Source organism: Alosa pseudoharengus, unplaced genomic scaffold (assembly GCF_046254945.1).
Source record: "Alosa pseudoharengus isolate Yale_2024_CS ecotype anadromous, Long Island Sound unplaced genomic scaffold, YU_APseudo_1.1 YU_APseudo_1.1_scf_13, whole genome shotgun sequence".
NCBI classification, from domain to species: Eukaryota; Metazoa; Chordata; class Actinopteri; order Clupeiformes; family Clupeidae; genus Alosa; species Alosa pseudoharengus.
This window is the reverse complement of record NW_027468598.1, coordinates 4,592,111-4,664,199: the sequence shown is the minus strand read 5'-3', so window position 1 is coordinate 4,664,199 and position 72,089 is coordinate 4,592,111. Positions and strand designations below refer to the sequence as shown.

The window sequence follows — 72,089 nt, the reverse complement described above, 5'->3', positions numbered from 1 at the left end:
CACTGGAGCCTATGAAACCTCCACAGCTAATGAGCATGTCACATAATCACCAGGGATCCCCACAACAAAGTTCCCACTGAGCTGGCAGCACACTCATGCTAATGCAAGGAGAGTGACTTTATCTAATTGGATTATCCAATCTACTTGATGGGAAAAACTGGAATGATCTTGTCTGGTCCAAAGAGTGAGCCTTTGTAGAATGGTTTTGTAGGAAACTTTAAAACAATGATGCTTTAAAGGGCAAATTTACATGCTGAGTTCATGATTAAATTTACTCTTTAGTTTTGATTTTTTTCTGCCGTTGCTATGGTACCCATTCCAACTGACCAATGAAACCACTGAAGTTTTTATGAGGGTCAAATCAGGACATTGTATAGCAACAGGACTGTAAATAAATCTAATAAAAATTCCCAAAGCTTGCATTTGTTACAAATAAAGAGGATGACATACTGTATCTATATGATTTGCTACAGTAACTCACTACTTTCATAGGATGGACCCAGGGGACATTATATTGTTTTTGGGCAGGAGGCACTTTAATCTGTTCATCTGCAAAATCCTTTATGCGTTTTGAACAGGAACTCAACAGGGATTTACAATAATGAGTAGGAAAGGCTGAATCTGTTAACCTCTCTGCAGTGGCATGCTGCTTTTTTCAGGACCTCTCAAGCATAGAGGGAAAAATAGCATGAAAGGGGAAGTTTTATTCCAGTGCATCTTTGCTCCATTGCAACACCCAGCCTATAGCACTGCTCTGGCTGTGGTGTGGGGTGTTTAGCGCAGCCAGTTCTGGGCGCTTGCATAACTCCTTGGATGGGCCATCTACTCTGGGGATTTTTTGTTCTTTCTGAGGAAAAGGGACGTATCCTGAGATTGTGGGCTTCGCCCACTCTGACGCCCTCGCAACACATCTGCTATCCATCAGTGGATCAACAGCTCAAGTTACTTATGGAGAGAAACAATAGCACAGCTCAAGTTAACAGTTTGTGTGTCTGTGCCTGTGAGTCTTTCATTCTCTCACTTTGCCCATTTTTTTTCTTTTTTTGGCTTTCACTCTTCCTTTTTGAGTTTTTCGCTCCTTCTCTTTCCCAGCTTTTCCGTTGGTTTCCTGAACTGGAAAACCCTCCAAACCAAAAAGTGCTTGCTTTTTTACAGTCTTTTCAAGATTTTGTCTTTTCTATTTAGATAGATTTCTATTACTAGCACTTTTTTGGTGACACCAGTCTCACCTCAGTGTGCAAGAGCACAATTTGCACACAGCTGAGCAAAGAACTCGTTTTCAGAGAATTACGGTGGGGCTTCATCTAAGACAGAAACACAGTGAAGTGACAGGTTTTTAAGTGCCGCTCAGTTCGGTTCAAGTGTAGTAACTGTTCCTTTTTGTTCTATTTTCGCCGAGCGGCCTATGTGAAATGAGCCGTGAGATCACCTCAAAGCAGCCTGCCTAGGCAGGGCTATCTCACACTGATCTGTGACGCACTTCAGCAGGAAATGAGAAGTCCGGGGGAGAATGTCCTAATTACCCACACATGTCTCTACCTCACCAGGACTTACTGGCCCACAAATGTCAAAAGAGGTTTACTTTCTCCACTCAAAAAGGTATTTGTAGAGCCAGGTTCCACTAAAATGTATTTGTAGAGCCAAGTTCCACTAAAAGGTATTTGTAGAGCCAAGTTCCACTTACTTTCACGAGTACTGTAATATTTGAACACTGTGAGTTACTCATCAGCTTTACTGACACCATCACCTCCACCACCACCAAACCCAGTTAAAATATGACTTACTTGCTGATCTTTCACATAGTTACTAAAGAGTGCACAATGTATCAAGCATCTGAAGTTACTCACATGCAGTACACATTTTGTTGTATCGCAGTATAATAGTTATACAGGTGAGAATTATAAATTCATTTGTGTATAATGTCAATGGTGCTGCATCCATAGGGCTGCCTCTGAGCTGTGGTGGCCCTCATCTGCATCACATTCCTCCCATACTCACCTGCTATCTCATTGTCTCAATCTGTGGTTATTAATAATTATGGGTGTCACTGCACGTTGTCAGAGGTCCATAGGACTGGTTTTACAGAAGGCTCTGATATCATGTGCGGGGTATCAGTATCTGTTCAAGAATGTCTTGTCAAAAGTAGCTGCAATATGCTATCTGACACTTCAAACAGACTGCTTACCCAGGACATCTTGGTATTGCTGACTGCTGCCATACTGTGGTGCAACCCTGTCATAATCCTTTAGGCTCTTTTGACACAAAATCAGCCTCAATTTGATCCTTACTTCATAAGGCTAAAAGGCTCACTTTGTGAGGAATCATTAGTATGACATTATTTGTCCTCAGGGGTGTATGGTAAAATAGAGGTAAACGATGAATTCTGTGATCACGGTATATTGGACTGTGCCATGCGGTATCGGATTATTTAAAAAGGCATTCAGAACATGTTTGATGATGGTGGAGGTTATTATCCAATGTTTATAACAATACCAGTGGTATTAAATGGTGTTGGTGAGTGAATGTGGATTTTTAATGTGAATTTTAGTGTGATTTTTAAATGTTAAAGTTGTAATTGTATTGGTGAATAAACTGTTTTAGAGGTGGATAAACTCTAATAAGAGGTGGATAAACTCTATTTCTGAAATGTCAGAGGTGGGTAAAGTGTGTTTACATGTGTTTAGCCTCCACTACATCTCTGTTTGCCCTTAATGGTGACTTGCCATGAATACTGTGTTGGGTGTTTTGTTTGTTGTTTGCTCCCACCCAGTGGCCAACCCAGACCTGAGCAACTGCTGAAACAAGAACAGAACCAAGAAAACAGCAGAGGGCAGACTAGCACTCTTAAAACATGTTTAGCCCAGTGCAGGAAATGACATCACAGTAACAGAAGGCTCATTCAACTTCTTGCAGCACTGTGAATATCCTCCTGGGAACCAAGAAAAAAAAGTGTCCAACAATTTCTTTTTTTTTGTGATTTCCTTTCTATTTAGGATTAAAAAAACATCTTACAATTTTTATTTTTTAAAATGTATTTTTATATTAAATTTTATAGCATGTCCCCTGTGGTGGACAAAAGGACAGTTTTACTATGAAAAGGTAGCCATGAAAATAGACAAAAATGGACAAATTATGCTTTTAGTGGTATTAAATTAAGGGTAAACTTAACCAAATATAAGGGGAAATGTTATTTATCCTTCTAGACTACTTTATTTGCCTTTTTGGACAGTTGTATTTTTTTTCTGGATTGTTCATTTCATTTTCATGTTTTTCTTTCATCTGCGATAATTCATTTTTTAGTCTTACTCTTCCTCGCTATCTTCTTGAGGCACAGGTTCATAGTCCTCATCTCTGTTTCACTCACTCATCACCTGAGAGCTCCAAATCTGACCCCTCCTCATTCATCCTATACAAATGATCTCCTAAATATCCCAAAAAATCAAAATATTTTGGTCCTGGTGTCCATTATAATGGACATTCATAAAGTCACTATTATTTCAAAATGTAAATAACTTAACTTATTTCAAAATTAATCATATGATTCCTGACATTTTCATTAACAAGACCATATATTGCCATCATAATGAATGCTTAATAAGAAGACACTATTTGACTTATCTCTCCTCCTTCCATAAAATGTGCTTGTTTTGATGTCAACCATTTTTGAGAACCAGGAAGAGGAGGTTCCCAGCAACCCAGACAATCATATGATATATCATTAGAAAGCCCAGGATGTCCTCTTTAAAAGACCACGGGAATCTGATACCATATCCTTTTCCCAATGACCTTGTTGTGTTCTGGTCAGGATCAGGTCAGGTCAGGTCAGTATACTTATGTCAGAAATACACTGCACTTCTGTATTGTTCTGGTAGTTTGTTTCATTGTGCTTTTAGTGAGGCAGGGAGAACCTGTCATATGATTCTACAAAACCAAACCAAATGTTCTGCTGCATGTTTAAACTATGATATATTCAATGTGAAAATCATGAATAAGGTGAGTTATACTTAGATACTTTTGTTAATATTTTATATTAGGTTCCAAAAGTACATTTTATGTGTGCACACAGACATTTTTATGTTGTATGAATTATATAATTAAATAAGTAATAAAAACATTCTGTCCATTAGACATGTCATCAGTAGCACCCTCTTATGGGTGATAAATCACATTTACATCAGCAATCAAACCTGGCCCAGCAGATGCACAAATACAGCAGTTTCATAAATAGAGTAGTATTGTCCTGCATACTTCATTCTTTCACTTGTTAATTAACACACTGCATTGAGAAAAGAGTTAGGTCTCAAGATCCGGATTACTTTCCGTGAGTTGTAGCTGTACTCAAACTGCAGGCTTTTGCGGAAGAAATTCAAATGTCCTGTGGAAATCAAATAATGAGTTAGAATCCATCAACCTCATTGTGAGTTCAATATGACATATGTTTTTCTTGAGCGCTTGTAAATGAGTGGGATGGTTTGACATACCATAATGATATGCAGCAGCGTCCACTTCCTCTCCTATTCCAGGGAAATCATCCTCAATGGATCTGGGATATCCACTGTCCATCTGGCCTGATTCTTCATCATAGCTGTGAAAAAGATGATTACCCCGTTGGTGTTTCCATCATACAGTGATGGTGTAAATGGATTTGATTATTTACAATATATCCAGATATAAAAGAGATGTGTGATATTCCTCATCCTTTCTATGACTGCTTTGGCAATACGTTTGGCAGATAGAAGACAAGACAGAAAGAGGACAGCGAAATTAAAGGAGAGAGACATAGCTCACCTCCAGTAGTCTTCGTCAGTGAAGAGAAGGGTCTTGCCCGTGTCTGGAATGTACACAGCAGCATCTATTTTTCTGATTTTCTTTGGTAGGCCCAGTTTATGGATGTATTTCGGGTAGCCTTCCACCAGGTCGTAGCCATTGAGGGCCCACATACGGATGCCTGTCAGAGTTCAGAGCACCGTCATTAATTCACTGACTGCCCGTAAGCCTTATAGACATGTCCAGACATGTTAGGAGGAACAACCCGTATGAGAATAGCCACAGCCTACCACTGAATATGTACACCCTGTCCTTGCTAGGGTTCTCAAACGCAGCGTCCACTCTGTTTGGGAGCATTGGCCACGTGGACTTGATCAGGGTCAGCTCAGGCTCAGGCATGTTTTGATGCAGTCGCCAATAAAATCTACCCAGCAACAGCAAAGGGGTAAAATACAGTCAAGTCAAAGCATCAACGTATCAATGTCACCAATAAATATAGAAGATACAGTAACATACAGTATATGCATATTCATGCACACAATATATTGAATTAGAACAATGAATTATATTGAATTATATATATTAAATTAGAACAATGGATTACTGGACACACCTCCCTTTGAAGACAAGTGTTTCTCCTCTAAGCTCTGTCACGGCATCAAATGTCAGCATTGGGTCACATTTGTTTGGGGCCACTGGCTTAGGATGCACTTTTTTGTCCGAATCAGGGTTTTTCCCTATATTATGATTTCAGGATGGAGGGTTGCAATGATGTAAGTGTGGGAATATGGCAAAATATTGATCATGATATATATCAAAAAATCAAAACATGAAACATCACTCAAGAAGTAACACCTTGGAAACTGCACTCACCATAGAGAGACTGTATCCCTTCCACATCATCTTCAGACAGGGGGTATCCTGTAGTGTACGAGTAGATGGGGAACATCAGGGCCCCTGGGTCTGCAGAGTGAGCCAGGCCGAGGGCGTGACCGAACTCATGGACCGCCACCCGAAACAGATTATACTCTAGATAAGATGAGTACAGGAGCAGAGTTCAGTTGGTAGATATGGCGAGCCAAACAAACCAACAGCCTGGCCAACACAGACACCACCTATTCAGCTGCACTTTGCGCTCAAGTCAAGCTGTGCTAACCTAAGACCATTGCGCGCTGTCCAATGTTACAACTGCCCTATCGAGTTGGCCGACACCGCCTATTCAATCTGCGCTAACATAACCAGCAATAAAATTTAAATAGTTATTAGCCTACAACTGGTGATAACAGCACTAATATTGTTAGAACAGCTAGATCGTAGCTTACTGTTAACATTACTGTAAATCAACACCCATAAGTATTTCTGGGTTAAAATATTGCAAAGCAATTTGGTCACTTTATGTTATGCTCCTATCACTTAACATAGTCAAACGTTGTGCATGTCATATCAGAACATGAAATAATATGGTTAGGTGCCATACACTATTCCCATAGCTAGACCCTAATTCACTGACCCTAATTGACTGAACAGATCCAACACCTTAAAGCTTTACCTTCTGAGTCTTCTGTCCACTTCTCATCTTCATCAAAGTGGGTGTCTCCTCCAAGGCCCTGACCAGGGGGATAGGCATGGGCCAACAGACCATTTGGACCATCAAAAGGATTGAAGTCTCCGTGCTCTGAGGAAGTGGAAGAGTTTATTTTTATGAACGTTTCACAACAAGGCTCTCACTAATTTACTCATCTGCATAAGCAACAACAAAGTCATGGAAAAGCATGAATGCCTAACCTCCATGTCCAAACTGGATCATGATGTCTGCAATGCCCTCTTTTATCCTCTTGAAGGTCAGAGGGGTCACACCGCTCCACACCTTCAGTGCTTTATGGAGCACCTTGTCCACATCGGAGTTGGGTAAGTCAGGAGTGTAGTTGACTATTCTAAAGAGCAAAGCCACGACAATCATACAATCAGTCATACTCTTTTGATGGCTGATGTCTTCCCATTCTTATGTTCTACTTCTTTATCCAGTGTTGTGTGAGTTACCTGTATGTCACTTCGTTTTTTTCCCATTTGAGGTTCCTGGGGAAGACGTTGTATTCAGCCACATCAGGAACTCCACACCTGGGCTGCTGCATGACCTCCAGGGTCTTGTCATCAAGGCTGCCCGTCACCTCCAGGCCGAAGAAAGCCTGCATCTCCCGGACTTTGCTCTCAAAGCTGCCTGAGGGCTTACGGGATCCCTGGAGTCCATTTGGCAGGTGGTAAAACTTACGGAGATATTTCTGAACACAAGGAAAAACAAAAGGAAGGAGGGTTAATTCAATAGAGAAGTGTTAAATGAAATGTAATATCACAATGTTCTTACAGACCAAACATTGATTTTAGTAGGAGTGAAATTATAGCTGTCAATGTAATGAGATGTAATTCTGCCGTTTTGCTGAAAGAGGTATTTTGTTCAGCTGGAAGTCAATGGCCACAGATTTTTCCCACAGATCCCAAACATATTTTCACCCTGATATCTGTCATATATCATATTAGCTTTCTAAATTTCATAATTCTATTCCTTTCATAACTACATGTGTTGTGTATCTGATTTAGTCCTGTAGATGCTGACTTACCTCAGCTAACAGGCGGTTGTCAGTCTCTTCCGAGGAGAGGGGCATTCCAGAGCCCAGGGCCAGCAGGGCCAGGAGGAGGGTGCAGGTGAGCTCCATGCTGAGAGTCTGTAGGCTGTGGCAGGCTGAGTCGCTCTCCGCCTTATATCTGGACTCCTCCACCAATCAGTACAAGGCGCTGGTGAATCATGAGAAAGTACCTAACCACTGTGAGACTAGCAGTCCAAAAGTGCTTAGTTTCACCCTGGGCTTTCTGTGGTCCTTACAGGAATGCCTGAAGGACCCCTGAGTCTGCAATGATATCACCACATGGTGCAAAGCTGTCATAATATTAGAAGGAACAGCAATGACGGACTGGCAGGAAGTTGAACATGTTGCGGGGGGGGGGGGTTAGGCATGCATGTAGGAAAACTGAAGCTGAAACTGAACCCTGAAGCTGTTAGATCACCTGGAATGATACTCAGATGTCCCAGATTCAATATGGAAGAGCACTGCTTTAGAGTTGTACTGCTAAGGTAATACACACAGCCAGGAGTAGATTCTGACCGAGACTGTAATCTATCTTCAAATTGGGCTGTAGTATGAACTGAAAAAAGTGTTTTTAGATGGAAATTATTTACACTTTATTGCTCCAAAGGGAAGGTGTGCTGCATAGCATTAGCATGAGATAAAGTTAAAGTGTTAACATGTTACATTTTAACACACATTAATGACGATAACAACAAGCTTCTACACTGATCCATTAGATAACAAAGAAACATGAAACATTCATGAGACACAACACTTACTCCAATGTCAGATTAGAACGACTGTAAAGACTGCTTTAGAATAGTAAAGTTTGTAGGGGAAAAAGAAAACAGTGCTCTTGCAGTTTGTATATTGGCTATGAAAGGGGTGTGATGGGTTGGCTACAATTCTATTAGAGAAAAAAAGAACATATCAATTAATATGAAAAATGCTTTCCAGTGGTAGCCCCTATGATTTTTGAACTAGTTTTAGGAAATGGGTCTGCCTCGTGAGAGGCATGTGAATGTACCTAAAGGCTCTATGTGTCTATTTAAAGGGACTTATATTTTCCAGACAGAACTGGCAACCCATGATAATGATGTGGCTCCATGCCTCTTTGAGTAACCATCCCAGAATGCAATGGACTCTGGGTGGCACCCATCCCAGACCTGGCATATCAGGACAGGATTCTATTCTAAGGTCAGCTGCTGTCAGGGGCTAGATTAGGACAATCATGTCTGTAACCATGTCTGAATCAACACACAGCAAGCCTGTACAAGATGCAATACGCCTATGATTTCAATACTATGGTAACACATTGCTTTTGGAGAAAAGGACAATAAGTTGATAATGGTGTCACTGTTTTGGACTATAGTGTTCTCTGGGTTGTTTTTGGATGGGAACATGGCTGTGCACAGAAATGCAAGCACAGACAGGACCCTTGAGTGGCGTGTCTTTCCGTGCCAGAATTCCTGGTGAGTGACTGGGTATCTTGAAGGGTGTAGTTTCACAATTAGGGAACCCCATGACCTGAGCAATATGAACTACCATATATTTACACAGGTATGTCAATAAAAGCCACTTATTCTGCAGCCCTTAAGCCCAGGCTCAGAGACAGGGTAAATAGACAAATATGCAGCACTTCTGCATCTGACGTGTTTCAGGAAGGACTTGGCACAAATAACTCAAACATGTTGACACATCCTGTCTGGCAGAGCTTGAGCAGTTCTTTGAAATGTTGAAATGTCTTCTTCTGAATATGGGGGAATAGAGAAATGGTAGGCTTAGCAGAAAATTACCAGTATATTTTCAATGTGTTCTGAGCACATCTGAGATCATTTTCTGACTAATTTTGCTTTGATCCATGATTAATCCATGATTGTTCTTGTGACAATGGGCCTGTCCATATGCTCCAAAGTGTATGAGTACCCCAGTAGGATACCTCTTTTCTATCAGCTGTGGTCAAAGGGGGAACGGTTGAGACACCATGTGGTTGGTACTTCCCTTCAGATTCTTGAGTCACCTCAGTAAGTCATTTTCTGAAAAAGTAGGTTAGTCATGGGTCAATTCAGCGATATAAGCATGCTCAATGAACTAGTGGGATCAGCGTGGAAATGTCTGCTATGATAAGCTGTTGTAAACAGGCCTGAAGACACAACCTCTAATTGAAAAGCTCTGTGCGGGTGGTATGGCTGATGGACACACTGAACACACACACACACACACACATGCGCGCCCACACTCAATCATGGGCTGTATTCCAGGACACTTATCCACTTCAGATCCATCAAAGGGTAGGCCTTTTTTTTACCAAAAGAAGCAAGAAGAGATACTACATTCCTTTACTGGCAAATCGGACAAATATACAGCTATTTAGATCTTTGGTCTACAGTATAGATAGAAATATGGAGACAAAACCCATGTCTAAAATTGTTTTTTAATGCAGCCAAATGCACATGTCGATAACTATTTTGGATCACTGGAATCCAGAATGATTTACACTCTAAACAATGGAATTATGTTAACTCAAATCTGTTGTTGATTATGAGTCAAAACTACATTGGTGTTTTAGTCCAACTTGCATTACGAAAAACATACAAGATCCCAAGGGCGTAGGTTTGATCTCAGCTTTGGTGGGGACACATGTTCTTTGGTGGCATAGATGATCTATGTATACAAAGCACAAAAAGGGGCAAAAATGTACATGTTGAAGGGCTCGACTGGCTGGGGCACCTGCACCGTATGCCAACAACCCGGGTTCGATTCCCACCCCGTGGTCCTTTCCGGATCCCACCTCAACTCTCTCTCCCACTCGCTTTCTGTCATTCTCCACCGTCCTATCTCATTAAAAGGCATAAAAAAGCCCCCAAAAATATACTTAAAAAGATAACCAGTGTTGGGGAAGTTACTTTTAAAAAGTGGTGTTTGCTCGTTACTCGTTACTTCTCTTAAAAAAGTAACCCGTTACTTTACTTAGTTACCCTCTATGGAGAGTAATTCTTTACATTACTCATTACTTTTATGTTGCTCGACTTCGGCCAGAACCCAATACCTGTTCCTGAATGTGTAGGCCTACAAAGCTTCAACACCACCACATCTTATTATATAGCCTTATACTGTACTATTCATTAAACAGGCTTCCCTGAAATTGGTGCAAAGCTGGTGCAAATCGTATGCAGGTTAAGTCCATATTCCAGGACAATCGTTCACTTTGTGATACAAGCACCAAAATTGGCATGAATAATCACTAGAACCTACTTTTTGAGGAAAGCACATTAGCCACCTGAAAATCCAACACGGCGGACATTTTTCAAGATGGCCGCCACATCAAATGTAAGAAAAACGTTTTTTGCTGTAGAACTTTAATGGCTGGGTGTATTTACATGATCTAGACATAAATTTGTATGCATTTTAACATGGCAAAATAAATGGTGCAAAGAAAGAAATCTATTTCAAGGCTAGTTTCCAAGATGGCGGCCAAAAATAGTTGGACTGCACTCGAAAATCGTTTATCGAAGCTCACTCTCGAATATCGTTGATCCTCTTTCTCAATCGAATACCATTTATTCTCTCTCTCGAATATCGATCAAGGCCATACTTCTTTAAGTTGGGAAGACTGGTGTGAAAATAGGCAGATGAAGAGTCCACAGTTTCAATTCTGGGAGCTTGTGATGTCAATGCAATTGGTGATGTTCTCTTTGATCAGGTCTTTCAAAGAAGCAAACTTCACTTTGTATTGTCAATCATTGTCTGCACTCATCCCCTTCTTCTTTGCAAACAATAATGTCAACTATGCTAGATGGCTTTCCATACACCTTAGATACCTGGTCTCTTTACAACAAACACATCCTCAGTTGGCCAATGAATTTCAGCAAGGGAACTTTGTGGTCCACAAGACCCACAAAGTTTTGCGGATTGGCTTTTGGGTTTCTAGCTTACCTAATTGTGACTTGGTGTCCAGACAATGTGGTGATTGTGACCAAAGAAGAAAATGTTCTTTGCATAAACCTGACAGCCTGGAAGACCTAAGTCCTTGCAACCATGAAGAGGCTGACACTAGAATCTTTCTGCATGCCCTTCATGCAGTTGCGTGTAACCTGCATTGTGTCGAACCTGTGCGATTCAGCCCTGCACACGCCCGGACTCAAACCCGCGAATAGCAACCCCTTGGATTGGCAGTCGAGCGTGCTGACAATTGAGCTAAAAGCCCAGGCTACTAGCTCGCATGCCAGCAGCCCTCTTGAGGCGTCGGGGAGTGAGGTTTACCAACGTTCCACACACACAGCTAAGCTACATGCGTGCAGAAGAAATCTGTGTTGATTAAGGCCTGTGACACGGATATTCTTGCTATTGCACTCAGTGTTTTTGGGACTCTATTGGATGCAGGCTTAGAGGAGCTGTGGATTGAATTTGGTCATGGTAAGTCTGTCAGGTGGCATACTTTTTGTCCATGCCCTCACTGGTTGTGATGTTGTGTTAGCCTTTCGTGGTAGAGCTGTTTGCACGGAAGCAGAGGTCCTATGATGCCATTCCACCAACAAGGGCGTCTCTTGCTAAGCATGTGAAGTGTGCAACCTATCAGGCTGTCTGTATCTGGGGCCAGGCAAGTATATATCAAATGAATATGGAGAGTCCTGCCAACTGGGTTGGAGGAAAGAAGGTGACATTTGGCAAGTAGTGTGGATGACACTCCCACCAATTGCTGAGAGCTGTCAACAATTGACTAAATGTGTCAAGACTGAGGGCCAGATGTACTAACACTTTTGCGCCCACTTCAGGCGTATTTGTTTCGCAATGTGCGTGTAAAATCATTGCGAGGTATGTACAAACAGGCCGCAATGATGTAAAAGCGCAAACTGCCTGTAGCGTGAGCTGAAAGTGGCAGATTGCATTTTTCATGTCATGCATATGCATTCATGGGAGGATCCAGGGGAAAGTGGGAGTTTAGCGTAAAAAGATGGGAGGGGAAGAGTAAAGAGCGCCTAATTATGTATTCCACTGTATGTACAAAGACTGCTCCTGAAAGCGCACGTCTATTCTGCGCCTAAATACTTCCGCCTTGTAAAAGCAGGTGTTAATCCAAATTGCAGTTCAATGTGTCAATAAGAGAACCTTTCAAAGGCAACAGAATCGCTATTTAGAGCACCAGTTTTTGTGGTGAAAGTATTTGTAAAGCAACCTTAACTTTCGTTGGCCTTTCGAATGTCTTACTTTCACTTTCACGACATTTACTTAAACTTTCCTACTTGCTAGATTTGACCAATCTTCCATAGCCTACGTGCAAAAGATCAGAACTACTGATCTTTATTATCTCCCTGCTTGTTTACATCTTATCATGTATGGTATTATTTCATGATCGCTAAACGTTTGATTCTTTTTAATGTTGTCATCAGTTAACTTCATTCAACGGGGCTTGTATGTAGGCGCTGCCATTCAGTTGTGGACGTTCGTAAATTGCGTTTATGGGCGGAGAAAGGCAGAGAAAGGCGCAGTTTACACTAAGGATTGAACGATTGATAAATACGACGGAAACTTATGTTTAACAATCTGCGGTGTGTCCATGACTCTGATAACACTACGTTCGCAAATGTATGTACATCTGGCCCTGAATGTCTGGGAAGATGTAAATGCTACAGCATTAGGGTCATTCCACGCCAACTCAGCTACCCATGTACATGACACCTCTCAGATTTTGCTGAAAAGCGGTGAAAAAAAATGCCTTATGTTACCAAACAAAGGCAGAGTTTTGTGGCTGATTTGACATTTTTCTTTGTTAGTGCAGAAGATATTAAAAAACATGAGGAAACATACGAATTGGAGAGACATTACGCCTCGGCCAAAACGATCATTGGAACACGATCGCATCATTGCTTTAAACCAATTTCCAAAAATAAGATATGGATGAAAATAATATCACAGGATACAATATTCACAGATGTCGATGCAAAACAACAATCGGATTCAGAACACTTGGATACAGAACAACAGGCAGAACACTCGCAGTCAGATCAGCCACAAAACTCAGTTTTCCAGCCAGGAAAATACATTGCCTTTGTATCTATGATGATGACTGTTTTATTGGAAACATTGTTGAACGTTCAGATGAACATGGTGACGTTTTTGTGAAATTAATGAAGTGTGTCAACAACATCCTCAAATGGCCATCAGACCAAAGACAGATCCCCTGTTGGGTGCCATTCCAACATATCATTTGTTGTGTCAGTGTGCCAGACATCTATGGACGCAGTGCTCGCCAATACAAACTTGACCAAAAGGACCATGACAAAATGATGCCACTGCTTCCACAATTTCTCGGATAATACTTAAAGACACTATTCCATTTCATTTTCAATTTAATTTTATTTGGAGAGTGACAGGGGCAAGGAAAAACTCCCTTTTATTTGTAGTGTTCTTACACTATGTAACATTCTTGTTATTTAGTTATTTAAAAGTTTGATGGCGGGTCTCTTTCATGGGGGATAATGGGTTAATCCGTCTCAGTGACAGTCTCAGTATTTAATTGTTTGCCATCACTGAGCATTATACTATTTCCACTATTTTCATGCTTTATATTTCACTAAATTCTCCCTGATCTACATTCCAGACTTCTGGAAACAATGTACAAATTGGTGCATTATGAAGAATAAAATTCATATTATGGAGCTTCATAGTCAAACATTTTATTTCATTAAAAAAGAAAGAACAAATATGTATCTTTATCTGGTATAAATCCCATTAGGATCATCAAGTGCCCACATGGTCATTTGGGGGTCCAAATATGGGGTTCCAAAAGAGTCACCTCTGCCGGAGAGGGTTTTTGGACCCCCATGAAACCCCCACCAGTGGTACCATACACTTCAAATTCATTTTGGCAAGAGCAATGTTCCCGCATATAACAAATAATCCTGTTTAGAATAAATATGATCATTAATTGTGGTGCTACGGCCACCCAAAAAGTGAAAAATCACACATGCCGTCAACATTTTTTAGGACTTTAGTGACCCACCTCTCACCCAAACAGTAAGGTATGTTGATTCTGCCTCCAGAATTGTGTACAGGTTACAATGAACTACCACACCAGTTTCCAGCCTTCTACCACTTATGGGCTTCCAAAAATGGCAAAGGATGAAATGTGAAATTCCAATGTGTCAATTAGGGCCGTGGCACCCGAAATTCAAATGGACGCCATGGGCAAACCGTTTGAGATATTTACCTGAAACTTCAGATTCCCTCGTTTGGTAACATAAGGCATATTTTCACCGCTTTTCAGCAAAATCTGAGAGGTACCATGTACATGATACCCCGATATTGGCTGTTTTCACATGGAATGACCCATTAGTCTTGAGTGTACTCCTTTGTGTGCCTGCAAATGCAATGATTAAATTAATTTTTAATACAGACATTCTGATATGGCTAGCTACAGAGCAGAGGTGACTCTGTCACTAGAGAGTCTCTTTCCCACACATTTCCTGTTAGTCTTTGTTCTATTGAGGTAATACATGGTACACACACACACATATCTATCTATCTATCTATCTATCTATCTATATATATATATTAAAAAAAACACATGCATTTACTTAGTCCCCCTGCCCCTCTGAAGTTCCGTTTAAACTAGTGATAATTTCCCGATCCAGCCCTGTCTCTCTTTCCTGCTAATTTCTTGTTATATTGAAATTATATATATTAAACTGAAAAAAGAACATGTGCATGCCCCTGCCCCTGCTGAAGTAACCTAACCAACATATGTTTTATTAACAAAAAACTATTTAATTATGCTAAAATTAGCACTAAAATGTGCTATTTTCCCCATTAATTGCGTCTACTGTATCTTCACAATTTAACACATTCTTTGACATTTTATCGTAGAATGGGAAAGTCCAGACCCTTTTACCTATATTTAGATATCAAGATCATCAAAATGTAATTATCCAATCCCAATCCAAGTCAAAAACCAAGTATAATGGCTTTCAATGGTGGCCATCTTGGAAAATCGCGGCCATATTGGATTTTTTGCGTGGCTAATGTGCTTTTTGAAAAAGTGGGTCCCAAAGAATATTTGTGCCAAGTTTGATGCTTGTATCACAAAGTGAACGATGGTTTCACTAATCTGCCGCACTAATAGGCTGGAAGTTGAGTTAACGGCAGTGGACAAAAGTTTCTCACCAGGGCAGTTTGCACCTTACACTCACATTCCTCTCCTTAGTTTCAACGAGTTTGAAGTAATGGAAATACCTCAAAAGTTAGTGTTTGCTGCTTCTTGCTTGCCATGATTACTCTTCATGCTACCGGCCTCTGTCACATACCGTCCGTGTGGAGCATAGACAGGTGTGGAGCTCCTGACTATTGCACAAGCGTGCAGCTGAGAAAGCAGTGTCGCTGTCAAATCTGTCCCTGGGAAAAATAATGTTGCACTGAATTGAAAAATAAACTATATTTCTTCCTGTGTCATCCTGTTATCCTGGCCATTGGAATCAGTCCAGATAGCAGTTTGCTAAAATATTGATAAATATTGACCTCTAAACCTACGCCCATGCAAGGCAATTAAAAACAGGAATAGTGAAGTTTGATGATCTTGCAAAGGATCATGGTAATCTAGGAGCCGTGGCCTATTGGTTAGCGCTTCGGACTTGTAACCGGGGTTGCCGTTTCGAACCCCGACCAGTAGGCACGGCTAAAGTGCCCTTGAGCAAGGCACCTAACCTCTCACTGCTCCCCGAGCGCCGCTGTTGTTGCAGGCAGCTCACTGCGCCGGGATTAGTGTGTGCTTCACCTCACTGTGTGTTCACTGTGTGCTGAGTGTGTTTCACTAATTCACGGATTGGGATAAATGAAGACCAAAATTCCCTCACGGGATCAAAAGTATATACATATACTTACTTACTTATACAACTTAGGTAGGCTAACACTCAAAACACTGTACTTACAGTAACAGTTATGAGTTAATCCTTGAAAAAACAAAAGTTTTGTTGAATAATTCTTTTTTTAGTTTGACTGCTTGAGTTTTAAGTGTTTCTGTGTATGCATGCATTCCTGCACACCTCGTACTTAGATGACAATCTGTGAATGTATCTCCCTCCTCCCTGTCTCTTCCTGTTTGAACAAACCATTGTTTCCAGGCTGTCTTCCACGCATCAAAACAAACACTTGGCAGGCACTCTGTAGACATTTCTTCATAGTCTGGTGATCAAGTGTTCCTTGGGCTGTACTTTAGGACGGTCGGAGCAATTCAGTTATTTACTTACCCCAAGTGTCTGGGAGGATCTCTTACAGGTAGTCTGATACTTAGGGTAGACAGTAGGTTTTTATGATAGTTGTTAAAAAACTTCATTCATATCTGTAATTTAGAAATGCCTGTGTAAAAAATATGTGAATATCCACGAAAACTAATAACAAGGAAAGGCTCTCAGGATAAATGTCTGAATCATTCACAAAATCATTCCACAATGATATAGTTTTGCATGTCATTGTCATAGTGTGTGGAAGCTGTCAGTCGTATTAGCTAGAATGATATTTGAAACAGTACTTTTTACCATCGTTATACCTACCATATACCTACAACGGTTAAGTGTGCAGCTATGCTGGGGCAAAGCCAGGTGAGACAAAGTTTGATCACAGATTACAAACACTCATTTTATTCCTCTATACCCCATAGCGGCCGTCGACAACTGTTCTATATTCTTCGTACTGTACATAAAATAGACATCCTCATTTGTAGTTTGTGTAGGGAATTTGGGGGGTCCTGATATACCCAATCATAAATGTAAGCATTCTATGGGTTTCCCGTGGTCAAAAAAGGTAAAATAGACATCAAGTTTCACTTATATCTTTAACACATCATTGGCTCAAGAGACAGTTCCTACCTGCCTCAAGCAGTCTGTTATTGTTCCAGTACCGAAAAACAAAAGTCCATCATGTCTAAATGACTACCGCCCAGTAGCCCTGATGTCTACAGTGATGAAGTGTTTTGAGAAGCTTGTGAAAAACATTATCTGCTCATCCCTCCCTGCCTCCTTCGACACCCTCCAATTTGCTTACAGAGCCAACAGGTCTACAGAGGATGCCATCTCAAACCTCATGCACACCACCTTAACTCACCTGGAGGAGAGGAATGGGAATTATGTGAGGATGCTGTTCATTGACTTTAGTTCAGCATTCAACCCGATAGTACCTCTCACCTTGGTCACAAAGATGAAGGCCTTAGGACTGAACACCACCCTGTGTCACTGGATATTTGACTTCCTCACCAACCGTTCACAAGTGGTTAGAGTGGGGGGTCTGACATCTGACTCATTAACCATCAGCACTGGTGCTCCCCAGGGCTGTGTTTTGAGTCCACTGCTGTACAACATCTACACACATGACTGCAAAGCCAACAGTAGTCATACCATCATCAAGTTTGCAGATGACACAGTGATCTTGGGCCTGATTAGTAACAACAATGAACAGCTCTACTTGGATCAGGTTGATGAGGTGGCACAGTGGTGTCAATCTAACAGCTTTACACTGAATATCAATAAAACCAAGGAAATGGTAGTGGATTACAGAAGGCAGCAGCAGAACTACAGTTACACCCCACTAATGATCAGCGGGCAACCTGTAGAGAGAGTCACAAGTTTTAAATACCTTGGTGTCCACATTACTGAAGACTTAACATGGACTGTTAACACTCAATATGTTCTGAAGAAGTCCAGACAACGACTCTACTTCCTTCGTCAGCTAAGGAAATTCAAAGTTTCTACATCCATCATGAAGGCCTTCTACACTTCAGCGGTTGAGAGTGTTCTAACTGGTAGCATCATCACCTGGCATGGGAACTCCACAGTTAGAGTTGTAGTACTCTGCAGAGAGTAGTGCGCTCAGCTGAACGTACTATAAGAACTCAACTCCCTGCTCTACAAGATATCTATTCCAGAAGAGTACTCTTAAGAGCCCAAAAGATTCTGAAGGACTCTTCTCATCCTAACAATGGATTATTCCTACCGCTGAAATCAAGAAGACGCCTATGTAGTCACAAAGCCAGAACTGAGAGACTCAGGAGAAGTTTTTATCCCCAGGCCATCCGAACTCTGAACTCACACTATACTGACTTTGCACACATTCACTCCTCAGCACTCTCAAACATTTCCCAACTCTGAACTCACACTATATTGTCTTTGCACTCATTCACTCCTCAGCACTCATGACCCCCCCCCCCACACACACACACACACACACACCTACAAGACTTTTAGCACTTTTACATCCCTCTCCCTATGCTACAGACCTTTTATTATGACATCATATAGGGATTGTCAAAGGTTTTTTTTTTTTTTTTTTTTTCCGTCATCTACTTCCTGAATTTTTGGTCAACGATACCCGGGACACCGAACCACCGGGGCACATGAAATTTGATGGGTATGTAGCCCTACTAGACTTTTACGAAAAAAAAATCGTTTCGTCCCCGGGGGCCACTCCCCCCCCCCCGTGCTGGGCCCCCCGAACCGCAAAAAAAGCAGTTTTTCCTAAATAACTACCTGAACCGTGGCACTGAGGATGAAGAATCTTTTATGGTATGTTGGTCTCAAGGGCCATCATCAACCTGGCCCATAATCACTCATTTGTGATTTGCACCCCCCCGGTAAAAAATGAAAAAGCAATATTAGTCTGCTTTAGTCGCCCCTATCTTCAGTTAAGATGTTCAGAACTGCACCAAATTTTATGTGTATGATTGACCTGGCATTCTCTGGGGGTTTATAAATAAAAATTACATTTAGTAACTGTACACTCATTGGCCTGTAGATGGCGGTGCACACATATACACATGCACACACACACAGGCACCCACATACTATCGGTATTAGAACGGCCGATACATAATTACAAATTCAGTAGGATTAAAAGAAATCAAAATAAATATTTATCATCATCATCATGGCTGCATTTCCAGTATTGGCGATAAGTAGTCGTTTGTCCACTAGATGGCGCATCGTTGCAGTGAGACGTAATTTTGTTGGAAGTTAAAAGTGGGTTGGAAAAACAATGGATGCTTCCTACAAGGACTGTTTACCGCAGAGAACGTCTAAGAAGGATAGGACAATGTTCACATGAAATGTAATTCCCATTTCTTCTTGAAGCCGGAACGGATGTACAGGACTGAGCGGTGGTCATATTTTGTACCGCTATGCGGTACATCTAGTTTATTTTCTTATTCCATCACACATCAAAACACACACACACACACACACACACACACACATATTATCTGACTTTCTCCAACTTTTGCACATCTCCATAGAACTTTTTATTTATTATTTTTGATTTCTCCTCCATCTACCCATGTCCCCCCAACACACACACCAAGACCCCTGGCAGTTGGGTTAGCCCCTTGAGCCGTGGATCTGCCCAAGGTTTCTTCCTTGGTAAGGGAGTTTTTCCTTGCACCTGTTGCTCTTGGGTGCTCCTTGTTGGTGCGCCCCCCCAATCCCAATCCCCCCCCCCCCCCCCATAAATGCACAAATAGGCTGACACCAGACATCATTTTACTGCATTTCTTACTTCCAGTAACTATATGCATGTGACAATAAACTTCCTTGTATCCTTGTATCCTTGTAAGTTTGTATTGCTATCCCATCTGGCTCAAAAGCTATAGCCGAATCCCTTTCAGGTGACGGCCATATTGGATTTGGCCGCCATTTTGATCTCAGGGACCATTGGCTCAGGCGCCCTTTTCATTTCAGTATGCCCTCAGCTGCATCCACGCCACATTTGGTGCTTGTCGAACAATGGGGTGTAAGGCCCCATACTACAGTCAAAACTGCTTTTTTGGACAGTGGCTATATTGGAATTGGAGGAATAAGGGGTCCAGATGCACCGGGTCATAAATATTAACATTTCTATGTGTTTCCCATGATCAATTAACCTGAAAAAGATATCAAGTTTGTATTTGTAAGTCATGTGGTTCAAAAGTTATAGTCTGAACCCTTTTCAGGCAGCGGCCATATTGGATTTGGCTGCCATCTTGCCCCCAATCATTTCAGTATGACCTAAGTTACATCTGTGCCAAATTTGGCGCTTTTAGATGAATTTGCGTGAAAATGTGCTTAAAGATGCCCTGCCACACGTATTTCATTACTTTGTGGTAATGTCTGAAGTTCTACCATGGACTCTGTACAATTTTTTGTGGAAAACATGCTTTGGTTACCTTGTTTCAAGCCATTCTAGTGTGGTATTGAAAGCCTGCATGAAGGCTCAGCTCGATTTGCGCCAGTTCTCATTAATGTTCAAGAAGCTAAGCTGCTTGACTCTGATTGGCTAACGGCTAGTAGGTTTCATCCATAACATGACAGCCATTATCAACTAATTTTAGCTTCATGGCATGAACTTAGCTTGGCTATGATAGTATATTTTTTACTACCATATTTCTCTTAACACTCAATCAGGACGATGCAAGATCAGGATCCAGGCTTTATTCTTTTCAATGAGGGGCCAGTGGCAGTGGCCCCAGTGTTTTTCAGACAATGGGACCTGGTGACCTCAAAGTAAATGGTAACACTAAAACAAGGGGCTACATTAAGATTTTTGGAGGAAAAGATCAGTTAATTCACACAGGAATGCTTTTCTCAGAGCAAAGAGATTTCTTAGATGTAATGAAATAATAAAGAGAAAAATAGAATGAGAATTCTTTCATAAATGCAGTGGTGGTGTCTTTTTCTTAAGGGACATATTTATTGAAGTAATCTAAAAGTAATCCTAAAGTAATCACATTATGTTACATGTTTTTGGTAATCTGATTACGTTACTGATTACAAAAATTGGCATGTAATTTGTAGTCAGTAATGGATTACATTTCAAAGTAATCTGACCCAACCCTGGTGGGGGATGTGGCTTTTTGGCCAGCTTCTATTGTCTTTTAATTAAAACTACCCCCTTTCCTGGGAAGTCCTTCAGAGGCCTGGACACATGCTGTTCTACAAACATTAACATTTCACACCTGGTGATAGGCAAAAGGCTATAGACAGGCAAAAGACAGGCTTTCATTGAATTCAAGGATAAACAAAGGATGCTTGCATACAGACCAAAGACACACACAGGGTACACATGGGTACAAAAATCACAGATGACCATAAGAAGTACGCAGTATGTACATTTACAGAAATGAGGCTGATTCACAACACTTTCAGCTAGCGAGTGCTAGCATTGTCCAAATGTGCATAAATAAAACCTGCTAGGCTAGCGAGTTCATTAAACCTGTATAACATAGCACTTCCTTGAGTTCACAATTACGTTTTACTCACAGGCACTGGTCGTAGACTGCGATGGTAGCCTGCTCCAGGCTTCAACAGCAACCTTTTTGCAAAGCCTGTGGCATTGTTCCAAAAAATAAACTGAAGCCATTTGATCCTCAAGTCTGGGTTCTTGGGCAACTTCATGTTGAAGTTTTATTTGTGCATAGCGCACAAGTCCGTTGACATTCAGCCATCCTTGCATAGGCCTACGAAAACTGTCACAGAGCTAAACGAATTTTGTGGGCAAGGTCTCAACTGGGCGAGCTCATGAATAGTAATGAGCCCATCAATTCCACGTCAATCTGAAGAGCTTTTGCAATTGGCCTAATTTCTCTGCTTATTTCTTTTCAGTGGCTAGAGCTGACAGAGGAGTTAGCTGTTCATTTTCACATTCACGACATAGCACAAACACATATGGACCTAACATGTTTAAAAAAATACAAGTAAAAACGGTTTTGTGTGGCAGGGCACCTTTAAGGCCCCCGACTAATAAAATAGTATTGATGTGCATCCACCATTTTTGATGTCAGTGATGATCATATTGATGTAGGCCTAAGAAATTGACAAAATAAAAATATTTAATGTTAGCATCCTCCCGTTTGTAATGACTAACTTAGCTGCCTCTCTTTGGCATCTTTGTATGGCTGTCACTGTGAAAGTCAGTTTGAGTTTAGCTACCACCAGCAAAATATAGACATACTTCAGTGATGGGTCATAGCCTAATTAACCATAAAGTTTATGATAAACCTATGCCAGGTTTATTTGCAGATATATCTTAACACAAAACGTCAACATTAGGCTACTCCTTTCTGGCATGTTCAGTAAAGCATTATCGATATCCCACTTACAGATAGTTATTGCAAACTAGGCTATTACTTATGGTAACACTTTGGGCTGTATTTTGGGTCACCAGCGCATGGCGTAAAGTTCGTTATTCACCCGCGCAAAGTTGAATTCGGTATTTTGCACGGTTTTTTTTAAGCATTGCGCCCAGGGGTGTGGCAGTTAACAACCTAGGGAGGGGACTAGCGCATTGTCTAAAAATCGCTATCATACACCACCTAAACCTGGTCAGAAGTCAATGGCGAGTTGTTCATATGCTATTTTAAGAGCGCATGTAAACAGTCATATTGGTAGGTGCATGCACCATCCTTCTATCATTCATGAACGCACACCAGCGCACGTCCATGCAAAGCATTACAAATTGCACGATTACAATGGGAAACATAATTAGAACAAAGATATTACGAAATACTCTACATCTCATGATGAGTAGTTATTCACCATCATTTGCAAATTGGTAATGACGTTTAAAAGTGATTAGGGGAGAGGCGAGAGACACGTATGGAGCACAGCTGAAGACGCACTGTCACGAGATATAAGCAACTCCACTGCAGGATAAATGTTGTTTTATTCAGTCATTTGAGCAATATTAGGCGAATTGTAGGGTAACCCATTGTCAGTCAATAGTGAAAGTAACTGCATATAACTGTCTTGTCGTTGACTGACTCCTTGGTGAAGTTAGTTTCACTTTGCCAATGAGTTCAAATAGACGAGTGCAAATGCGTGAAGGCTATGCTAGGTTTTAGTAAAGCATGGTTTAAGACTATTCTATATGGTCTCGCAAGCAGCCTCCTTCAAATGCGCCTTTGAATGCCAAAATACCGATGCATTTATTTGACATATCGCTCGTTGCGCCGTTGAAGGGAATGACAGATGTCATTCTCATTGATTTAAAATGATGTTACGCCCCAAACACACCCATATGACTGATTAAAAGACCTAGGAAAACCTTGCTACGCCATGCGCTCCACTTTTGATAGCGAAACCCCTCTCAATGTAAACTGGACATCCTACTAAATTTGAATAGACTTTTGACGAGTGACGACACTAGAATGTCATGATAGGGCCCTTAATTTTAAGGTTCACATGTTAGCCACCAATACATACCTAATTAACACCTGTATTAGTGACTTGTAAGGCAACATTAACCATTTGTTAGGTGTGTATTCACAAATTTCTTGTTCATGACGAATTAGGCCTTTATTATTGATATAATCTTAATAATGACCTTGTAAGCCTTGATCTCTACATACTAATTAGTAGTAAGTACCAAAATAGAATATAAATCCCAAATAGTAGGAGAACAGTTGTAGAATAAGCAAGTGTATGGCTCAACCTCATTGCTGCATTTCACTGCCCAGGTTGCTGTGTGAAATAGCACTTAACTAGATGTACCGCAGAGCGGTACAAAATATGACCGCCGCCCAGTCCAGCACATTTTTTCCACAAAAATAAATCACGCTGAAAGGCCTATATGATTCTAACTGTGTCACTAAATTGCATTATCCACACTCAATTCTCACTGGTATCTGCTAGACAACAAGTACCAAAACATGATTAGTTCATAGATTTCACATGTAAAATTCATTTTATACAACCCCACCCCCATCTTGCCTGTTCATAATTCTGAGAAATTCTTGAATTGTGTGCATGTGTGCGTGTACATGTTTATGTTTATGTTTATGTGTGTGTGTGTGTGTGTGTGTATGTGTGTGTGTGTGCGTGCTTGTGTGTTTGCCTGCGTATGTGTGTTTATGCATGTGCATGCATGCGTACATATGTCTACTGTGTGAGTATGTGTCATACGTATGATTACTGTGAATGTATGTGTGCGTGTGTATCTGTTTATGCACATGTGTGCACATGGAATTGGTTAACATGACCCCAGGAGGCAAACATACGGAAAAAATTGGTCATCCTATGCCCTACGGTTCTCACGATATTCACAGAAAACTGTGTCTGCCCTACCCTCCTTTCGGGGGGTCCAGTACAGCGGGGGGGCTACAGATCAAAACAAAAAACGATGGTTCCATGCTATCCATGTGGGGTTACATGCCCACCAAGTTTCGTGTACCTTTCGTCTTTCAGTGTCCGGGGAATCCTTGTTGGTGTACGGTCACTAAATGTACACATAAATTATTTTATTGTAAGGCCCCCCATGAACGAAAGTTCACAAAACTTGGCATGCATTCGGAGAGTGTCATAATGATCCTACACTTTCAATTTCGTGCAGTTTTGACCATGTCAGCCAGATATATTGTGATGAAAACACCTAATTTTTTGCTTTTTAATTTTTAACTAGGTGGCGCTATACATGAAATAAGTGGTAATGGGATGGGTTGACATGCCCCCTTAAGACCAACATACAAAAAAAAGGTGGACCTCCTAGGCCCTACGGTTCTCGAGATATTCACAGAAAACTGTTTCCGGGCCACCTACAGGCCAGTTGGTGTATAGTAACATAAATTAATTTATTGTGTGGCCCCCCATGAACGGAATTCCACGAAACTTGGCGTGCATTCAGAGGGTGTCATAATGATCCTACACTTCCAATTTCGTGCAGTTTTGACTATGTTAGGTCACAGATACCTGCGATTACAACACCTCATTTTTACTTTTTTGTGTTTAACTAGGTGGCGCTATACATGAAATGAGTGGTTATGGAATGGGTTGACATGGCCCCTTGAGATCAACAAAAAAAATGGTCCTCCTAAACCTTACGGTTCTCGAGATATTCACAGAAAACTGTGTCTGCCCTACCCTCCTTTCGGGGGGTGCAGTCCAGCGGGGGGGCTACAGATCAAAACGATGGTTCCATGCTATCCATATGGGGTTACATGCCCACCAAGTTTCGTCTACCCTGGTCTTTCAGTGTCTCGGAATCCTTGACGGAAATTTGGATATGCGAAAAAGAAAAAAAAAATAAATAAAGAAAAAAATCTGACTAAACCTATATGACCGCCGCTTCGCTGCGCGGCGGTCATAATAACTGGGAGATTGGCTCCCATTCTAAAGTGGAAACTGGTTCCTTGGCAGCAAGCACATTATCATCAGTAATACCTCTGCAGTATGTACTTATTAGTCATGATATGTCAAAATATGGTCCCTGTTCTAAAGTAGAGGCTGGGAGGGTGTTAACAATAGAAAAGAAGATGAGAAAAGTGACAGCACTGACAATGTTTATTTAACAAGTTCTGTAAACATGTTACATTGTACTCTCAATGAGCTCACAAAGCACAAAAAGACTAGCAAAAGCTAGTTTTAACTAGAACTGACAGGATAAAAACACGTCTTTTAAACAAATAAAAAGGGCAAAAGAATTGTCATTCAACACATCTGTGGTGGTCTTCTTTGAAACGGGACCCACCTACCACATATCAAAAACTTGTACACAGCAGGCCTATTTGTCTGAAAACTACAGTAGCAGTAAAGAAATCACACAAAAGAACATTTGGTATTTAATTGCCAGAGTGGACTAGTATTTTATCAGTATTGGGAGAAGGTATTGCTAGTCTTTTGGGGCTTTGTGAGCTCATTGAGAGTAAATTTTAACATGTTTACAGAACTTGTTAAATAAACATTGTCCCAGCCTCTACTTTAGAACAGGGACCATATTTTGAATGAACAATGTATGCACTAGCAATGTATTAAGGGTAAAGAATGTCTGTATTGACCAGGAGTTATAGTCTAGACTGTTCCCATCATATAATTTTTAATAATAATAATGCCTGACTTTAGAATATGGAACCAATTCATGACTAATAAGTACATTCTGCAGAGGTATTACTGATGATAATGTGCTTGCTACCAAGGAACCAGTTTCCACTTTAGAATGGGAGCCAATCTCCCAGTTATTAAGTGCTATTTCACACAGCAACCTGGGCAGTGAAATGCAGCAATGAGGTTGAGCCATACACTTGCTTATTCTACAACTGTTCTCCTACTATTTGGGATCTATTCAGACAGTATACAAGTAGGTTATGCATATTCTATTTTGGTACTTACTACTAATTAGTATGTAGAGATCAAGGCTTACAAGGTCATTATTAAGATTATATCAATAATAAAGGCCTAATTCATCATGAACAAGAAATTTGTGAATACACACCTAACAAATGGTTAATGTTGCCTAACACATGCCTTACAAGTCACTAATACAGGTATTGATTATTGGTATGTATTTGTGGCTAACATGTGAACCTTAAAATAAAGTGTTACCCTACTTATGTATCTGTTCTCTCTCAATGAGTAGACTGATAACCAAAGTGGGTAGCCTACTGTTGTTTTCTGCTCATGGATGACAAGAAAATGTATTTGATACAAGTAGTTTAATGTCTCGTCATCTCATTTATGATTACAAAAAAATAGCCTGCTAATTTGCTACCTTCACTGAGGTACGTCTGAGACTCACAATGTTAGCCTAGGATAGGTTGAAGGTTAGTGAACGAGTGCAACAGGTTCATCATCAACTGATCAAGTTCAGATAAATGATATATTAATTATATAATCATATAAAAAATAGTTCATATCCTCATCATTAAGGGCCAAGTAGCCTAGCTAAAACCCAAAGAAGTGCAAGATAATGAAGATTTTCATTAGCTTTTTAGTTATTCTTGGTTATTTGAAATGTTTCTCAAATTGTCCTTTTTTCTGAAGCATTGTTGTAAAATTCTTTTGGGGTATAAATACAGCCCCCTATGTGCTGAGGTAAAGCACAGTGATATCTCAATAGGTCAATCTATCATGTCTGTGTTGGCCCACATTTGACACATTTGAGCCTAAACAGTGGGGGGAAAAGTGGTCTACTTTGACTTTTGGCATGCCCCATAAGATAAATAAAGATTAATTATGATAACTAACAGTTCCTGAATTGATGCTGTTTATGTAATGTGAATTCATGCTTAACATCAAGGATCTTTTGTCATGCTTTTTGAAGCTTTATTGCCATATTCTTAATAAACATTCATTTAAAGACTTTCAGTGTACATAGAGTGTCACAGTAGAAATGACTAAAATCAATAGATCAATGCAGCTGAATTACTTTAATAATCTATCAAAAATGTTAAATCAAAAGATTAAACCTGGAAATGTAGCCACAAATTATTTTACATTTTCAGACTCTAGCAGACTGCTCTCTTAATGTGTGATACCAGTTAAATGTGAGGGTGAGTCAGTCTGGCAAACTGACTTTATTATTGCAGGCTTCAGATAAACCACAGGCAGCAGAGTAAATATGCATCTGTGATGATCATTCCAGGGATTAAAGTGAAAAAAAATCGTTTGACTGAACTTTTTTCAGGCCATAAGTCATACGTTGTTCATATCTACCTATTAGAGATAGCACCCCTTTTGCGGTCGCGACCTATTGGTTTTTAATGTACAAAAACATGCAAACAGCAAAGTAAAGGGAGTATTCGCCTTATTCACACGGCGGCCATTGTTTAAACCAAAACAAGGCTACAGGGTACACTTACTATATAATTAATGCCACCTACAGGTGAATGCATAGAACATAACAATCCTATGGTTTGTGTACCCTGTAGCCTCGTTTTAGCCGCCAATGGCCGCCATGTGAATAAGGCGAATTGAGTGTTCTTGATTGAGATTGAGTTTTCCTGATGAACAAAAATATATTTTAGTACCATCCCTGACCATTGCTGATTAGCCATTGCTGTTCTTTTCTACTGCAGCAATATTTTAGAAAGGCTTTAACACACTCTTATTTAATTACTTCAGGCCAAAAGTGTTTAAAGGGGTGATTTTTTCTTGTCAATATGCAATTCAACACCAAGTAAAATCTATAAAATCAAGTTGGCAAGACTTCCCATTTCCTCATCAAAGTAACGAATCATAACATTCTAGATATTGTTCATATTTCCATTTGTTGACTCATCCGCATTTAATGAAAACATGGTAATTTTGAGTTTTACAGACAACTCAGTTTTCCAATGAGCAGTCTCTCAGTCTGTGTGTGCTCATGCAGGAGGTCTGTGCATTTGATAACGGCAATCTGGAGACGGTGCTTTTGTCTTAAGCAACAGATTGTATAAGGTTGACAAGAGGTTGCGATATGGTGAGGGACAGGTCGTGTTGCGCTATGAAAGAACATGCGTAGCCTACTTTCTAAACGTAAAAACCGTCAGCCATAGATAAACGTAGCCTACCTCTGTCGTGGTGGCTAGTTGCACTAGGTAGGGAAGATGTCCTGAAGTGCACGAACGTTAACCTATGGCGGTCTTCTGATTGGTGGCGTGTTAAAACGTTTTCCTATTGCATCCATAAACAATTTTCTTGCAGCGAACCGCGCAAAAGCAAACACCTGGCACTTTAATTTCTTTACACCATGGCTTGTTAGTTCTCCCCCGTTTCCAACAGCTGCCCATCTCCATTTATTTTTTAACTTTTGACACCTGCCTTGCCTTCCTTTAGCAACAACGCAACCATGACAGCTACCCAGCTAACAATTTATGGTTTCCAAAACGTTCTGGGAACCATAGTTTTTGGTTTCGGAAACGTTAGTTTTTGGTTCCCAAACGTTACCCTAAGGTTAGTTTTTGAGCAAGTTTTGGTTCTTTTGGTTTGCTGAACGTTCCGGAAACGTTAGTTCTTGGTTATATAAAACGTTCCCTGAACGTTCCCCTAACGTTATCTAAAGGTTGCAAACTTTAGAGAACCTTCCCCTAACGTTCCCCAACCGTTGCAAACTTTAAAAAACCTTCCCCTAACGTTCCCTAACCGTTGCAAACTTTAGAAACCTTCCCCTAACGTTCCCTAACTGTTCCCATAACGTTCCCTAACATTTAGGGAACGTTCCCTTCCCTAAATATTGCAACCTTTAGGGAACCCTCCCCTAACATTGCAACCTTTGCATACCAATTACTTTAAACAGCACGAGCAGGAATGCATTATTATATATTAGCAGGAAAGAATGAACAGGCAAAATCGATGGAACTTATAACTTTAATATAAAATTATCAAAAGACAAAAAAAACAATATAAAAGGCCTCACTGTGTGTGTGTGTATATATATATATATATATATATATATATATATATATATATATATATATATATATATTAGACTTAGTGTTAGCTAAGTATATTAACATAAGGCATTTGACTTTGGTAGGTGCTACATTCAACAAATAGACACACTGTACAATAGACAATATACATTGTGGCAGATACCAACACAATATACAAAGACATAATACCAATACAAGTACACATGGAGTGGGCTGTTGAGTGCAAAGTAATAGTGCAAATGTAGAGTGCAAGACGTATATTGGAATGATAAAGTAAGTAATGTGCAGGTGTGGTCAAAGTGGGGATGACTCCACTTATCCACAGAGTGATAACAGTGCGAAAGAAGCTGCTCCTGTGTGTGGTTGTTTTTGTGTGTAAAAAATACAATTGCTGTAATACAAAAAAATACTATAGCTTTGATAGACAATACTATAGCTTTAATTAAAGAAAAATACAAAAGGTTTAATACAACAAAAAAAATACAAAAGCTTTAAAAATAATTTAAAAAAAATAGAGCTCCAGTCCTTCAAGTCCGAGTCGAGTCTCAACAAGATCAGTCCTCAGCTTGCCTAAAAAGAAAAAAAAAAGTTTGATGTCATACTAAGAATGAACATGTTGAAAAAAACAAGACAAAGTGCCTTACTAACAACCCTTTTTTTTCTGATCACAAAAAAGTAGTTTTCCCATTCCTTTGATTGTTATGAACAAATTTCAATTTACCGTCTGTGTGGGGCAAACTTCAGTGCTAGCCCAATCAGGTCCTCCGCCTCTGCAGCATTTAGCGCAGGAAAGTCCCTTGTCATGAAATTGCATTTAATTGGAAATGGAAAATTCAAAGCCGCTGTACCTTCAACTGGCACCCAAGGTGAAGAAGGGCGAGTCAAAGTTGACCCATCCAGCACTGGGCGACCGACTGGGCGAGGAGTCACCTCCCTCTGTGTGACGAGTTCTGCTATTTACAACCAAAAAAGTTAAGTTACAATCAAATCCCTTGTGATGAAATTGCATTTAATTGGAAATGGAAAATTCAAAGCCGCTGTACCTTCAACTGGCACCCAAGTCCTGGAGGGAGGGCATTTTGTTCCTCCTCTCCTGCAGCTCAGTGACTGTCGAGCAGGACGACAGCAATATGTCATCGACTGGAGCAGAGGGAGGTGACTGGGAGCTCCTTAAGAGCACGAGCAGCTCATCCATCTTCTCCTCAAATGCGTCCATTCGCTGTGCCATGCGGTAATGGTTGTCCTTATTGCTATGGAAAATGGATGGTGTTAGTTTTAGTTGTTAAATACATTATATACCTGCATATGTGAACAAATTAAGTGAGTGTTCTTACCTCTTATTTCCGTCTCCATGGCCAAGCCACCTCCCTCTGTGTGATGAGTCACTTGTGCTGTTTACAAAAAAAAAAGTTACTTACTCTCAAGTTCCTTGTCATGAAATTGTATTTACTTGGAAATGGAAAATTCAAAGACACTGTACCTTCAACTGGGTCCCAAGATGAAGTGGCAGGCGTTATAATAGACCCATCCAGCTCTGGGCAATGAGCTGGTTGCCTGTGTGGTGTTGACTCATCTAAAAAGAAAGTAAATATGAATATTGGTCAGTTAATTTATGGTAGGTTTCTTGCACATGACATTTGCAAAAGATAAACCTATGCTGTTACATTAAACAATCGCTAAAAAGAAAAACTCACATGCAGGTGGTGGAGGCAGTGACATCTGCTGACCTAATAAAAGGCAGGAAGAGACAAATACATCAGAACAGTAACATGATATACTAGGTTAATAAACATGAATGTCAGTAGTTCCATGGTAGGAAATATGACTCAACTGGTTTTCTTAAATAATACATGTATAGATGTTAACTTACAGACAGGGCTTCCAGGCACACGCACCATCCTGGAATGCTTTCTTGCTTGCGGAACGGAATTATCTGAAATAAAAGACCATACAATCTGCACTGATTGCAAAAAGAATATTTGAATTGTGCAAATAATGTAGTCTGTATTTAAGAGGTCTTACCATCACGTGACCATGCACTGCCTTTTGTGGACGCTCGCATCTTCTTCCGCCTCAATGCTAGAAGTGTCCATCAGCCGCTGACATTTTTCCATAGCTTTGGTGTATGAATCTACGTTAAGAGAACAACGTTTTTGTGAGCCAGTAGTAGAGCAAAGCAGTATTTCCATATAGAGAAAACTATTATTGATAGTATTGCAGCAATCAGTCATCTGTACACAACCAGATTTTCTTGACTGGATATTTGGCCCAGCTTTTGACTTGATTTTTGTATTGTAGCCCAGAGAATTTCTAATGGGGAGACACAGCATCCATAGAAATGCATGGGCTTAGTTTGTAAAGCCAGTATGGCAGCTGTGTATAGCCTACTACACACATTCCGCCCCTTCCTGTATGCTTCCCAACAGACCTCTGAAGTTCGCCTACAAAAAGGAACCAAAACTGCCATCTTTGCCTGTAAGGAGATCAGGGTGTTAATTTAACCTAACTACCTATGACAAGTTACATTGCAAGTTAGGTCTGGGGTAGCAAAAATCTAAGTTGCTGTCTTAACGTAGGCCTGTTGAAGATCACAGTTAGCCTACCACTCGAAGGCAGAGGACAAACGTGTGTTGAGCAAAATGTCTGCATTTCAGACTTCTTCGTCCCCGGGAGAGTGCAATAATTCTCTCCCCATGTTATTTTCCCATAGCAAAAATTGCAAGATAGAGGTCTATTCACTTGAATCGTCTATCCGATCAACTGTGTTACAAAATGGCCGCCGACAGTGTAGCCTATACATTATCAGAGTCAGATTATTAGACATTCTCTGACATTATCTATAGCCATCTCTATGGCTCTAGTGTAGCCTACATATGCAGGACTGTTCAGTAGGTTATACCAACTTAAAAAGCATCACCATCTCAGTATACCCACTTAAAATAGACTAGGATTCATTTGGGGTTGATCACAGTATAGCCTACCCACTACAGCTAACTAGCCTACATCACTGCTGCCGAGTGACTTGCCTAAAAGGACTGACTGTACACTAAAACTAATTAAAAGAAACGGTAGCCTAGTGCTATTATTTGTAACATCAACGCGAGCAGGTTAACACGATGACACAAAACATACAATGCTGCAAAACATAACACGTTGAGAACAGCTCAAACAAAGACGAACGAGCAATGTGCTCTGGTAAATTACAAACTTGGCAGAATCGGAATATAACAAAGCCCTACAAGTGAAAGGACTTAAGGTTAAACCTCAAACTCTTGCATTACAACCACTAGGCCTACATTATGAAACTGTAACATATTTCACTTACTTTCGTGAGATCGAATTCAAGACGAGTGTAATCCATTCCAAGACTTCTTCCAGCAGCGTTCAAGAATCACGGAATTCAAAGAGCCCGTTTACGGAAGTCAGGACAAGACTTCAATCGATCACCTGAAAGCAGAGGCGCTGTCTTCCCCCTACTGGCGTGGGGGTAGGCCTACGTGTAAGGGAGAGCCTGTCTGATTGAACTGAAGTGAATTGTGAAATGAAAGAAGTGAATTTTCTTAGTTGTGAAAAGTGTTCTATTGATAGATTTTTGTTTAAAGTTCACCTAATACGTAAAAAAAGCACAAAAGTATATATTTTTTATTTAGTAAAATTGATATTAGCCTAAAATAAATATTATCTTGATATGATGTTTACCTTACTTAGATTTTATAAGACCAATCATTTGAGTGGATCTAAATCAACTGCAAACATTTTGTATGTTACTTCAAAAACTGAAATGGAGCTTGTGTTAGTATCGACTATAGCTGTTATTGTCTCCAGTTTCTAAAGCTGATAGAGGCGCAATCAATCACACAATGCCATATAACACATTTAACACGGCATGGAATTGGAATGAATAGAGACGCATTACCATTGACGTCATTGCCACCTAATCAGAAGCCTCGAATGCAAATAATGTAAAATGTGTGAATGTAAAATGGTAATGGTAGGCTACAGGAACAAATGAAACATGTTCTGAATGTATTCTAGTGATAGCAGAAAACTATTATAAAAATATTTTATATTTTATTTACCGAAGTATTATTGTTTGTTTAATCCAACGTGAAACTGCAATCGGTTCTGAATGCAGACCAGGCGTCTTCCCCCTACTGGCGTGGGGGTGCACTCAGAACAACCAAAAACAACCAATAACAACTAAACGGGAACGTTGTGTAAAGGTACTGTGCAACCACAGGAGAACGTTTTGGTTGGTTGGTTCCCTTAACGTTTAGGAACGTTAAGAAACCCTTAGGTAACGTTCCCTAACCGTTAGTTTTTGGTTTGGTTCGAACTACCCTTTAGGGAACCATACACTAACGTTCCCGAACGTTCCCTTAACGTTTTGTGTTAGTGGGGTAGTGGCCTTGCCAAATAGACGCACACAAATCATGACGCTAATATGCGAGGTTCTGGTAGGCCTACTGGTTATGGTTTTGTGCAATACATTAATAATATTTTATAGCAAAGTTTTAAGTTGACTATTTTAATTGTATGTTTATTTTGTCAACATACACTCACAACCTACTGTCGTTGAAAGTGAGGCCTAAGCAATAGGCTACAAGGCTGTCTGTGCGTCACAAACAGACCCCTTACTCAACAGTTCGCGATGATGACAGTGATTTTATTATTTTTTTTATGCTAACACGCTCAGTCAAAACCTTCTGTCGCAAATTGTAAAAAACATTGTTGTACATATGTCATAACAGACGGGATAATAAATTGCATAGGCTACGGTTTATATTGCGTTGCTTTACACATAATGTTAGTTGCATTGATTAAAAACTGTAACAATAATAGTAGCCTACATCGGGTGGCATAGCAGGCAATCTGTTCAAGTCATAGGTGACACCCAAAATGAATGACCTCCCCTGACAAGAGTTCGCGATAGTAAGAAATTGTCTACATTGATGCACGAAAAGAACACAGCGCTTCTTCTCCGAATTCGCACATAGAGCCCACAATATCATATCCAAAAAAGTTAAACGGATTGGCCAACCTCATCAGCTGTCTCTAATGTGTCACTATAATCCAACTTTTAGACCGTTATAGTCCTCCATACGTGTTCTTTTTTTTTAAGCAAACGCCCGAGACAAATGTGTAGCTACAACATAAACAAAGCGAAACTCATGGCTGACGTAGGCTATCTTCTTGAGCGGTCACTGATTGAGACACAGACAGTTCTTAAGAACACTATTAGGTCTTTAAACATTTACCATGACACACATTAATTCATCGGACCTAATATTTGTAGTTGTTTTAAGGAAAAGCAAAGGTGATAGTCCCCCCCCCCACCCTATTTTGTTTTTTCTCATCGGATCTGCATCGATCTCAAATATGACATTTCAAAAATCAAACTGACGGAAATCCGTCATACGACGGAGAACTTTAATCCTTGTGTCATTCACAAAAATCAGGGTATGTTGCTGAAACCAAACAAGAACATTTTCTGAACCAAACATAAATAGGGAAGCAAGTGAGTGAGTGACTCATACATGTCCTGTTCCAGTCAGGAAAGCTGCTGACCCAACTATCTCATCCTCATCATCAACCTCCCCTGCCATCACGCCCACTGTGGAAGATAAAGTCCCACACAACTTAGATTTTACTAAGTGATAACATCAAAGCGTCTGCTGTGTGCTCATAATGCTGACCTCCACACAAATACATGCCTTTGAAGGGTTATGGTGTGAGTCAGTTAAGACACACCCAGTATTTTGATCATAATTGGATTCAGTTCCCAAATAAAGTAGGATGGTTAGGGGAGCGCGGGGCACAAAGTAACACTTTTTGGTTATGGCTAAATAATTCTAAAATCATTTGAGTTTCGCTAGTTATACTTTTTAACAAGCAATATACATATCTCTGTTACACATATGCACTGGAAGTTTGTTTGTAGGAGCTACTGTTCTTTTACAATTCCACCGAGAGTGGCGATAGGTGAAATGTTACAACCTGCCCCATATGCGGGGTTAGTTGTAACACTCATCCCAAAGGCTGTTTTTAATTAAATTAATTCAATAAATTTATCTGAATGTGTATGATAGAATAGGATCTGACTATTTATGATACATAAGTCATGAACTAACAACAGACGTGTGTCGAAAATTGACTTTATTTTCTATACGGAGAAATAACATGAGAAATATGCGCCAATGGAAGCAAATGAGTCTAACCAAGGTCAATCCTGCCAAGAAAAGCCCTCAAACCTGAAAACACATGAGGCAAAATGCAAAATATCACAAAAACTAACACTAATACGTGCATATTTTTGTATTGCAACATCATTGTACAGTATGAGTGGCTTAGTTGTAACAGCGCGTTACAACTAACCCCGCTGGGTCACGTTTGTTATAAGATAAGCTAGCTCCTGCTATGAGTTGGCTACATGTTTCAAAACTGTGTTCATTTTTAGCCTACAAGACGGTTATTAAGATGATAGAAGATTGGAGTCAAAGAGCTGCACCCACAACTCAGTAATGGAAAAACAAGTACCACCTAGACATTTAAGTTGATGTCTTCAAAAGGCGTTTTGCTGCAGATCTACGTGGAAACACGTCCATACTGACTGAAAATTTGTGGAACACCGTCTCATAGTAATGTGATTAACTGACCAATAGCATGCCTCGATCAACCCCCTGCAAATAGGGAAAAAGTCCGTGTTACATTTAACCCCGCGTTACTTTGTGCCCCGCGCTCCCCTAGTGTTTTTATGGGTTAAGGGCAACACTTTTTTAAAATCCTGTATTTAAGTGTGACTCAACGCAGCCTTATAGCCTCTATTTTATCACACATTGATTCTCTCTCTGCCTCTCTTTCTCTCTCGCTCAGGAAGGGTTCACCAGAGAATGTCTAATAAGGGGAGAACTGCCACTCTCGGAAAACTTCCAGTTTCTGAACTGGTTGCAGTTTCTTCTGTGGTTCCACATGAGGGCGCTCGTCCACGAGTGCAGAATGCATGGAGGTCTATGGAGCTGTACCCCTCAAAATCCACTTTTCTCGGGATATCATTTTTTTCAAGTAATTTGAATATTGTATTTGAAAGGGGAGGCAAAAAAAATACACTTAGTTGAGTATCATATTTTTTAAAGTCACTTTGTTCTTAAAAGCCTTTCAAACGTGTCGATGACGTCATTCATTCGCACAATGCTAGCATGTTATGGGCAACAACGACCCAACCTGTAAGAAATCAAAAGGACATAAGTACTCGTTCATTCAACTTTTGACCTATAACCCATGTTAAAGTTATACAAACAACAATCAAATCTGAGATTTGTCAACGACAATCAGGTGAAAGAGACAAATTTAGCCGTCTAGCTCCATTGACTCCCATTCATTTTGCATTCATGGCAGTCGCCCCCAGTGGAACTCTGGTGGAACTGCAACCAAAATTCGGTACAATGGGACTTAATACGGAGTGGCCAGGCTCTCTGTAGACGGGCTCTGGGTTCACTATTACATGGTCTTAGCAGGATGTAAATACATTTACTTCACACTACCTCATTTTTGTTCAATATTATCAGAGTTGCCATTTTAAAATTTGGTAATGAATGTGATGTAAATGTCCACTTTTGGTGAAAGCACACATTGTTGGAGCATGCTTATAAGCTCATGGAAAAATGTCCAGTGAAATGTCACTGCAAGGTCTGATGTAGGCTACTTTTGATACTGCTATATTGCTATATTGATACTGATTGTTATGTGACAATTTTTTACTTAGGTATTGTTTTTTTTTAATGTGCTTGTGTGCTTTCCTTTTCCAGAGTCCAGGTTTTTTGAATGAATGATTTGTTTTTACCTTCTAACAGCTAAAGCCTCTGGAGGGCAGTGGTGCTCCATCTCAGGTCTGTGCTACATGTTCTAGTGTCTTGTGAGCACTTAAGAGAGGACAAGATTGTTGGGGGACTTCAGAGGCTGAATACGTCTATATGTAGCTCTGTGTGATAGATAGCATGGCTGTGTTGAGTCACACTTAAATACAGGAGTTTAACAAAAGTGTAGCCTTTAACCCATAAAACACTAACCAGATGACTGAGTCATATTGAGCATTTTTACATCAGGGATAGTTAAGGGAACCATTCAAAGCCAGACTGGCTGATTAAGCATTCCAACACGCAATATAAAGTAGATTGATGTAAATGTTAGCATAGAAACGTGTCTATATTTAATATACTACATGTCACTTTGGTTTGTTTTATTTATATTATGCGTCTCTTTGGTGTGTCTCTTTGGTTTTACAGTTTAGTTGACACAGTCAGGAATAGGACTTCAACAATTGGCACAAACTGGCACAGACACACAGCACAGGGGTTATACAGTATACTAGGCACAAGATACAAGGACAAGGGAGACCGAACATAAACAAGGTTCATCACAGGGCATTTCACATTAGCACATGCAACAGGGATTCACACTAAATAACACCAATTGTGTCACACTCACACTGGATCAGACATCAATCACTCATTCAAACATGGAACTAACCGGACAGCAAACCGGTGCTACACGGCCATCACCAAGCCACAAATAAGCAAAAGACAGGTAGGATGCTTTAAGCCATCTCGTCTTTTGCCCAGTCTACAGAAGCCCTCTCTTGCTATCTGGAGAAGGCCAGCTGCGTGTCCAGCTACTGCTGAGGTCTCCTCGCTGTGTCAGCTTCGCAGGGCCTCTGGGACAAGGCATCATTCCCATGCAGGCGACTACTGAGCCAGCCAGCCGTCTTTGAGGTTCAGCATAACTGACCAACTGGCAGTGCACACAAATTAGTAAAGACACAAACACACGTACACACATTCACACACAGCCACTCACAAAAGGCAAAACACACAAGTGTTTACAGATAATACACACTCATACACACTGGTATACACACAGGCTCTCTCTCTCGACTTGTTCTTCCTGCTATCGCCACAAGTGTTAAGTTTAACAACCTTATGAAGTCTCCCAATGGACAATAGGGAAATGTGCTTTACAGCAAAGCAAAACATGAAATTGTGCCTTGTAACGGACAGAACCACATGAGAAGTTGACAAAAAAAAGCCCAACCAGAGGGATGCCAAGGAGCTAAAAGGCTTGTCCCTGTGGACAGAAAAGCCCTGAGATGCTGTCTGCTTGTGGATCTGTGCTGACAGCACACATTCATAGTGCTCCCAATCGTGCCTAATTACAGCCGGAGTATGCCCACTGGCTTGCTGCCCGTGCCACAGCAGGGAGGGGGTCCTGCCAGATTCAATCTGGTTTCAAGCCTCGCAGACAGCCACACAATTACACTCCACACTTTTCATTCTTTTCAGGATCATCCACTGGAATAAAGCGATATTCATGGCACTGAAAAAAAATTATATCTTTCAGCTTTTGAATGGGAAACACTATTTTTCCAATGCTCAAATGTGACAAAAATGAAATGGTAAAGAACTTAAAAGAATTTTTAAAGAAAGCTGCTTGTAATTGGCTTGAGTAAGATTACAATTGTGAGACTGTTATTACAAGCTCGGTACAACTGGAGGGAGATGAAAAAAACAGCACAAAAATATTTTTGTTTCTTTCTATTTTTACAGCATCTCTTGCGTGCGTTGGCGGAGTTATTTTAATCTGGGTTTGCCACTAGCAATCCTGAGAAATGGCATGACATGTAGGTTAAAATAGGGTGTTGCAATGTGTAGATCAGTACAGGCCCAGTGCATTTAAGCAACACTGGGCTAGTTTTACTCAAGTAGTACTTAAGGTAATGAGATTGCACTTTAAGAGACCTTGACTCGACCGCCCTTCAGAGTGCCCACCTCAATTAGTTTCACTCTGATTTTGTCCAGATGAGAGGAGAAAGATATGGTGTTTTTGCATTACAAATTGAGTTAGGTTCAGAATCATTTTTCAATCCCCATACACATATTTCTTTGTGTGAGCTGCCCAAACCCCTCCCTAATACCATGCTGCTGATTGAGGTTTTGCTGGTTTGGCGTCATGCGAGACATAATAACATGTCTAAGGACATACCCATCTAGAATGGCGTTCCACTCCAAGTTCTTAAGATAGAGAAGTTCAGTCCTTTATTCTATAGTTCAAAGATGCAGTTGGTGTTTCCTTGGCCGTGGGCGTTAGTGTTCTGTGGTGTGTGTTTCAGTGCATCAGTGCCCAGAGAAGAGGCTTCCATGCATCCTGACGAGAATGACCTGACCCAGGCAACAGTAAGTCAGCATATTTAACATTATTCAATGCAGGAGATTAAAGATCATAAAGAGGTTTGTTTTAAAGGCAAAGTGACATTTAGCATGTAGGATGATTACACAGAAATGCTCAATTATCCATTTCAATCTAAGTGAAGAGTGAGAATGAATACAAAAGTTATAATAATGTTGAGGATGTCAAACTATAATGTCACATCTTTGCAAGCTTCTTCCATCCAATTCTGCACTTTTTATTAAAGTATTTTTGGTTTTCTCCTCATTTTCTATGTTGTCACGTATGGTTGTGGCAGCTGTGTAAAATGCCACTTTGTTTCACTTTGACCACATGTCTAGGGTTACATCACCAATCTCTGCTCTGGAAGTGTCTATAAGTTATCATATATTAGTTAATGAATGAATAATAGAAATTATTATCCTATTTCTATAATAGGTGAATAATGAGTGGCATGCTGCATGTATATTTTGACATTTTGATAATTATGCCTTATTGTTACTCAACTAATATTGGGATTATTGCTCTTAGATCATGCTTGAAAACAGAACATCTCAGAAAGGGCAAATAAATACAAAGTAGCATAAATTATGTGCTATACCCAATCTCTAAATGTTCAGCTTTGAAAGGGATTTAGTCCATTGGTTAGTATAGTTCATTTGTATTAACAATCTGTTGACACTCTGTCAACTACAATTCATGGTTAAGGTTCAGGTTAGGGTTGGATTTAGTTAAGGTGATGTTCAGTAATTGTTCAACAACAATTTTACATACTGACCTTGAATGTTAACAGATGAACTGTTAAGTCACTGTGGGTGGACTATCCAAGTCAAGTGTTCCCACTAAGCTGATTCCCTTTCTTCTCCATGCACTTTCAGGAATATCTGCAGCGCTTTTACAACTTTGAGAGGGAGCCACTCACTCGCACAAAGCGCAGCAATCCCTCTTTCTCCTCCAAGCTGGCAGACATGCAGAGCTTCTTTGGGCTCAGCGTCACAGGCAGCCCGGACTCCCAAACGCTGGAGGTGATGCAGACTCCCCGCTGTGGGGTTTCAGATGTGGAGGACTACAGCCATGGCACACTCTCACGCTGGAAGAAAAACAAAGTCACTTTTGGGTACTTGCAATCAGAGTTATATTTGATGTCAGTTCGGAGTGCTCACTTTAGGGGACTCTCTTCCTCTGAGTACACGTCCAAAAACATTACTGTACATGCTACGTTAACAGAATTACTTGAAAGACGAAACAGTTCATCTAAAGTGTTTTATGTTTGTTGGTCAGTATTGGCAGGTACACTAGCGATATGCCCGCTCATGTTGTGGACTCTCTGATCAGCTCTGCTGTGGCAGTGTGGGGCAGGGCTAGTCTGCTGACGTTTGTCAGGTCATACTCTGACAAGGCTGACATCATGGTGGATTTCACCTATGGAGGTAACGTTTCACGTCAGGCAACTGCCCTAGGTCCTCATAAAAAGACAGATATACCATCTAGTGTCAGACAGATATCCCATGTGCCGTGTGTGTGTGTGTGTGTGTGTGTGTGTGTGCAGGACATGGGGATTCCTTCCCATTTGACGGCCCAGGAGGCACACTGGCTCATGCCTTCGGACCTGGTGAGGGCCTAGGTGGAGACATTCACTTTGACGATGATGAATACTGGTCAGCAGGATCGAAAGGTGACCACAACAAAATTAACCTACACTCCAGATACGTATCCTTGGATGGATTTCAGATATGATTTTGTATATTATATTTCAGTCACATTGAGAGGTGTAGGTCATGTGGTGTACAGATTCTTTGTTATGTCTTGTACTGTCTGTTTCAAACCTCAACCACTGTGGCAATTCACTAAGGTATTTTGCATGTGTGGTTTTCAGATTGCCATGCCTTGTTTTGTTCATATTTGTGTATTTGTTTTCCTGTGTAGGTTTCAACTTGTTTTTAGTGGCAGCACATGAGTTTGGGCATGCCTTGGGTTTAAGGCACTCAAGAGACCCCAAGTCTCTGATGTACCCAGTCTACAGGTCCCAGGCCCAGAAAGTCTTGCTCTCCAGTGAAGACATTATTAACCTTAATGCACTTTATGGTAGGAAAACAGCAACAACCCTACCCCAATGACCTTCTTTCCCAGGGAGCATACTGTATATGATGAGAGAGAGGGAGCAGGGTTAACTGGTAACACTTACGGTAAGGGTACATGGATCATCATGAATAATTCATGGTTTATGTATTATCTCATTCCTTAACATCTCATGAATCATCAGGTATTCACACGAATTCAGTCTGTCATTTGTGACCTTATACATGAACAACACATCAACTAAAGCATTAGGTACGGTAGGCACATCATTATGATTTATGATTTATTAAGCATGATCCTGATTATTTCTGTTTTTGACAAAATTGTGGTCATCACTGCTTAAATTCTGAACATAACTTGCGCAGTTCTCTAAACAAATGTCATTATTCACATCTTTAGTTGAAGGGCCACAGACATGATGAACTGAACAATTAACCTTAAATTCATGTAATGATCATGCTTAAGAAATCATAAATCATCATGATGTACCCACCGCACCTAAGGCTTTAGTTGATGGTTTGTTCATGCATGAGGTCATGAATGAGAGACTATGAACTAAATGTCAATTCCTGATTAATCATAATATATAAACAAATTAAGTAATGCATACATTTTGAATTAATTCACGCATGAATTCATGATAATTCATGTGCCCTTACTGTACAGTGTTATCAGTTAACTTGCTTTCACAAAGTGACAAGTGTTTATATTTGCAAACTTAGTGTTTACTCAACTTGTTCTGCTAAGTGAATGTATTTACGTAAGTTTGTTGTAATGGAATGAATACATATTACTGTACATGTAAATATGAAGAGTAAAGCCCTATTCCTTGTAGCATCGCAGAGACAGAGGCCGCAGCCCCCCTCCAGGTTTGTTTGGCCTCCCCGATTCAGACTTTTCTACCCAGGCTCTCGTCTACCTCTGGCTCTACAGGAGACATGTGACCCAAACCTGTCTTTTGATGCTGTGACAGATATCATGGAGGCGCTCTTCTTCTTCAAAGACAGGTGAGATGGGAGACTATGGCTCTATTCACACTGGTCTCTGATGCTAAATATATATATATATATATATATATATATATATATATATATATAATAAAGCACTGAAAGCCTACATGTCGTTTATACTTGTGTGGGTAATAATCACACAACACGTTTCTGTTTTTTTGCTGAATAAAGGTATTTGTGGATCAAGCATGATGAGCAATATGACATCAAAGAGGGACCCATTCACAACTTCATGCCTAAAATTGACAAGAACATCAATGCTGCCTACTCTGTTCCACAAAGATCAACTGCCTACCTTTTCAATGGTACACACCCCACAAGGCCTACCAAATATCAAGAGTTGACCAATCTGATTTCTACAGGTCCTAGGCACAGGCAGCACAAATGGCAGCCCTTTCATTTTCCTTGTTACACTTGTGACACCCTTTCTGGATGAGTTATCCAGAATTTCCCCTTGGGGATCAATAAAGTATGTATGTATGTATGTATGTATGTATGTATGTATGTATCTATATAACTATCTATCTCTATCTAACTATCGTATCTATCTATCTATCTATCTATCTATCTATCTATCCAAATGATTTAAAATTAACATGTGTTTTAATTTGCCAAGGAACCTGTTACTGGACCATGAGGGGGTCACTAATAAAGGGACGGACAAAACATATCAGAGCCTATGGATTTCCATCATGGGTGAAACAAATAGATGCTGCAGTTCACATCACGAACACAGGACGTACCCTTTTCTTTACTCAGGATAAATACTGGAAGTAAGATAAACAATACAATTTAGACATTGTGCAATATTACACATAGGAAGAAGTGTAACTGTTTGAAATTCTAAATGATAACTGTAACACCTTTTACTGTAGGTATAATGAGAATCGTAAAACCATGGAGAAACTGTTCCCTAGACCAATCAAAGATGATTTCCCTGGAATTAATATGACTGTGAATGCTGCGGTTTATAAAGACGGTGAGTAACCATGGGGTGGTTTGGACTGACTTCACTGTTGGTTTTTACAGAATTGTTGTTGACATTTCAATTTGTGTCAGCAATGCAAAACAAGTTATATTAATGTCAGATAAATACAGCCGCTCAGGACTAAACAGCCCACACTATTTTTTGTCGTAGGTCTCATCCACTTTTTCTCTGATGCAGAAGTATACGAGTACAATTACTCAACAAAACAGATCACTGGAGTTGATAAGGCGAATTCTTGGCTTGGGTGCATGGAAAAATAAAGATGTTTATCCTTACAACTGCAATACTGTTGGCCTGTACTGTATGTCATATTCCTTTAAATTATACAGACATTTTAACCTCTCTGTTTTATAATGTCAAACTGAAATGGTGCCTTTGTATTTAGCCTACACAACATTTGAAGAATACTAGTGGTGTCAACAATAATCGATTCCGCGATGCATTGCAATGCGGGTCATGCACGATTCAGCATTGATGCGGCAACATGCCATAATCAATTATGTCACTGTTTATTTTCTGGCCTTGAGTGGACAATAAAGTTGTGAAGTTTCAATTACTTCTGGGGACATTTCTGGATGTTTGCACAGGAGTTCAGGAAGTGCCCTGTCTTAGAGCTGCTATTTTACTGTGTGCAAAATAACACTTATGGTCACTGCTGGAAAAAGTTGGCTGTTATTGCTCTATTTAATTTCAAATGGTTCTAAAGCAGAGAGGAGGGAAACATTTCTCATTCAAAGCACTAAAAGCAGTGATTTATGTTTTCTTTTTCAGGTTTGAAAATGCCATATCCAATACCCTGTACCATTCAATTTTATTTTATTTAATGACATTTATGTCAAAGATACAGGAGAGTGATAATACACACATAGCAGCCAATAAAATCTGTTGTTCAATATGTGACTGCTTGTATTACCTCATGACTAATGAAAAATTTGCCTTGTTGTGTGCAGTAGAATTTTGATGCATCGCAATGCATCGTAGAATCAAATTGAATTGAATCGTTACCTGGTGAATCGTAATCGAATCAAATTTTTGCAGATGTTAATCTATAACGGTTTTCAGTTTTTGTTTATCCACTTTCAACACAATAAATGGGACACTTCAACACATTGAAATGGGACATGGGACACCCCTTGCTTCTATGCCCCTCTGTGGAGTTTTCATTTCCTGTATACCAATTTACGACCTAATTATCTTGCTGACACTACAGAGAGGCTGAGGTCAGAGAGTGGCTTTTGCTAATTATCTCCTCTGGCCTCAGATATCTAGAGAGAAGACACTGAAAAGGTGTTCAATGGCAAAAAATGCCTCAAACCACCATGGCACCATCATTAGACATATCATTTGAACAGGGTTAGAAGTATGTAATATATGCAAATATGGGGTGAACAAGACATGACTTGAATGCCTTTGGCAATATTAGCCTTACCACAGGAGATGTCACAATTGCTTCAGGTGGGTTAGTGCACACAGTATTTGTGAGCTTCTAGATGTCATGTGATGCACTGTTTCCCTATAAATCCCTGGACTGAGACAGCTGTGGCACACATGCAGCAATGGCATGGAGAGGCCAATGGATCCACATGTTGAGCTTTGCTCTGAGTGTGAGCATCATATGGACTTCACCCGTGATTCATGAGCCAGAAGACGTGCACTATGCTGAGGTCTGTGTGTCTGTTGTGTCCTGTCCTTACGTATCCTGTCCTTTTGTCCATTTGTCCATTTGTTAACTTGTGTGAATCAGGCATGTTTTATTAGTCATTGAGAAACTAATGAATTTCAGTTACCTATCTCTGAGTGAGTTTTATGAATGTGGTTTTTGAATGCATGTCTGCCATACGAAGCAATTTTTAAGATTTGCGATTTGCATAATTTGTAAATGTTAGAACTCAGCATTTAAATACACAAATCAAAGCACTGAACCACTAAATATCGTCAGTCAACTCATAGAGCATGCGCCCAAATATGCATATAAGTTCAGTAGTTCACTGGACTTACTGTAAACATTTTCTCCAAGACACAATGCAAATATTGAAGGTGTGTAAAACAGGTCTACTTGAGGAAATTCTATCAGATGCCACTGAGTGGGAGACCTCGAAGCCCAAGAGGCTTGAGCAGCCTAGACGTGAATTTAAGGAAGATGCAGAATTTTTTTGGTCTGAAGGAAACTGGGCAACTCACCCCAGAGACCCTCCTGGTAATGAAAGAACCTCGGTGTGGGGTCCCTGACGTGGAGAACTTCAGCTTTTATCCTGGTCGACCTAAGTGGAGGAATCATACAGTCACATACAAGTGAGTCTCACCATTTTATGCCAAACACTAGCCTAGCTTTATCCTTCACTAAATTCACTGAGTACTTTGTGGTCTGGCAACATTACACTGAACACAAATTGAGCAAGCACTGTTCATTTGCATTATATATTTAAATTCTAATGAAAGTGTTTGGCTCACTGGAGACAATTTCATAGTGTGAGGTTAATAATGAATGAAATCAAACATGACTGGTTTGCCTCCACTAGCCGTAGTGCTATAACTTGACATTTCATTTTGAGTACCTAATCTAGATTTATTTATAAAGTCAAACCAATTCAACACAAGTTCTCATTTTCCATGATGACCTGGCCAAGAGGCATCAGCAAGAGTAAAGAGACACATACAGTACATACAGTATACTAAACAATATGACATACATATGCTACCACAAAACAGGACAATATTCTTTGTAAAAAGTGTACAAAAGTGTAGAAATAGCTTTTTGATTACCATGTACAATAATAGCTTGTTGCCATATTCGTGTGAATATGTTAAACTATGTGAGAGTAGATCTGTGATAAACTGCCAGGTTTGATAATGATCCTTCAATGCGCTCAGGAGATACAACACAGACACAGTATTTTTGAGCAGTATTTCACATATGACTCCATGCAATCTCAACCTTTGACCTTGAGGGATCTTAAGCACTTAATCGTTTCCTGTTCCATGTTTGACACATTGCTGGGAATTAAATTCCATAACTTTTAGTGACTACTTGACAAAAGGTTTCTTTTTTTGGAACATCCTTCATTACACTCTCAAGAGTAAACTAATATAACCCTGTACAATTCCTGACATACATTTTCACCATGCCTTTCATTCGTTGTTCAAGCCTGTGTTGTAAACGTCTGGGGTTATGGAGACTGGTAAGTTGATTTACAAAGTCTGTTCATAAGTCAGGTCCCTGCATGTTTTACTGAACTCTCCATTTCCACAGGATTGCAAAATACACCACCAATCTACGTAAGGAAGAAGTGGAGCACTCAGTACATGTGGCCTTGAAAATGTGGAGTGATGCAGCAGACCTGAACTTCATCAAAGTGGACCAGGACAAAGCAGACATAGTCATCTCTTTTGCATCCAAAGGCAGGTTTGCGTAAACTGAATCCACACATTGATCTTTACCTGACGGTTCTCTGTACTGTGAGCCTCACTCCCCTTTCAGGTTGTTGTCAGTATTGCAGCGTCTTGATGACACTGTTCTCCCTCGTCTTGCAGTTCATGGAGACTTCTTCCCCTTCGATGGCCCTAAGGGTGTGCTGGCTCATGCCTTTGAGCCTGGAGACGACATGGGTGGAGATGTCCACTTTGATGATGATGAAATTTGGACTGTGGATCACAGTAAACCAGGTCAATAAATATTGTGTTTGACAGTAGCAGAGCTGTGAGTTTTGATGTAAAACCCTCTAACAGGTCCCTCTCCCTGTCACAGGCTTCAATCTGGTTACTGTGGCTGCCCATGAGCTTGGTCACTCACTCGGCCTGTCACACTCGAGAGACCCCTCTGCCCTTATGCATCCTAAATATAAAAAGCTTTCTTTAGTCAGCCCCAGACTGCCAAGAGATGACACATTGGCAATTCAGATACTCTATGGTGAGCATAAGCCTGACAATGGGGGCAATAAACACAAATGGTTGTGCTATAATTTTGCCTAAACCAATACTTACCTCTGTTATGGGCCATAGGAAAACGCATCAAGAAACCGGTAACACCAACCATCCCTAAAAAGTGCCATCCCAATTCTTCTTTTGATGCCGTGGCTATGCTTGGGAATGAAATTCTTTTCTTCAAGGGCAGGTTTATAAATCTTCATGGTTTGACTTATTGAAAATGAAACTGGAAAACAAATAACAGTCATGCTTAAAATGTCTATACTCAAATGTTGGTACTAGTTACATGTGGCTGAGGACAACGTGGATGAGGCACTGGAGCAGAGTGAGAGAGGGCTTCATCAGAACATTCCTCCCCAGTGTGCCATCCTCTGTGGACGCTGCTTATAACATCCCACAAACTGGTGGCACCATCGTCTTCACAGGTGAAGTGGTTTGACAGACTCCATTCCTACTCCATCCATATACAGTACATGATCCAGAGAACTGTTTTATGACTTTAGAGTCGATAAGAACCCACCAACAAGGAAGTTGGTGGTTAAGTAGTGTGTGTGTGTGTGTGTGTGTTCTTTACTGACTTAACCTGCCATCATGTTTCAGGTCTTAAATACTGGATGGTTCAGAAGCTGAAGATGAAAAGTCATGGCAGCTCAATCTATGATTATGGATTCCCTACAACAGTGAAGAAAATAGATGCTGCTGTTCATTTGACAGAATACAGGAAAACATATTTTTTTACAGGAACTGTTTATTACAGGTGAGTATAGGTAACTATTTCCATTTCCTATCTAGTAATACATGATAGAACATTTTAAATATGGATGAAAAAGAGAAGATGAATGCAGCACTATTGTTTTGTTGGACTGTAGTTTTACTACTTCAAGCTTCTGCTGCTGAAGTCTGCCATCTAGTGAGGGCTACAAGCTTCTACTGCTGAAGTCTGCCATCTAGTGAGGGCTACATGTACAAGCTTCTACTGCTGAAGTCTGCCATCTAGTAAGGGCTACAAGCTTTTGCTGCTGAAGTCTGCCATCTAGTGAGGGCTACAAGCTTTTGCTGCTGAAGTCTGCCATCTAGTGAGGGCTACACGCTTTTGCTGCTGAAGTCTGCCATCTAGTGATGGCTACAAGCTTCCGCTGTTGAGGTCTGCCATCTAGTGAGGGCTACAAGCTTCTGCTGCTGAAGTTCCATGTCTGTTTTGTTTAACAGATATGATGAAGCTCGGGGTACAATGGATTCTGGATTTCCCCGAAAAATACAGCATGGTTGGCCAGGTATTGGGGATAAAGTAGATGCAGCCATTCGATTCAGAGGTAAGACTCTTTCCCACTTTACAGTACTGTAGGTCTATCCAAATACACTCAATACACTATTTACATCCTCATATATTTAAATATATACAGCAGGGCTTTTAGTATCAAGGGCTTCTTGACTGTGTATTGACTGTATGCTAACTATATTATGTTGCATTGTTTTGTTTTTCAGAGGGAAGCATTACTTTTTTCTCTGGGCCAAAGGCATATCATTTTGATTATATAGAGGGAAGAGTTACTTACACTATCAAAGCAAATGTATGGCTTGGCTGCTGAACATATCCAGATAGAAAAATCACTATTTATTTTTGTTGCCAGAAGTGGTTACTGATTATTTATTTATCTTTACTTATTTACTTTTGATTGAATGAATAATCGGTAAGGACACATGAATTATCATGAATTCATGCAGGCATTACTTCAATCCTTAATATCTCATGAATTATTGGGGAATTGACATGAGTTCATAGTCTATCATTCGTGACCTCATGCATGAACAACACATCAACTAAAGCATTTAGGTACGGTGGGTGCATCATTATAAATTATGGATTCAATCGATTATAAACTCAATTCCTGATGAATAAGATATTAAGGAATGAAGTAATACATAAATCATTAATTAATTAATGGGTGAATTTATGATTATTCATGTACCCTTACCGTAAAGTGTTACCAAATAATCTGTATTGTTTGTATGTAAACCATATTTAAATATGTTAAATATAGCATAAGACTATTCCACTGAATTTAACTCATTCATTCTTACAGAGTCATAGTTTGTATATGTTCTTATTCTAAATATTTATATATGTCATTGTATGTCGCCTTAGTAAAACATCTGCTAAACATAAACATAACCATATATATTTCTGGTACACATCAATATGTGTCATATATGTTGAAAAATACTTTCAAATAAAGACCAGCAAGAAAAAGGAAAAAAAAAGATCTCTGTTGCTCAATTGTTATGCCTGCCTGGTTAGGCATGCGTCTCTCACACACTGATTGATTTATGATTTATGACATCTCTCATTTTGGAATGTAAATGCCTCTGATTGCCTGGATCAAACATGACTGGCTGATAAGCATCCAGCCCATCACACTGCAGAGACAGAAATCTGGACTGGTGACAGGCTAGCCCTAGAGCCAATGCTACGCAAACAGGGAAGCAAGTCAAAGCAGGACATACAAGCAATATATCACAGCAAGAATTGTTGGCACAGACAAAAAGACATAGAGTTACGTCTCATCTGGATATGTTATTCAATTATTTTATGTGTGGGTGTGTGCTGCTGATCTCTGTGCCTATTTGCTCATTATCATTAGCCACCATGATTTGTCTTGAACAAAAGTTCTTTCATGAGGGGTATTCTATAAAGCAGTGCTGATCTCCAAACAACATGTCACTTAAGACACAATAGCTGCTCAGTAGCCTATACAGCGTTCTTTTAGAGATCAGCGGTTACCCCCAAGATCCCCAAGTTGCCCCGGTTAGCCAATTACTTTGTAGTTCAGCCCTCTGTTCTGTCCTGCATATATTGTAAACATGTCAGTCAGAGAAAACAATCACAGTGTTCTTCAATGCTCAATCAGTGTGAAATGTCATAAAACTGGGATTGGCAGTGAGAGAAAGTGGAACAGAACTTTATGTCCAATATTTCAATATGTGATTTAATGTTCTGCATTATGTCCAATATTCCAATATGTGGTTTAATGTTCAGCATTTCTCATTAGTAGGTCACTTTGACTTTAAAAGTAAGATTCTGTGTAATGACTGTATGATATCTGTACTGTCCCTGTGTATATCTGTGTGTGACTGTATTTAGAGATAAGCGAGAATATTATGACTGCAGTGTTTCACTGTTCTGCATGGCTGCGTCAGTAGCTATCTGCTCCTGATTGTATAAGTATATACTCTTGGTCTCTGCATTTATCCCAATCCGTGAATTAGTGAAACACACTCAGCACACAGTGAACACACAGTGAGGTAAAGCACACACTAATCCCGACGCAGTGAGCTGCCTGCAACAACAACAGCGCTCAGGGAGCAGTGAGGGGTTAGGTGCCTTGCTCAAGGGCACTTCAGCCATTCCTACTGGTCGGGGTTCGAACCGGCAACCCTCCGGTTACAAGTCCTAAGCCCTAACCAGTAGGCCACAACTGCCCCTATGGATTGCCAGGTTGCCAGATTGCCAGGTTGCCAGGTTGATCAGAGTCTGAGTCAGTGTAGTCCACGTGAGATGGGATGACCAACGGCATCTCCCGTCAGCCTGGAAGGATACTAACTCTACTAACCCTAACTCCTTGTCTAGTTAGAGCAGCTGATGGATCTTTAGGTGAAGTCATGCTGTCTCTCCCTCGATGTGCATCATTGTAAATAAAACTCTGTTCCTGATTTTTTATACTATTGGTCTGACTGGGTCTCTATTCATCTGTGGTATCAAAATTAGCATCAGCAGTCAGGTACAACCACAAATCAGAAAAAAAGTTGGGACTGTAAAATGCAAATAAAAACAGAATGTGATCATCTACAAATCTTGTAAACCCACATTTAGCTGCAGAAAAAAGGACATAGACAACATATCAAATGCTGTAGTTAAATTAACAATGAACAGTTTTTAAAAGTTGGTAAGACTATAGAATAGAATATTAGAAATAGCAATAATAAACAATAATGTCAATGCAATTAATAGTCTAATGAAAATAAACAATGAAAATAAACAAATACTATAATATACTATAATATAATATACAAACCATAACTCATGAGAAAGGCTTTATTAACTAAGTGCATGCTGAACAGATACATTTTGCCTTTAGACCACTCTTGAAAGACCCCAAAACTATCAAAGGAACTGAGAGCACTGGGCAACTCATTGCACGGCGGGGCTAATGTTCTTCTCACTTGATCTTGAGTCATTATAGTCACTTGAGTCATGGAATCCACTATCTTGAAATCTCCTGGCTTCTTCTTATAACCTTTTCTTTTTACCTTTTCAAGAATGAATGCGACTCTAACCGCTTAACATACAGACATGTTGAAATAACTGTTCTGAAGGTCTGGAGTGGGACAAGAGAGTTATTATTTCAGATTTTTTTTTAAGTTTATACTTTTTGAGAAATAGGGGATTAAAAATGTTAAAAAGCAAATTTTTTCCCCATAGACTTGAATGGCTGTGATGTCATAATGGCCTAAAGCCAGCTGCGCTCGTTAAGCTCCCAGAGTAGTTCCCGGGGTAATCAGAACACTGGTACAGGTGTCACCTGTGAATCCAACTGTCTCCGCTTCTAATGCATACAATCTGGCGCAGGCGCGCGGGAACCTATTTTTGACCAGGGGTGCTGAATAACAAAAAGAAGGGATGCCCGACGATCCCCCCCCCCCCCCCCGGACATGTTTCGGATTTTGACTGCTAAATAGCCTACGTCATTTTAGTGCGGTGTGCGGGTGATAGCGAGACGTTTTAGAAAAGTCCTGGGCAGCCACAAATTCCAATGTTCCGCGACAGCACTCCGAGTCCACTGCGCCCACCCTAACCCCACAGAAGCGCACTTGACATCATTTCACTTCATCACTTACGAAATAAATAAATATGAAATCAATTATTAATACTAAATGAGTTTTAGAGTTAAAATCGTTCGTTTTTTCAGCTGTTTCTGCAATGCTGTGGAATGTTGATAAGTCACAGCTGAGCGGACTAACTCAGGCGTTGTTAAGCAACATCATAATAATTTTATAGGTGTAGTATATCACTTTTTAAATGACACCCTTTTCAACCTAGACCATGGTATAAGCTTTAAATATAGGCTAATAATCAGGCTGCAATGATCTCGCAAATAATTTCTGAATAGCCTAAAGTGTGTCGTCTCCACAGCAAGTGTGTCCTAATAATTTCTATCTTAGGATAGTGAAATGATTTCACTAGAAATACATTTATTAGTTTCTTTCAGCTTATCCATGGTTTTTTGAACGTGTAAATCGCATAGAATATGTAGGCCTATATCAACCGTAGGCCTACACACTTCATCGCTATCACATAGCTGAAACTACGCTACCGTTCTTACAGTAACTGACTCATGTTCACGTTGATCTCTATAACTGTTAATTTTTAGTAGCCTATATTCAAACCTATTCATAACCCTTTTTTGCTATTTGACTCATCATTTCACATACAAAAATATAAATAATGTCAGACAGCGAATTAGTAATTATTTAAAAATATATATAATCATTTTTAAAAATCTATCTCCTGCCAGCAGGGGGTGCTGCAGCACCCTCAGCACCCCCCTTCCCGCGCCCTTGATCTGGCGCTCCCTAAAACTACACATCCTGTAATTAGCTTGTGCGCATACGCAGTAGCGTTCTCCTTGCGGCATTTATTCCTATATGCCACTTCACGCTTTCCACCATCCTCTTGAAGAAAGTTTACGTTCTTGTTGTCTGGTCTTGTTGTCTGGTCCAACAAACGACGATGAAACGGACGTTTTCCTACCACACCCAAGTTACAATTAATTTGTGTTTTTAATTCGAATGGAGTGTGTGAAGTCTGTTTAAAACGACTCGGCTAATCAAGTAAGCAAGCAAGCTGGCGTTAGCTTCAAACTTGTAGCTTAGCAACATACTCGTAGATGCTACGTCTAGAGAGGACGTTAAGTTTAACTCTAGCTAGTTCGGTAATATTGGTATTACGTCGAGTAAGTTCATAACTTAAGCGATTACCGAGGATGCAGTAGGTAAGTTATATTACGTTAGCTAGACCTCGGTAACGTTTCTAGGTTTGCGGTTGTGTGCAGTGCTAAGCCTTCACACTCAAATTGACAAATTGACTCACAGTTTCCGATAGCTGGCCTGACGAGCGAAATGACCTATGGCAAACAGTCACTGGCTGAAACTTAGCCTTCGTTTTGAACTACGTTTATGGGCAGTTCCAGCGTTATGGATGTGACAATTGGACTCATTGGTAAACAAAATGCCTTAGAGTGGGGTCAAAATTGGTATCAGTGAATTAATTTGCATAACTTTTAATGCAACCTCTGTCCTCTGAATACTGAGAAATCCTCAAATTTCATATAATCAATTTCATCCTAAGAATACAAGGCATTTTATCAGCGTTATGGATGTGACATGAAATGGACACACTTTTGTGAGAGATTACAGGTTTTCTACAAACTCTGAATTTTGAAGGAAACTGGCGAAACTATGATATATGTACAATGAAGGAGACTTGAATGAACACAAAAAGTGTGTTTTTGAAAATATGCGTCATTTTCGTAATGCATTATGTAGGAAAAACTGGCGTTATGGATGTGACGGTTTCACATTATGGATGTGACGTGTCTGAACCAGTTCTCAACAAACTACATAAAACACATAATTAAGTTGTGAATTTTGATATGAAACAATTGAAATAGTAATCATGAAAAACTAGCGATGAAATTATTGCTTCCTCAGTGCCCACTAAGATCCACAGGAAGAATCAGGACAACAAGTCATTTAAAATATAAAAAATAAATTTATTTTTTTCTTTTTACTGTCATCAATTTTGGTCAGTGATTCCCAGGTTACTGAAACACCAGGGAACATGAAACATGGTGGCCACTCCCCTAAATAACTAGCCCTACCTGAACCGTTGCACCCAAGATGACAAAATATTTATGGTATGTTAGACTCAAGAGCCCGCATGAACCTAACCCATACCCACTCATTTGTGATTTGCACACATAAAGTACATGCACGCGCACATGCACACACACGCACATGCGCACACACACACACACGCACAGTCGCACACATACAGACAGGCAAGCACACACACACACATAAACACATACAGACAGGCAAGCACACACACACATACACACACACACAGACACACATGCACAAACACCCACGCACATTAATGCAGATACATAAACACACACACACAGGCACGCATACGCATGTGGGCATGCAAACACACACGCACACACAACACACACACACACATATAAACACACAAACACAGGCACGCATACGCACATGCACACACACAGACACACACACACAGACACACACACACACACTCTTATAAACAAAAGCAAACTCACATATGCACACATTTGCATGCACATGAGTTGCAGGAGTAGGAGATGGAGACAAATTGACAAGCGTGATTTATTTTTGCGAAGAGAATATGCAGGACTGAGAGGCGGTCATATTTTGTACCGCTATGCGGTACATCTAGTTTATTGCTGCCCTTACTCATGTTACTCTGTGGGTATTAGCTACAGAGGACCTGACACTTCAAATGCTGTCATATCGCGTCACATTTAAAATTAAACTGTGTTAAGCAGACGTGAACGGCAGGCTGAACAGATCTGCAACAGAACGAGGTTGCTACTGTATGTTGTTAACTCCAGCTGCAAAGTCAGCCATCTTCACCAGCTAACACGATAATCCAGTTACTGTACAACAACAGTATGACAGTTACAGGAAGATAATCGCTCAGATTTTCGTTATTAGGCCACTTGAAAATAGGCTATGGCTAGGCTAATCACTGGAGGTATTTTAATATTATGTTTGTTTTGCTAATGGTTAGGCAAGGCCTCCCTGTGGTTTTGATCAACCTAATAATCTTTGAAATGTCAATTATAAACACTACGTTGAAATGCGTTGAAACTGACATGCCACCAGAACAGACGTTTTATCGGCTTTGAGGTATAATAAAGTCCCCAGTCTTGTAAATTCACATTATGTAACATCCATAACGTCACATCCATAACGCACCATTAAAGGTTTTAAAAGTAAGAAAGGGGCACAATTTGGTCATCACACTTTACATTGATATAAATCAGCTTTGCACAGACACTATGGACATTGTCGCATCAACACTGTATGTGTAGCATAAACTTTTCCTATAAAACGTTATGGATGTGACATGGCCATGGAACTTGCTGACTTAAAAACAAAAGCCTTACAAATGTAAGGAGTTGTGCTCTTAAAGGCAAGCTGAGCATAGACATTACTCTACCATTCCCTTGTCAATCTGGAATTTGTCAAATGACACAATTTGTTTGAACATTGGGTCCATTTATCCACTTTTGAAATATGTATAATATTACCATGTGAAATATGTTGTTTCTGTATGGTTGCACACCATATTTATGATGTAAAAAGAGTGTCATTCTCCATCAAATTCAATCAGATCAGTTACAAACAATAAAATATAGACCTAAATGAAGATTTTAACAACAGTTCTATTTGCGTATGCACAACTTTTTTTTTCCATGGTAAGGATGACCTTTGCATGGAATTGCCCTTATATGAGTGGTAGGTTGTGGCGTAAAATGACTTGATTGTAGGTGTAAAAGAGGGTGCTGGGAGATGAACCCGACACAAGACTGAGGTGTACTAGTGCTGATTTAGTTAGGCAGCAATCGTCTCAGGTTGTCCGATAAGAACAGGAAGATGTCACTTTCCAAACTCTTGGTTTATTCACACATTTCAGAAACATGCCACTCATCTAGTAGATCTCTTGACATACTTGACATAAGACCGTGGTTTCTATAAACAAAATGAATAAGACATACCGAAGTATCAATAAGAGCAATAAACATATATGTGACAATAACATTATGCACATCACATACTAGTGTATTCCTGAAATAAAGCTTAATTATTCTATGCAAGCAGGAAAGAGTCTGACACTTTACGATAAGAATATAACAACTGCTCAGCTGTAGCTTACAATCTGAATATGTATAAATACCTATACATTTGAATATGTATAAATACCTTCTGTGCAGATACATATACATTATAAATGCTATTACAGTTACAGTTACTAAACTATTACAGTTACTAAATTGTGCTAATTGACATGGCAGAGGTAGACTGCAATAGGATACTGTCCCTTTAAGCCTGCACACATTACCGTGCCGCATTAAGAACACGGAGACCGCCTCTTTAAAAGCAAGCAAAGCATGCGACCGTGTCACAGATGCTCTAAGTGGGTAACCGAGTGACATCCTAGCTTGAGAGGTTTCTAAACTCCTTTTCCCCATTGGTAACTGAGGCAGTGCTTATTAATGCTAAGCTGAGTAAACATTGTATATTGAACACGCTACCGTTCCTTCAAAGAAATAACAAATGTGTCGCCACACGCGACAACAATTACACATGAATAATAATAATTATTAATTACTAACGCTTGACATGTTACTGCAGATAAGTACACAAACATATTTGCAAAGACTTACAGTCTCATGGACGCACGGTAGCAATGATAACAGAGAAATAAATGTCCTTGTAATATCCACCGAACTCGACAGGAAAAGTTCCTCCTCCACTCTGTGCAGTCGTAGATCCATCTGCCGCTGGTGCGAGGTAATTGACAGTTCTGATTGGTTCTCGAGCTGAGCACTGTCTGGCCACTAAGTTAGCACGTGAACAGTGTGCAGAATCCTTGGCCCACGCATCATGGGCTGCGCAGCTGGGTACAACTAGTTGACAGCATTTTGAACAGTAGGCTTAGCTGTTAGTTTGTTGTTCAGTTTAACATTTATCTAACAACGGTCTCTCCCCCCCCCCCCCCTTCTATTTCTGTTAGGTGCCGCTTCACTCGCTTCACCCGCTACTGGAGGATCAGGCTGACTGCAACTGCTATGGATGCTATACTGAATGGATGGCAGCACAGCACTGAATGGATGAAAGCACAACACACGTGAATTTCTAGATGAAGAGTGAATAAATGCACTTGCTTAACTGATAACAAGTTGTCAATGGTTATTTATGCAAGCTTGTGTAGCCCAAACCAGACATACCTAGGCCTAGCCAAATTTATCCTGGCTGTAGATAAAGCAGGACATGAATTTCCCAATATTTTGCCAGATTAGTAGCCTAGAAATCTAGACGCACCCTAGCGGCAGCAAATTCATTTGCTCAGCCTGTACGTCTAGTATCGAACCATAGGAATTTCGATTGGCTGACGCCGTGGACCTCATCCAATCACAGCGCTCTATTTTGTTAGAGAGTCTTAAGGCGGGCTTAACAGGATAACGACAGTCCTGCGACGGTGAACAAGGAAGGTGGCTATGGCGAACAAAGAGCGGTTGTTTGAATCGGCGTTGGCGTCAACTTTGGAGAAGTTGGACTTGTGCTTTTCTTTGAAAGTTGAGCAACACAATGCACTTAAGTCATTCCTTTCGAAGAAGGATGTATTTGCCGTTTTGCCGACCGGATACGGATATGGTCGTAGCGCTGGCCTATTGCATGCCTAGGCAGTTTGAAAGACAATTCTCTGCCCGCCCCTTGGATTAAGCGAGGTGAATGGTTCGATGCCAGACTATACATGTCAATGATATAGGATGGCCGCCAGGCTACCAGATTAGGCTAATAGTGGTTTACTGAGGTTTAATATCAATTCTCTCTGAAAGATTAAGTGATTCAATGTTTTTTTTTTCAGGAATCTCCCCACCAACATTAAGCCAGCAGCTTTCCATACACTATTGTAATTCCTCTGGCATTACATTTCTAGTTGTTATGTAGCATGCTGTTGGTGTATATTACCATTGTAAACATTATCTAGAAGATTAAAAATCAGTTTACAGTAAAGCTATTTATTGGCTACATTTTGGTGCCCCCTCTGTCCCTTGGTGCCCTACGCACAGTGCGTGATGCGCGTGGTGGTAGCGGCGGCACTGCCAACAGAGAGTGATTAGGAGAGGAGTTACATGTGTCGTCTTTGGCTGATTGCAGACCAGGCGTGCTGCAGAATTCTGAATCAGTTGTGACGATCTTACTACACAAGCAGGCATGCCAGCTAACAGTGAATTACAATAGTCTAGTTTGGAGATATCCATTGCCTGTACGAGAAGTTGTGTGGAATTTTGTGTCAGATAAGGTCTGATCTTCCTAATGTTGTAAAGGACAAATATAAGCGACATGATTTTGCAATTGAGGCTACATGCTCAGAAAAGTTAAGTCGGTCGTCAATTATGACGCCTAAGTTACGTGCTGATCTAGTTGGGGTCAGTGAAGATGATAGCCTAGAAATCTAGACGCACCCTAGCGGCAGCCAGGGCTAGTCTAGCAACTCTCCGTTGGCTTGTGAGCTGGAAAAATTAAATCAGGCCAATCAAATTATGTATAGAGACGTTAGGCGGGCTTAACATAATGATTGATGGCAGAGTTGCAAACGGTTTGGCTTGAATTCCCTGCTACTTGAAAACAAAGAAGATGGATGTTGCTGTTGGCGAACAGCGTGACACGAGTTAAGCTTTTTTTAAGTTGGCAAAAGTTTGAACTAGCCAACTAGCTCCGCTGGTGGGAAAACGCATGGGTCTCATAGCGCTGTCCTATTGCGTGCAGAGGGAATTTGAAAGACAACCAATTATCCCGCCCCTCGGACTGAGCACTGCCACTGCTCGTCAGGCTATGAAAATGAGTTAAGGTGGATGTTAATCTGTTGGGGAATAGCTGTGGAAACACCAAAAGCTCTGTTTTTGAGAGATTAAGCTGAAGGTGCTGCTGATCCATCCAGACTGAAGTCCTCAGGTGGGAAAGATGGGTAAAGTTACGTACCGTCTGCATAGCAGTGATAGTCAAATCCATGACACTACTAGGAAGTGGTGTAAATAGAGAAAAGCAGGGGCCCTAATACTGATCCCTGAGGCACACCTGTGGTGAGTTCATGAGACTTTGATACCTGTCCCTGCCAAGACACACTGAAAGAATGTCCTTTAAGATGCAAACCAGTCAAGAGCTTTCCCAGAAATTCCCAGTAGTGTAGAAAGGAGAATGTCATGTATCAAAGAGTGCAGATTAGTCTAGTAGAATTAATACTGATGACTGAGCAGAGGACTTAGCTACTCTCAATGCTTCAGTCACAGACAGAAGAGCAGTTTCAGTAGAATCCAGAGACCACTTTCTCCAAAATCTTAGACAAAAAAGGAAAAAGTGAGACAGGTCTGTAGTTCTTTACATCAGTTGGATTAAGTGTACTCTTCTTTAGCAAAGGCATAACCAGGGCCGGTGGAAGGCATGGGCGCCAAACTACCAGGGGCGGCAGAGCGTGGCGAGCTATAGGCTACAACATTGAAAACACATTGATTGTCAAATAATGACATAGACGGTTTAAATGCGGGAGCAGTAAGTAATTCATTTTCAGTAATATCGGTTAAATAACAGTCATGAATGAGATGTTCAAAGCATAGTGCTGCAGTATACAGAAAAGTGCACAGGTTGAAAAACTTTTCTCCCGCGTATGGGTGCTGATCTTCAGCCTGAATCGTCAGGTTGCTAGCGGTGGAACGTAGCAGAGGGATGACAATGTAAAATCTGAATCTCACCATGTAATGTCACCGAATCAGGGGAGCAATGAGCTTGTTTCCACGCAATAAGATGGTCCTATTGCGGGGTGATATGAGAAAGCGACACTCGAAGTGCATTCCTAATGTCACGTTGTCTGTATAATAGCCTGTAATAATAATATGTTTATGTTACGTGAAAAGCCTAATTGCAATCGCAATTGTACGGAGTAGTACGGAGCCCCTAAGGGGACATGAGCAAAATAAAATCTGAAGTTTAGTTTCATGTGCTCATGCGAAACTTTCATGTGCTCACGTGAAACTTTCATGTGCGCACACGAAAGTTTCATGTGAGCACATGAAAGTTTCACATGAGCACATGAAACTAAACTTTAGATTTTATTTTGCTCCCCTTAGGGGCTCCGTACAATTGTCCCGCAACATTTTTTATTTTATTTTTCCTTGCTATCCAGTAGCGCTGGAAAATAGCAACGTTGAAACCAGCCCTGATCTGCACGCTGCAGCCAGGGGCTTCTGCGAAGGTAGCACACAGTCGAAAGTGGCACACAGTCTATGAATATGGGGGGCAACATATTCCTATTTCGCCCAGGGCGCAGGATCCGCAGGATTGCCTTCCGCCGGCCCTGGGTGTAACCCTTGCCTGTTTGAAAGAAGAAGGAACTATTCCAGAACCAAGTGAAGTATTACACACATGCGTGACTGCCGGTATAAGAGCAGGTGCGATAGACTGCAGATGTTTACCATTGTGCTGCTTCACCTCTTCATTTAATAACATTCTATAAATGTTTAGGAATTGAGGTTGAGGAACGGACCAGTTGGTAAAGTTTTAAGAAAGAAATGTTGACCCATTCTTGCCCAATATAGGATTTCATCTGTTCAACAGTCTGGGGTCTTCATAATCATGGATTGCAGACAGGCCATTTTAGCACCTGGACTCTTCTTCTAGAGCCATACTGTTTAATTATGTGCAGAATTAATTTTTTTTCTCCATTGTTTTCCTGAAATATTCAATGTATTCCCTGAAAGAACATATAGTCTGGATGGCAGTATATGTTGCTCAATACAGTACATCATTCAGAATTGATTGTGCCTTGCCAGATGTGCAGTATGCCCATGCCATTGGCTTTAGCACTAATCATAGATGCTGGTTTTCAAACTGAGCACTTTAACAAGTTGGGTACATTTGATAATTGGATTGTCCCTTTCCTCTTTAGCCCAGAGGAGTCCATGATTTCCAAAAGAATTACAAATTTTGATTGGTCTAATCACAGGACTTTACCTCATTCCATCTTAAATGAGGTCAGGCCCACATAAGACCTGGCATTTCCGGCAACTCCACATCTTTATTATTATTATTTTAATACCCAATCATGGTGCCAGTTGTCCTTCTTACTTTTGAAATGTGTAGTATATATTTTCCATTAAAATAGCCAAATTAGTCATTTTCAACATTTAACATGTATCTATGTCCTTTTTGCAGCTAAATATGGATTTACAACATATGCAAATTATCACATTCTGTTCTTTTTTCATTTTACACAATGTCCCGACTTTTTCTGATTTGGCGTTGTAGTTTGAAAAAGAGAAAAAACTGTTTGCTTTGCATTGCATTAGCCTTGTCATCACAAATGAACTTTTCTACCTATCTATCCTCCTGGTGCCTGAGGCTCCTCTTGTCAGTTCTGTTGGCTGCAGTGTCCTTGATCGTCAACAGTCATCCACTATTTCTTTCTCTACCGTGTGGAACAATGTTGTCTTTGACTTTGGCCATCCATGCTTTTGATGTCCTTCACTCATTCTGTTTCTGGTTTCTTTTTACAGTGATGACTCATGGGCCCAATGCCAAGCCTCCTCTCTAGAGGACTGGTTTTCTCTGATTATTTTCCCTAAGACGACTGCAATCCCTGTAAGTGAGCTTCGCCTGATATATTGGTGTTTGCCCCACACGCAACCCCCAACATTGAAGGGCAGGTGTTGCTTTTCATCTGGCCTCTATACTCTGAAACCTGCCCACCTTGGTTGGACGTATTGTGGGTATAAACCCCACTGGTATAGCCCTCAGAGTCCTGGAGGCATGCAAACCTCCCCATGACAACAAGATAACAACACAAGAGGAACACAACATGTTAAAGCATGTCTTATTGACTTAAAAGCCTTCCTATGTGATGTAATCGGGACTAAATGGTGTGGGAATACACCCACTCTTATTGGATGGAGGCAGTGCTCGAAGTGGGCCGATACTCACCAGTACACAGTACCGCCACTTCTACATTTTACTCTTAAGTGTTTGTTCCTGCGCTTTTTCTTGTGTACTGGCAGTTCTCCTAAGTAGCCGGTAGTCTTTTCTGTCATTTCCAAATCAGGCTCCGCGTGCCCTCTGGGGCTAATTAAGTAAACTGCATTTCCCAGCAGTGTGGCACTATGTGACACTCACCTATTACCCCAAACTGTACTCTACTTGTGCAGCTTTCTATCGTCACGAGGTAACAGAATCATCACCGCACGTTATCCTTAATTGAGCTGCTCTGACTGGAGGTAATGCTCTTATGTGCATCTTAAAATGTCTACCAGCCTAGAACTTTTAATCAAAACACTTCAACACCAGCATAAGTAACATGTTTAAAAACTATTGCTTGTTAAGGGGGAACACATTTAATGAAGCATTTGGGAACACACTGGATAAACTTGAAAGCAGAGGAATGTTCGATTGCTGTTGCTCCATGACCTGGCAATGTGTGCATCCATGAGAAGCCGTTTTAATGTTTAATGGCTAAACATCAGATATGGCAAGCCATTTGCATTTAGAATTATGCCTAAAAGCAATGAAACTACAGATATTGATAATACAGTGAAATATGGTTTAATTTCACATACAAAATTGTCTTATGAATTGAAAATAGCAATTTAATGTTTTCAACCACTGGTTTGGGCATTTTGTTCCCTTTATTTTCTTCTTGGAGTACACCAGAATGCTTTATTTACACGTTAAAATCCCACATTTTTCTTCTGGGGGATGCTCCCAGATCCCCCTACAGGGGTTTACTTTGCAAATATGTAACCTTTTTCAGCCCTTCTCAGTTTGCAGGTCTTTAAATAGGCCTCAGCAGTAAGCACACTGTGATTCATCACCAACATCTCTTAGTATCTTTTATTCACTGTAGAATTAAGAATATAATCGCTTATTTAATGTCTCAATAAAAAATACACCGTGAAAAATACACCGTGCTATACATGGGAATGATGAGTACCAGCACCTTTTTTTCTCCACTTTCACTTTTCAAGCACTGTCTGGAGGGACATCTAGAATGCAGTCATGAACAAACTTTCTTCTCTCTTAAACATATCTGAATTACTTCTTTAGAAGAGTAGCCTATGCATGTGCTGACAATGACAAAAAATTTGACTCGGTTAATAAAAGGACAAATCTTTGTCACACCCTGAATGTTTTTAAAGGTCAGCTTCCCCCATCAGGTCAGAGCCTGTTTCAACAGTGAGAGGAATGTACAATCTCTCGTCATCTTTGTTTTCTTGTTCTTTTCCATATGCACCCCAGGCCATGTGCTCTGCTCTGCTCTATATAAGGATGAGATGGACATTGAGGATGCAGTGTGCAAGCATGGAGGTGTGTGTGACTACTCTACTGCTGCTGGTGTGTGCAGCCTGGAGTGAGGCTGCCCCCGTTTCCATCTCCATGGGAGACACAGCTGCATCTGAAGATGATCAAACTTTGGCTGAGGTGAAACAAGCATTCATGATACTGTATGGGCAACATGTGTCCTGATTCATTAATCAATTATGCATGCAGATATAGGTCAGGGACTAATATAGCTTATTCTGTTACTGAATGCTTTCCACTTGCCTGTTCTGCCTTAGACTTTTTTGCACATTTCAGGTCCTCTGCTGTAGTTTGTTATGACATACTGTAGCACATGAATGTATACCTTTTTTGTTCACATACATTCACACAGACATTGCTCTCGCTTGTTCTCTACTCGCCAGGACTATCTGGAGCGCTTCTTCCTAGATGTCGGGACTTCAAATGGAACTATCATGAGGAGTGTGACAGAAAATGCTTCTTTCAAAGACAACCTGGAGGCGATGCAGTCTTTCTTTGGCCTGGAAGTGACAGGCACACTGGATAAGAACACCATTGAGGTGATGAAGGCGCCCAGATGTGGTGTCTCTGATATCAGCAGATACGGGCACTTTGCTGGACGCCCAAAGTGGGAGAAGAAACTAATTACCTACAGGTAAACAGAAGTTGATCACAAACATTATGGTACAGTTGTGCTAGTTGTGTGTGCACCAGTATTCACACTGCACATTTTTCTTTATGCTATCGTAAGGTCTGAAAGCGGTAAGAAAAATACACCCGTTGGTTTTGTGTAGACGTAAGCTCACAGGACACCCATGTCATATAATACAATAGAACTGTGACAGCTAGCATTTCACATACATCCAGCCGTGTGCATGTACATGCCTGTTGATAAGAAGTGAGCTGGGGTCTCAAAGCAATGCATGTGGCTGCATTACAGGATAACTATTTACACCCGTGATCTGAGTCAGAGAGAGGTGGACTACACCATTGGCCAGGCCTTCAAACTGTACAGTGATATCATTCCTCTGGACTTCAAACAGATCACCAGTGGCACTGCTGACATCATGATCCTCTTTAAAGGCAGATGTGAGTACTTAAAATAAGGGCATCACGCTTGAGCTCAACAATGTGCTTAGTGAAATACTACAGGATCTTCATCATTTCTCCAACTGTATACCAGTACAATTAAGATGGTCCGGGGTCAAAATTGTATTTCCTAACTCTGTATTGTGGCTGTGACAGTACCTGCCATGTTGACTGTCCTCCATATGCCCTCCACTGCATTGTAGATCATGGGGACTTCTGGCCTTTTGATGGTAGTGGAGGTGTCCTGGCTCACGCCAGCTCTCCTGGTCAGGGTGAAGGTGGTGACACCCATTTTGATGATGATGAGAACTGGACCCTGACGTCTCGAGGTGACTACCTCTGTCCCACTGTTTTACCTGCCCTTCACTCTTACAGGAAATGGCTTCCCTACAAAAGAGTTCTTTATCCTCTGCCTCTCATTATAACAAGTTATTGTTGTTTATTCTATTATTGTAGTTATTATTGTTATTATAAGTTATTGTTTTATCCTCATCTTCTTTGGCTATGGTTGTTTAGCAATGGCAAAAGAAGAATAACAGGAAATCCTTGAAAGGTCCACAGCTCCCTGGGATTGACTGTTTTCTGTGCTCCCCTCTACCCCTGCCCTCTCAGGAGTGAACCTGCTTTTGGTGGCAGCTCATGAGTTTGGTCATGCACTGGGACTGGACCACTCCAGGGACAGAAGTGCCCTCATGTACCCCACCTACCAATATGTCAGCACTAATGGATACAAGCTGCCTGACGATGACCGGCGAGGAGTTCAGAGTTTGTATGGTACTGACATATTTAATCATATCATATCACATCATTAAATCATATTTTATTAAATCATATTGCATTACGTGAGCCTCACCTTTTATCAAAAATTCTAGGTACTCGGAAAGGTACCGCTCCAGACCCTACACCCCCTCCTCCTAAACCAAAGCCAAGGCCAAGGCCAGGCCCAAAACCAGGCCCAAGACCAGACCCAAAACCAGACCCAAGACCAGACCCAGCTCCAGCTCCTGGGCCCAACCCCAAAGATGAACAGTGCAGCCGCAGTCTAGTGTTTGATGCTGCCACCTCCATCAATGGCGATCTCTATTTTTTCAAGAATGGGTGAGAGACAAGAAAAGGTTACATTGGTTAAATTAGTCTGTGTGTGTCTGTGTGTGTGTGTGTGTGTGTGTGTGTGTGTCTGTGTGTGTGCGGCGCGCACTAAATGTATACAGTTGAATATTTCTTCAGATATTATTGGAGAAGAAGTAGAATGATCAGAGGAATTCCTTTAATCAAAGTGCAAACAACATGGCCACAGATCACTTATGTGGATGCAGCTTGTGAAATTCCTTCGAAGGCAGTATACCTCTTCCAAGGTGGGTATCCAGGCTCCACATACACTGATGAATCAGGAATTATTGTCGATTAAAAGTCTAATGTTTGTTGACACGGCATCTTCACAGGCAACAAATTCTGGAAAATAAACCCGCGAGACAAAACCATTTTGCCAGGTTATCCAAAAACATTAAGCAGCTTGGGCTTCGCCTCAAGTGTGGACAAGATAGATGCTGCACTGTACGAGCCCCTCACAAAGACCATTTTCTTTTATAAAGGAGCACAGTATTGGAGGTATGTGACATATGTTATTCCCAAATAAAAAGTATCTCTATTTACAGAACAAATCATAACACCACTAACTGTCCTACATGATTGCAGCTATAATCCCAGAAGAGAACAAATGTACAAAGGATACCCAAGGGCTTTATCTGTGGGCTTCCCTGGAATTGGTAACAAAGTGGACGCAGCTTTTGAGAATTACGGTAAGGAATATTTCAAATACGCCATTGAAACAATGAGTGCCTCCCTCAGGGCAGTAAACGCATGACACCTCTCTCTTCCAGGTTACCTTTACTTCTCCAACGGCGCGAGGCAAGTGGAGTACAACTACCCCTACTTGAGAGTGCAGCGCACCCTCCTCAACTATGGGTGGCTCAACTGCTACTAGTAGTAGATCCCACCACATGACAAAACATCACTTAATACATCCAGCAGCTTGTAAATTTGAATTGAATTGAACCGTTCAATGCTTCACTTAAGGGTAGAGGAGAGATAGACTTCTCTGCATAGCCTGTCTGCCTCTCCACCTTCTCCATGTTTTTGTACGGACTGTCCACTAGCCTACTGTTTTACTGCTACACTGTTTACATGCTATATTAGCACATATGCACACCCCCTCCCTCCCACTGCCTGCATTGTGGCGGTACATAATACCTAATACTTTATACTTAATACTTGACCAATGGCTGTAACCCTATTACTTCAACCTATTCTTGCACTGATATAGTTTTTATTTAGTTTTGATATTACTTTGTCTACATTATTCTCTTATATGTCCATATTTATTTTATGCTGGTCTCTAGACTTTATTCTTGCACTGTTGCACCTATTTGCACCATCACCATGACACTCACTCTCATAGAGCACCTTACCATGCATACAGAATTACAGGCTCAGTCCCTGCCCTGTCACTGCAAGTGCCTCATGCTTGATCCTCCTTAAGCACACTATGTGGATATTTAGTATTTTAGTATTTTTTATCTTCTACTGCCTCTTGTGCAGTATATTTATACTTATTTTACTTTTTCTGCTGTAAGTGCATGTTGCGTGTTATGTTTGTATGCTACTGAGACCTTGAATTCCCCCTTGGGGATCAATAAAGTATCTATCTATCTATGTATCTATCTCTATCTATCTATTAGATAGTGGGAAAATGCCTAACCAATCAGAGCAATGAAATAGCTTAATAGCTGTATAAGTATAAGTATATATACTCTTTTGAGACGGTGAGGGAAATTTGGTTTCTGCATTTATCCCAATCCGTGAATTAGCGAAACACACTCAGCACACAGTGAGGTGAAGCACACACTAATCCCGGCGCAGTGAGCTGCCTGCAACAACAGGGGCGCTCAGGGAGCAGGGAGGGGTTAGGTGCCTTGCTCAAGGGCACTTCAGCCGTGCCTACTGGTCGGGGTTCGAACCGGCAACCCTCCAGTTACAAGTCCGAAGCGCTAACCAGTAGGCCACGGCTGCCATATCTATAGGAAGTGTGTTGCCCCCTGCAGGTAACCCCCAGAACCTAGTCAACGTCAGCCGTTTCTCAGACGTAACCCCAGGCCTAGGCAGTTAAGAACCACGATACCCCCTTGGGGTTATTGTAGATAGCAGGGACCTACTGTCGAGTGAAGTCGCACGTCTTCCCTCTGCGGCGCAGATAACCTATTTGCTCCTATTTTTAAATATCCTCCTTGGAAGTTGATCAGGCTTCCGTGGTGGATTTATTGAGATGTTTATGAAATAAGGAGCGACTACGCCTAGGTCTCGAACAGTTGGCTAACGTGCGAAGATGTTTGACCCTAGAATTTATCTAGAGACACAGGTTATAGACTACTTCTTGCTTAGGTTTTTAAAGAGTGGAGACCTTATTACCGTCCTTCAGTATAAAGTCACGCTGACCCAAGTCTTAGAAAAGACAGATGAATAACCACAGAAGAGACAAGTTATCTTACCCTCCTGCTGGAATTCGTAGAAAGACCAAGAAAAGACAAAAATACTGCTTGAAGAATTATAGCTGGGAATATTCTCACGTTAGCTGGGAATATTCTCACGGTAGCTGGGAAAATTCTCACGATAGCTAATACATTCTAGAAGTCACTGATCCTAACCGACAATTTAAAATGACACGCATTAACATACTTCTCCGGGTTACATTTCGGAGATGATACATTACATTCAGGTTTACAGATAGTTTCCACAGGTTACACAAACAGTTTACATTCAATGGCAATTATAACCATGTGACACATTACATTTAGCAACATACACTTACAGTCATCAAGAGAGATCGGTTACATTCTTACAGGTTACAAACACTTATGGCATTATAATGCAATCTGAATACATTCATTTAAACAGTTTAAAGCACTTTACCCATTTCACAGTTTGAGACATGCAATTCTTTACATGCATAATTCCCTAGACTTTACAAGGTCAGGCTACTAAAATACTTGTAATGATACATTTCATTCATCGCACTTTATTATTTATTATGAGGTAATTGTTTGCAGTTATGGTTCATTTTCCATTCTTTTATTCACATTCAATAATCATCAAGTATTTCTGAGGTCAGGGTGATCTGGTTTAGTAATCCTGCACATTGTTCAACATCTGCTTCAACACATTCATTCACTTCCACGCTTTCAGGTGAGCCTAATTCAAAAGTAGGTTGCAAGGTCATTGGTTTAACATTACGATTCAATTCTTGGTCAGTTTCTTTCCTAATTTTCCTAATCATATTTTCTAGACCAAATAGATTACCTGATAGCTAGCGCTGAATCTAGCCTTTCTGCCTTTTCGCCTTGTAAGACGTATTGATTTTGTGCTATCGCTCTGGGGTCCATACGGTCGGTGTTCTGGCAACACGTCAGAAGACACCCGAACCATCTCTGCCGAGCACATGAGGAATTGTGCCAGTAGCATCACCGATTCGATTCCGGCTTGATGCCGTGGCTGCCGTTGTCACGCGGTCTCCCGTTATATTACGCTACGCTGTCCGGTGGTCAGCGCATTCCCGAGTGCAGGCGGGCACGCAAACTCTTATGAAGCCAAGTGTGTGACTGTTTGTAACTGTTTGCTTAGTGTGTGACTGTTTGTAACTGTTTGCTTTCTGTTTGGTGTGCTGTTTACTGAGGGCATTCATATTAATCATTGATATCAATTGCAACAGCCAGATTGTTACTCGCCGCCGTCTCCCTTTATTACGCAGCGCGCATTCCCGATTGCAGGAGCGGGTCATACGATCCGCGAACTCTTAACTGCCTGCCGCGTGTGTTTGCGATTCTTTGTAACTATTTGTTTTCTATTTTTTGTGCTTTTTACTGACATCATTCATATTAAAGGAGAAGTTCGGTGTGAAATTGACCTTAGCTGTACTGAAAGATGTTGCCGAGTACTCACATGTGTCCAATAGGCACCTTCGCTCACCCCCTAGCATTCCAAATTACGCCGTTTTTAGCCGAGTAGCTGTGGGGGCATAGCGTAGCCTATGCAACTAAATCGCTATTTTTACACCATTAAAAAGGTTCCAAGTAACTCCACACTGCATTGGTAGACTTCTGAGGGTCTTGGAACCTTTTTAATTGTGTAAAAATAGCGATTTAGCTGCATAGGCTACGCTATGCCCCCCACAGCTACTTGGCTAAAAACGGCGTAATTCGGAATGCTAGGGGGTGAGCGAAGGTGCCTATTGGACACATGTAAGTACTCAGCAACATCTTTCAGTACAGCTAAGGTCAATTTCACACCGAACTTCTCCTTTAAAGGAACCATATGTAAGATTGTGGCCAAAACTGGTACTGCAATCGCTTTCAAATTACTATAGAGTGGTGTATCCCCTCCCCCTCCCCTCTGACTTGAGGTTGCCAACCCGGATGCCGAAACACTACTGACTTTGTGATTAGTAGATAGGTAGGCGCATCAGGCCAAAACACAACATGACATGACAAAACACAACATCAGTTGAGGGCTGCAACTTCACTTTTTAAAATATAGCTGCAAGCAGCAATGCGGGGGCCTAGCAGTGCGCTATTGCAGGAATGGCGTTGCCATGGCATGAGCAAGCACTCACAGCAAGAGGCCAAATTACACCAATGTCCTTGTGCAAAGTGTTGCTGAGATGTGAGCTCACTTTCTTTATTACAGCACCCCTAGAGGTGAAATGAGACCACTTTCCTTGCATGTCCTCACAATCAGCTAATATGTCCATGTATCAAGTTTGGACTTCATACCATGAAGCGTTGCTGAGATATGAGCCCACTTCCTGTATTACAGCGCCCCCTATAGAGGCCAAATGATGCCAATTTCCTACTGTGTCCTCATAATCAGGTACCAAGTTTGGACTTCATACATTAAAGCGTCTCCGAGATGTTAGCCCACTTCCTGTTTTGTGGCTTCATCGCCATATTTGATTGGTTGTCATGGGGCAATAAAGTGGAATTTGAAAAATCTGACAAGTATCGTTTGTGCGGCTCGGTCTGAAGATCATCTCCACCAAGTCCTGTGAAAATCAGATGAAATTTGTGACTGCTGAAACTTTCCGTAGAGTTTGGACCAAATCCAATATGGCGGAGGTCCAATATGGCAGAAAGTGACGGGATAGGGGTCGATGAACTCGGGATGGTCCAAGGATTCAGACGCTACCTCAATTGTGAAAATCAGACAAAAGAGTCAAGGATAATGAGCATGAATGCATGTGCAGCATTGAACGTGGTGGCGCTAGTGTGTTCAATGTATATGCATAAAAATTGCTGTGAGTGATTGGGACGGTGTCCTGACTAATGGTATCGAGTTTTGTTATGTTAACTCAAAGCGTCACCTAGATGTTTGTCCACTTCCTGTTTGGCGGCTTCGTCACCATATTTAATTGGCTGTCACAGGCAAACTAAAATTAAATTGAAAAATCTGACAAGTATCGTTTGTGCGGCTCGGGCAGAAGATCATCTTCGCCAAGTTTCGTGAAAATCAGAAGAAATTTACAAACGCTGAAACTTTTCGTAGAGTTTGGACTAAATCCAATATGGCGGTGGTCCAATATGGCGGAAAGTGACGTAGTAGGGGTCATTCAACTCAGGTCAGTCCAGGGATTCCAACGGTGCTTGATTTGTGAAAATCGAATGCACCGTTCAATGGTCACATGCGTGAATGCAATCCAGTTTTGACCCATTGGTGGCGCTAGAGTGTTGGGCATAGAGTTCTGTAAATTGGTGAGAGTGATCATGGGATGGTCCTGAATCAGTGCGCCAAATTTCATAACTTTCGACCCAGCGGTTCAATTTTTGACCCAATTTTGACCCGTTGGTGGCGCTAGATGGCTGGGTTTAGAGATCCATAAATGAGTGTGAGTGGTCAGTGGAGTGTCCCGAAACTTTCTGCCAAATTTCAGCACTTTTTAGCCAGGCGTTCTATGGGCTGCCATAGACTTCAATGTTAGAAGTATAAATATAACCGCA

The 72,089-nt window shown here is 40.7% G+C and overlaps 3 protein-coding genes across 3 annotated transcripts; 2 read left to right on the top strand and 1 right to left on the bottom strand.

The window, feature by feature from the left end:
• Positions 1-4,047: 4,047 nt before the first annotated feature.
• Positions 4,048-7,478, bottom strand: LOC143121048 (collagenase 3-like). The gene is made up of 10 exons (XM_076281449.1): positions 7,383-7,478; positions 6,808-7,046; positions 6,553-6,701; positions 6,317-6,442; positions 5,641-5,796; positions 5,381-5,504; positions 5,058-5,191; positions 4,789-4,948; positions 4,482-4,585; positions 4,048-4,375 (listed from the first exon to the last, which is right to left on the bottom strand). The coding sequence occupies exons 1-10, from the start codon at positions 7,476-7,478 to the stop codon at positions 4,269-4,271; spliced, it is 1,395 nt and encodes a 464-aa protein (XP_076137564.1). The 3' UTR covers positions 4,048-4,268.
• Positions 7,479-39,641: 32,163 nt separating this feature from the next.
• mmp20b (matrix metallopeptidase 20b (enamelysin)) lies at positions 39,642-44,661 on the top strand. The gene is made up of 10 exons (XM_076281868.1): positions 39,642-39,746; positions 40,617-40,855; positions 41,020-41,168; positions 41,288-41,413; positions 41,665-41,823; positions 42,653-42,824; positions 42,999-43,132; positions 43,444-43,600; positions 43,703-43,806; positions 43,966-44,661. Exons 1-10 carry the CDS (start codon positions 39,711-39,713, stop codon positions 44,073-44,075), a joined length of 1,386 nt encoding a protein of 461 aa, XP_076137983.1. The 5' UTR covers positions 39,642-39,710; the 3' UTR covers positions 44,076-44,661.
• A 723-nt stretch (positions 44,662-45,384) lies between these two features.
• LOC143122245 (uncharacterized) lies at positions 45,385-67,756 on the top strand. The gene is made up of 20 exons (XM_076283103.1): positions 45,385-45,479; positions 45,866-46,107; positions 47,066-47,214; positions 47,347-47,478; positions 47,561-47,722; positions 47,815-47,926; positions 48,022-48,164; positions 48,340-48,496; positions 48,949-49,052; positions 49,225-49,310; positions 63,916-64,098; positions 64,362-64,612; positions 64,898-65,046; positions 65,250-65,375; positions 65,659-65,820; positions 65,919-66,144; positions 66,274-66,401; positions 66,489-66,654; positions 66,742-66,845; positions 66,927-67,756. Exons 1-20 carry the CDS (start codon positions 45,399-45,401, stop codon positions 67,028-67,030), a joined length of 2,967 nt encoding a protein of 988 aa, XP_076139218.1. The 5' UTR covers positions 45,385-45,398; the 3' UTR covers positions 67,031-67,756.
• Positions 67,757-72,089: the final 4,333 nt, after the last annotated feature.

Excerpts from the sequence above, each read along its gene's own strand:
- LOC143121048 (XM_076281449.1), bottom strand. The coding sequence starts at position 7,478 with ATGGAGCTCACCTGCACCCTCCTCCTGGCCCTGCTGGCCCTGGGCTCT. Across the intron at positions 7,047-7,382 it reads ACAACCGCCTGTTAGCTGAG|AAATATCTCCGTAAGTTTTA; the intron begins GTAAGTCAGCAT and ends CCTTGTGTTCAG. Across the intron at positions 5,505-5,640 it reads AGGGATACAGTCTCTCTATG|GGAAAAACCCTGATTCGGAC; the intron begins GTGAGTGCAGTT and ends ATCATAATATAG.
- mmp20b (XM_076281868.1), top strand. The coding sequence starts at position 39,711 with ATGCATCCTGACGAGAATGACCTGACCCAGGCAACA. Across the intron at positions 41,414-41,664 it reads CTGGTCAGCAGGATCGAAAG|GTTTCAACTTGTTTTTAGTG; the intron begins GTGACCACAACA and ends TTTCCTGTGTAG. Across the intron at positions 43,601-43,702 it reads ACTCAGGATAAATACTGGAA|GTATAATGAGAATCGTAAAA; the intron begins GTAAGATAAACA and ends CTTTTACTGTAG.
- LOC143122245 (XM_076283103.1), top strand. The coding sequence starts at position 45,399 with ATGTTGAGCTTTGCTCTGAGTGTGAGCATCATATGGACTTCACCCGTG. Across the intron at positions 65,047-65,249 it reads GATCCTCTTTAAAGGCAGAT|ATCATGGGGACTTCTGGCCT; the intron begins GTGAGTACTTAA and ends ACTGCATTGTAG. Across the intron at positions 66,145-66,273 it reads CTCTATTTTTTCAAGAATGG|ATATTATTGGAGAAGAAGTA; the intron begins GTGAGAGACAAG and ends ATATTTCTTCAG.